The sequence below is a fragment of the Cajanus cajan genome, chromosome 1 (assembly GCF_000230855.2).
Source record: "Cajanus cajan strain Asha chromosome 1, NIPB_CcT2T_4, whole genome shotgun sequence".
In the NCBI taxonomy this organism is placed as follows: Eukaryota; Viridiplantae; Streptophyta; class Magnoliopsida; order Fabales; family Fabaceae; genus Cajanus; species Cajanus cajan.
The window spans coordinates 7,008,499-7,080,587 of record NC_138517.1 but is presented as its reverse complement, the minus strand read 5'-3'; the positions used below and the strand labels follow the sequence as shown (position 1 = coordinate 7,080,587).

Genomic DNA, 72,089 nt, shown 5'->3' with positions numbered 1-72,089 from the left:
TAATAGACTCCTTTATATCAAAAAGTCCTGAGCTCTTTAATGGACGGGTGGTTGGTGAGGGACAGTTGGTGATCTTGGAAAGTCCGAAAGTCTTACCTTATCAAACTTGTACATCCCAACATTTATAAAATGAAATATATTTTTGGTTTAAATATATTTTTATCCTTATAAAATTAACAAGTTTTATTTTAATCTTTATAAATCTTTTCTTTATTTTTTATCTCTATAAAATTAAAATTATTATTTTTAATTATTTTTAATTATTTTTAATTTATTAAAAAATTAAGTAATTATTTTAAGTATTATCTACAATTATTAATAATATTATATTAATATTTAACATTCTTAAAAAAAATTATAAATCTTTAAAATAAATATTATTTATTCACCTTAAAATATCATTCGGGACTTAAAATAATTAGTTTGAATTTTAGGAGGATGAAAACTAAATAAAAATATTTTATAGGGATCAAAATCAAAATTTACTTATTTTATACGGATTAAAAATAATGTTTATAAATTTTAGAAGGATGAAAAACAAAGAAAATTTTTTAAAAAGACCAAAATCAAAATCATCAATTTTATAAGGACTAAAATCATATTTAAACCTATATTTTTCATTCGTAAATTTTCTCTTCTTCTGTAAAGTGAGGTGTAAAAGTTTTAAAATGTTAAACCGAATTATGTTTACTGGATTGATATGTATAAATTGATATATAAAGTAGACTAAATTCTAAAATCCCCGTCTTAATTTTTAATTTAGTTCAATTTAATTTACTAAAAAAAATGAGGAACCAAATTTAGGCTAATAATAAGTTGAATTAACATGCTAGTTTGAATTTATGTTTATATCTTCTTTTTTGTTTTATAAATATTTTAATCTTTACTCATTCAAAATAAATTTACTCTACTAATAGTTGAACCAATGAAAGACATAAGTTCAAGGTTTAATAATCTTAACATAATAATTATATATTCATTATATTTTTCATTATTTTAAGTATAACTTGTTACATTAAATTGGCCATTCTAATAATTTTTTTTTTGTGTTGTATGATTTTTTATTTTAACTTGTTAAAGTTCTATATCTTCTGAAAGTATTTTTTTGTTGATTAATCTATTAGTTAGTCAAAAAAATTGTGTGGTAAGGTGTTAAGTTCTAGCATCGGTCAATCGATATGGTGATCTTGGTAGTAAGTCCTAAAGCTGAGATAGTATATTTGTTGGTTAACTTAGGTGATCCCAATAGAAATTAGAACTAAGCCACAATAATGTATAGGTTAATTAGATGTTATTTGATAATTGTTAATTATGTATACAATTTTTTTTTATTTAAATTAGGAAATTATTAATATATCTTATGCTTATAAATCTTATTTTTGGTCAAAGTGATACAAATTCACTAAGAGCTACCAATAAAGCGCTTTATGCAAGTGAGCTCAAAGTGCACCCCTAGAAGCACGCACATAATCACTCAAAATGAGCTACATAGGTGCTTTGAGCGAGCATATCAGTCCTGAAAGTCCATCAGAATTGTTATAAAAATAGGGTCTCTAAGAGATCTTAGTAGCCCATTCCAATCATACATTACTTTTCTTAACATTATTCTAGAGAAATTAAAGAGAGTTTTTGTGAGGTCACTCTTATAATCACGAATCACTTAAGAGTCTCTCTATTGTTGTATAATCCTTAGTTATGAGTGGCTAAGTTCTCTACTAGTGGAGATTCAGGTAGCTACTAATTAAAATTATGCAAATTTCTTCATTCAATAAAATATTTATTCGATTAATTGTTTTATTCTTTCACTTAATACTCATTTTGACTTGATCAACCTCTACATGATTCTATAATTTTTAATAGAGGTTGGGAATGATCTAGAAAAAACATTAATAGCATTTATTACTAAAAAATTGAGATAAACTTTATCAGTCGACTTTTGATCTTTAACTTAATGTAGGATTGTTAAACAAAAATAATTAAGGAATTGAGATTTCTCTTAAACAACCTAAACTTTCTCACCTAAGAAATTAGAGTTTAAATATAATTGTGGACTATTGAATTAATTATATATATATATAACATTGAATGAAAAATTAAGAGATTTTATATAGGAAAAGTTAGTGAATCAATCTATGAATGCTCTCTTTTTAAATTCAAATTCTTCTCAATTTACTGCTTTATTTTATTTTTGCGTAATTTAATAATTTTGGTCGAACAAATTCAAATTCTTTCTAAATTATCTATTTAATACCAAAATTATATTAAACAATTATAAATCCAATTCCATGTAGATTTGATAACCTAGTTTTTTGTCTAATTTACTACTATAATAATTTGTATACTTGCCAAATGTGTATCATTATCTAATAAAGAAAAAGAACATTTAGAAAAATTAGAATTAGAACAAGAAATGCAAAATCATATTATCCACCATGAACTCATAATTCCAAAAATAAAAGCTCAATTGAACAAATGAAAATTACTTAAGTTATAAATTTCTAATTTTATAAGCTTAGCCTATAACTCTTCTTTGGATAATTCTTTCATTTTCAAATCTGTTAAAGGAAATAACTTAAGAGACATTAGACTATATATATATATATATATATATATATATATATATATATATATATATATATATATATATATTTCTCCTGCAATATTGCAACAATTTGTCAGACAACATATGTTTTCTTATTTGGTAGCCTCTCTGCACAAACACCATATTCCACCCAAACCAAATTGGTTTAATCCTAACACACCTTTTCTAAACATCTTTAGCATTTTATTAAGAAAAACATTTCTCGAAGATATAATAATCAAAATTACAGTGAACTCATTCAAATATATTTGTTAACATTTTAGTTCAACATCAAATAAAATTATCCACTTGCAACTACGATTAGCTAGAATTTAAGTAAATATAATTGATATAACTATAAATAATCATAAAGTAGGCTATAATTAATATCAATTATCCAATTACCCGGGTTTTTATTTATTTATTTATAAATAAAAGGTCTTTCTGGTAAATTGGTCCAAATCACCTAATTTGCCTATAATAAACTGGCTTTACATTGGTTCTTTGCATATATGTTTTTTCAGATTAAAAGAATTGGTTTTTGTCCAATTTTCAATTATACTAGTTTAATCGGTAGATATGATTCAATTTTGACAGTGCAAGTTAAATTGAGGTACTCCCAAGTCCCAACCTTATACGGAAGTATCATGCACTAACGCTATGCATCCTCTCATCCTTCTTTATTTATTTTGGAAGAAACAAATAACACTTTTAAGAAGAAAAAGAAAAATTATACGATAAAACCATAAGTTTTACAAATTACTATCTCCCTTTTTTTATAATAGGCGTTTAAGGTTATTTACACAAACAAAAAAATATAATAATTTTTTTATTTTTATATGATGATTTTGATATTTTTTATTATACAATCTTTCATTTTTATTTCATAGTAAATACATATTAGTTGTCATGTAGTTAGGCGAACTATAAAAGTATAATTGATTTTAATATTTCCTACCATAATTTTTTTTAATTTTTTTTCATAATAAATATATATTAATTATCATGCATGAATTAATTAAAAATTAAGTGAGATTTAAAGATATAATTAATAACAAAAATTAATATTATCTTAAAATTTGAAAATAACGCGTAAATAAAAATAAAATTTTACTTAAAATTATGAAGAATGAAAAAGTAAGTAAAAATAAAATTTTACTAAAAACATGAAGAAATAAATTTTACTTAATTTAAATCAGTGATCGAAAATGTGATGTAACGTTTTTGCAAGGCAGTGCGAATAATATATAAAGTGTAGGTCGAGTCTTGGGATAAAAAATATTATATATCTAAACCAAACAATAATCATTTCAAACCCTTCAAAACAAGCATAGTTATTTTTTCCAAATTATAATAAAATAATGATTACAATTTACAAATGGGAGATTCTCTTGGTGATGAAATCCTTGACTTGTGAGATAAATTCAGATGACTCAGGCAATTCAGGGAATAAATAAAAAGCATGAATCATAGTTGGATACTCAATCAATTCAGCCTTTTTCCCACAATTTTTCAACCACTCATAATACCTCTTTTGCCAATCTTGTAACGGGTCAAACCCACCCACAAACACCACAGTTTCCGGGTAATCCAAACCCGACAAATCCTCCGAATTCGGCCCACACACATTCACCGCTCCGTGATCGCGATCCGACCCGGCCGGTAAAAAGGCCTTCCACAGCCAGTCCGTCCTCGCCACCGACACAATCGGCACCGCATCCAGCCGCTCCTCCGCCGCCGTCCGCTCCTCCCCGCCGAACCACGGCTGGATGGACACCAACCCGACGACCCGAATTCCCCGGAGCCCCGACTTCCCGACCCGAACCGCAACATGATGCGCAATGTTGGCGCCGGCGCTGTCGCCGGCGAGAAAGCACTTTGACACGTCAGCATTTTCCGGCAACACCCCGGGATTCTCGGCGAGGAATTTGAGCACGTCCTCGCCGTCGTCGTATTGGGAAGGCCACCGGTGCTCCGGCGTGTGGCGGTAGTTGACGGAGACCACGACGGCGGGGACTCGCCGGCATAAGCGCCGGCAGAAGGCGTCGTAGACGAAGGAATCCGGCGAGAGGAAGGCGAATCCGCCGCCGTGGAAGAAAATAACGACGGGGAGGCCTGCGGCGGCGGCGGCGGGGGTGAATAGGCGGAACCAGAGGTTTCGTGTGGCATCGACGGTGACGTCTTGGACGGAAACGGCGTTAATGGGGGCTTTGTTGGGGTGGGTTTTACGGTCGAGGAAGTTCATGAGACGGCGGTTAACGGTGCCGTTAGAGCGGCGAACGGCGTCAGTTGCTGCAGTGAGGAAATATATTTGGAGACGGGTCTTCCAAGGAAGAAGCGGTTGTGGTGTTTGGGAGGAAGGCATTGTATGAGTGTTTGAGAGTTTATTGGTTGTTGAAGGCATTGTAGTTTGAGAGTGAGTGAAAGTTCAATAAAATAAGACCCAAGAGGTCGACAAGAACATGTTATGGTCATAAATTATAGTCGTTAAACAAAGGTAGTGGTTGGTAATTGGTATCCCTCACACTAGTCAGTTAGGAAAATAAATGACATTGATGTTTATGGTTTTTTCCTTTTTATTTATAAAAGAGAACAAAGAAAATATTACATTAAAAAATTTATAGTTTTTTTGTTCTCTATTATAAAATAAAAAAATAAAAAAAATTGTATCCTTAAACTAGTAAGTAACCTATGCGCATGTATGGGTGCTTTCCATACTTGATTACTTGTGAAATAACTATTGTTTAAACAACTCTACATTAAATTAAATTGAAATGAAATGAAAATGCATACAAAGGAAAAATACACAAGGTAAATTGTATGTTTAATATAAATGAAATTCATATTTATAAATTATTACAATATCATAAAAACGGGTCATTTTACATTTATTCAAAATTATTTAATTGAAAAATATATAATATCATACAAAATGTAAGTATCAAACTCTATGCAGTTAGATAGATAAGTTGCAGAAGTCTAATTACAAAATAATTGAAACCATACTAACATAGATAATATGGTATTTCTCAATTACCTATTTTAAAAATTAAAATATGGAAATATATAAACAAATATGGAAAATGAAATAGTTATACATAATAATTGAACTTCTAACAAAAAAAAATCATTTCTTTTTAGACATGCATTTTTGTTACAAATAACATGTATCACATGTAAAATTACGTCATAACTAAGTAATTTATTTGAATTCATTAAGGTGTGATTATACATTTATAATAATTAATGGACAACTAAAGATGATATAGAGTAATTCAAGAATTTAAAAATATTTATAAAATTATATAATTTTTAAAACTGATCTTTTTAATAATTTTGTTAATTTAAACTGTGAAATTATAAAATAATTCAATTATTGTACAACTATATTTATTTTATAACTATATTGCAAAAAAAATAAATTTTATTAATTTTATATATTTGGTTATTATTTAAACAAACATTATGATAATATTTAAAAAAATGCTAAATGATTTTTTAAATTTAAATATCAGATGATAAAAAAAAATTATTTTACAACTATATTGTAAATAAAAATAAAAGAAAAGAGTATTCAAGTTCTACAATTTTAGTTCTTTTACATATAAACTTTCTAAGTTTTAGTTTCATCACATTATTGATATTTTGTAAAATACTAATAGTTAAATTGTAGTAGTAGAATTAAAGTTTGAATTAACTTATCATTAATATAGGTTGTCCTTAACACATTTAATATGGTTATAGAATAATTACTATGTACAATATTATAAATTTTATATAAAAGTACTTATTTAGTTAACATCATATCAACCATAATAATAAAGTAAAAAAAATGTATATTATTAAGCATAAATTTTTAAAGACTATTGATATTTGATTTTGTGTTAAATTACAAAAGTTTGAGCTTAACTTTAGACATTTGAGTATGTTTTGTTTGAGAGATTTTTAAGATTAGTTAATTATATTTCTATTAAGAGTCACTAATAACAATAATTTGTTTTTATTTGTATTATCATCTAGTTGGTGCTAAATTATTCTAAAAAAAGTTTAAAACTAAAAATATGTCACTAAAAAACTTTAGTAGTCTCAACTTTTACATGTGACATAATATAGGGAAGTCTAATAACGTAAATTTTTTAGTTTATTCCACACACGCATATTATAAAATTTGTATAAAAGTAATTATTTGGCAAACATCATATCAACCATAATAGCAAAATACAAAAAAAAAAATGTATATTATTATGTATACATTTTTAAAGAGGATTGATATTTGATCTTGTAGTCATAGAACTAAAATTTAACCTCAACTTATCTTGAAGACATTTCTAAAGTTAGATTATAATATGTTTAATTGTTTCTATTCATAATGTCGTCTTGTTGGTGTTAAATTTACTAAAATAAGGTTTAAAAATATAAAAATTTAAAAACAAATTTTACTAAAAATCACTTCAATGATTCCAATTTTTACACGTGACATAATATAGATAAGTCTAATAATGTAAATTTGCTAGTATATTATATATATATATATATATATATATATATATATATATATATATATATATATGTGTGTGTGTGTGTGTGTGTGGTGTGCATAATATTATAAAACTTGTATTAATATAGGTCAATTTTAGACCTTTGAGTATCCATTAGTTGAGACATTTATAAAGTTAGTTTATGATATCGTCTAGTTGATGTTAAATTTTATTAAAAAAATGTTAAAGAACTAAAAAAGGAAAACAAATGTTACTAATAGAATTTGTGGAGAAAAGACACACATTAGAAGAGAGTTATATAGTGTGTATCAAAAACTCACACGTTTGTACAGTGAAAATAAAATAACTTATCAAACGAAGCAGTGGAGAATAGTCAAATGAAGCACTAGAGATTTTTATATTGGTTCGTCTGAACCACCAAGACTACATCCAGTTTTCAATCCAACCATATTGGGTTCCACTAACTTTCACAAAGTTACAAGTATTCTTTTATCAAGCCACTTTTGGCTTAAACCAATGTAATCTTTGACTTGTTTTTTCAAGCAATTATCCAAATATTCTTTGAATAACAAGTCTCTCCAAACTTAACACTAAGTATTCTTTCAACCAAGCCTTTACAGACTCAACACTAAGTATTCTTTTTTACAAGCCTTTCTAAACACTAAGTATTCTTTCACACAAGCCTTTCCAAACTCAACACTAAGTATTCTTTATCACAAGTCTTTACAAGTTCAACACTAAGTATTCTTTTACGCAAGTCTCTCCAAGCTCAAGCTTTACAATAAGGTAATGGATGATTATAGAATTATTTCATCTCTTCTAGATGTGACGTAATCAACAATGGAAGCACAAATCTACAAAGAAATATGTACAAGATTCACAATAAATGTTTCTTTGTAATTTCTCTGCTCTGTATATTTTTGTATGTTTCTCTATACAAAATTTTCTATGTGTATCACTTCTATCTTTTCTTTTCTATATGCATATGTCTTTGTCTTTGTTGTTTGAATACTTGATCCTTTTATAGTAGCTTTAAAGAAGATGACCATTACGGTAACTTTGAGTTGAACTCACAATTTGCTTCAAGAGTTGTTTCATTTGTCTTCTTTACTGATCTTAGATATTACTGTTGATGCATTAAATGCAAGTATTAAATGTATTTCAGCAAAGTGTGTATCTCTTATCTAATCTAACAGGCTACTTATCATCAGAGTAGTTGAAGTCGACATAAAAAAGTCTTTTATAGAGCCTTTTTCGTTATATATGGGATTTTGCTTTTTGCTTTAACAGATTTTGAGGGTTTTAAAACTTTTTTCTTGTTTGATCTGCTAAGGAATAAAACATTTAATGAAATTTAATGTTAGTCTCATTTGGAAGTATACGTTTAATGCATAGGGACAAACTGTATGCTTTGTCTAGTTTTTCTTAAAAAGAAAATCTTTCGTTTGTTATTATTAAAATTTGAGGGATCTAAAATCGTTTTTTGACTTAATAAGATTTTAGTAATCCAAGTTTTACGGGTGACATAAGATAGAGATGTCTAATAATATAAATTTGGTAGTTTATTCCACACACATATATATAGTAGATAAATAGTTTGATAATTCTATAAGCACTATCTCTTATTTGTTTTAGCTTAGTGAGACTTTATTTTTTTAGATGCATTATCTTCTAGTGATATTTTCTCATAAAACTATCATATTTTGAAAATCTCTTTGTAACGATTATATTTTAATTTTTTATTTGAGGAGAGATCCACTTACTTTGAGAGTAAGTTTATATTAACTTATTTCATTCAATACCTAATGTTTAACATCAAACTTTAATGATCTAACCATTAAATTAAAAATTCTTAATGCATAAAGTCTACAAAATTTTAAAAAATTTGAAAACTATTTGATATTTCATTTTATTAATTCAAATTTGAGAACTATTCTCTAAGCTCTAAAGCACATGCGTGAAATTTAAGAACATAAAAACTGATCAGCTCTTTTTAAAAATTAACATTTTCTTAAGCCTCTAGTTAAAACATATTAACTCGGTTGTCTCGAAGATCTCTTTTCTTATTTAATAAATATTACACTATTCTTTAATAAAGTATCATATTTATATTCTAAAATATATTACATAATTAAAATAAATATTAAATAATCCTTATTAATGAAAATAAAATATTAAAATTATTAATAAAATACTTATATTATCTGTTATGAAAAATAGGGTGTTACATGAATTGCATTACTTTTGACATTTATTAGAAGGACAATTTAGTATAATTATTATAGAACTAGTAAAATTTAATATAGATAATTAATTTTTTTAAAAAACAAAATATTTTTTATTTATAATAGAGAACAGAATGAGTATGACTAAGGATGATAACGGGATGAGACAAGAGCAAGTAGTAGTTTTTCATCACCTACCCTATTTAGTGCAGGTATGCATTTAGTGGATATCCATGAAATTTTTATATATCATTGGTTATTTATGAGTATCCATGGATATTTGAGAAAATGTAAAATTTTAAATAAAAGGTAAGAAATAAAATAAAACTTAAATTAAATAATTTTAAAAAATATTATATTAAAAAAGTAATTTTATAAAATATGTTTATACTAAAATAAATAATTATGACACATATATTTGATGTAAAAGTAAAATAAATTTAATTACTTTATATATAATTAAGATTATTTTTAATATTTTTGTCCAATTATTAAGTAAATATCTATTTAATTATTTATGTAAAATTCATAGTAGATTTGATGTGAGTAGGGATGGCAAATATACTCGTACCCGCAGGTAATACCCGAACTCGTCCCGATTTTGATGGGGAATACCCGGTTTGACCAGGTACGGGTACGGGTACGGATATGTACTTACCCGCCCCGTACCCGTACCCGTACCCATCCCCGTTCTCATTTTTAATTTAATACTCACTTTCAATTTAATTATATTAAAAAATTTAAATATTTTTTATGTGTGATTATTTATTATAATATGAGATAAAGAAATAACCTAATTATAATTATAATATAATAAAAAAAATTTAAAAATATTATTTTTTTTACAAAAAATAAAAAATAAAAAAATTGACGGTATGGGTACGGGTACGTGTATACCTGATACCTGACGGGGACGAGAATGAGGATGAAAATCTATACCCGACGAGTATGGGGACGGGGACGGAGATGGGTTTAACTCGCGGGGACGGGAACGACTATCATGAAACCCGTACCCGACCCTCCCCGTTGCCATCCCTAGATGTGAGGGTATGAGTTTTTTTATTTTATATCATCCCTAAATATGATACTTATTTTTTGAATTATTTTTTTTTCATGACACTTATTATGATATATAAAGAATATTTATTATTAATAATTTGGTAAGCATGGATAATAAAAAAATAGTTTTAAATAAATAATTTTAAATCTTTCTAGAACTATACTTCCTCTTAACTTAATCTACACTAATTAATAGAAAGAAAGAAAAACACTTCATATTTCCAATGTATTATCAAATAAAAAGAATATTCTAATTAACAATTCTTTATGAGTAGTTTTATAATGTAAAATAAACAATTGTTCACAAGTAACTAGTGGTTTTAAGAATTTGTAACAAATAAATAAGGGTTTAAATAGAAATAAAAAATAGTTATTAAAATTGTATTTATTGGATCAAACCCTTAACACTAAGTCAAAAGTTATAGTTAGTAGTTAAAACATAACTCTTTCTACTTTATTATAGAAGTCCAAGTGCTAACTTGACCCTCCTAGATCTCCACTACCGGAAAATTGATGTCAATTGACAAAAAAATCTTGCCCTCAACAATTACATGACCTTAGCTCTGATTCTAATTGTTGGGTCGAGTGTTTGTCATTAGGCCAAAAATTATAATTGTTAGTTAAATATAACTTTTTCTATTTAATGGTAACAATCCAAACATCATGTGTCGATTGCGACTTGACTCGACAAACAATCTCCCCCTCAACAATTACTCCCATTGGGAATTGAACACATGACCTTGGCTCTGATTCTAATTGTTGAATTGAGTGTTTACCATTAGACCAAAAGTTATAGTAGTTAGTTAGATATAACTTTTTCTATTTAACAGTAACAATCTAGACATCATTTGTCGATTGCAACTTAACGTACCTAGACTTCTATCACGAACAATTGATGTCACCACTAGTGGAAAAGAGACTTTTTATATCAACTATTTTAAGGTTTTTACATTAGAAAAACTTTCAATGTTAATGCAAGAGACGTAAATTTACGTCGGCGTTTAAGACCGACGTAAAAAAGTTGCAAAACCCAAAAAAAAATTACGCTGGAACGGCCCGTTCTGTAACCAAAACGGTCCGTTCTCCTTGCAGAACGGGCCATTCTCCTTGCAGAAGGGTGTTAGTGACGTTTCTATGTTGGAATCGATACTAAGAGTCGTGTCCCTGACTTGAACTGGTAGTCCATACTCTGCTCCTGTCTGCAGCCAAAGATAAACATTATGATACCATGCAATCTGGTGAATAAAGAAAATAGAAAAGCGAAAGGAGCGAAGAAGATAGGAAAGGAACCTTCGAATGTAGGAAAGGAGCGAAGAACGTAGGGAAGGAAATCGGAGCGCTCCCAACCGTGGGCTTACGAAGAATAAGAGGAGAGCAAAGCACCAATAGCGCGCAAAGTGCATGCGAAACGGGCACAAAGAAAAATAAGTGTGGAGAAATGGCCCAAATTGCAGTGCATTCATAAAAAACTCTTTTACGTTAGACTATATAGGGTCTGACGTAAATTCAACAATCTACGTCGGACGTAGCTGATGTCCGACGTAGATTGTTAAATTTACGTCGGACCTTATGTAGTCTAACGTAAAAAAGTTTGCATCATTTTCAAAAATGCTATCGCGTCGTTTTTACGTCGGATATGTTTTGGTCCAACGAGAAAATACAAACATAAAAAACCTGTTTTGCACTAGTGCACCCAACAAATAGTATCTCATTTATATAATAATATTTTTACAAATAATAAATAGGATTATTTCACACTTTTCACGTACTCTCCACTTTTACCTTCCTTTTTTTACCCTCAATAACCACACATAATCACTATTAATTATACAACACAACTAAGAGAAGGTTGTCATTCTCTTTTTTTAACACATGAAGTACCTTTTTTCAATTAGTAGATAATAAAAGAGACATCTTATTTCTATGTACATAATTTCTAGACCATTTTATCCTTATAACTCTTATATTATATCTCATTTTACTTTTTATAACTATTCAAAAATTGTTCAAACTGTTCATTATTAATCACCAACTATTATTCAATTTTAATTGTTTTTGTTTTGTTTTAAAATATACAGGGACATATAATGCAACTCTTAATAACTTTTGTTAGTGTTACTCTGTTTGATAATTCATAATCTACGTTAAATTTCATCCATCTAACTATTAAATTAAAAAATACAAAATAATTTTTTTATATCTATGTGATACTATTAATTTAATTTTACGTATATTTATGAAAAGAATATTATATATTAATTTAAACTTATATAACTTTATATATATATATATATATATATAATTTTACCTTTTATTATTTTAAGTTGTGCCATTAACAATAAAAACTATATCCAAATTCCAAACCTAATATAATATATTAAAGAATATTTCTCATTTGATGCAAGAAATAAATGGGTGAGCTCGTTATTGGGCGGTTGATTGGTGGGGGACACACGGACAGTTGGTGACCTTAAAAAGTTTGAAAGTCTAAAGGGCTCACCATATCAAACTTGTACATGCTAACATTTATAATGATGAACGTTTTTTTTTTCTTTCTTTCATGAGAAATAAGGAGCATTAAAATTTTTAAAAGTGTCAAACTGAATTAAGTTTAATGGATTTATTTGTATAATTTGATTTATAATGTAGATTAAATTCTAAAATTTCATTTTCAATTTAATTTAGTTCAACCAAATTTACTAAAACAAATTGACCATCAACCAACGTGGATTAGGCACATAACAAGTTGAGTTAACATGTTTGATTTTCTTTTTTAATTTTTTTTAATATTAATTTACCTTTTTTTTTTAATAATTTTTAATCTTTTATTCATTGGACTGAAATTGTTACTACTTGAAACCCAAACCATGTTATATGTATACTCTCCTTTAGGCCCATGCTATTCACACATTTTTTTTGCTCTTCACAGATCTTGCTTTGTTTTTTGGATTTTTATATTCTCAAAATATCCTTCTTTCCTCTCACCGTCACACTCACACCAGTTATATTTTGGTGGAATTTACAAAAATAGTTTTCATAATATATTATAGAAACTAATTTTTGCAGTGTAAAAATTTACATCATGAAAACTAATTTATGTAAAACATCATATTTGTAAAAAGGTTACAAAAATAAAGATGGATGGTGGTGCGAAAAGCAGCAAAAAGTTATAAAAAACATCTCCACCCCTTTGAACTTGAATCCATACATTGTGGCCCAAATTTCTGCACCTACTTTTATTCACTACGTGGGTTGCTGCCTCTTTTCAGCTCAAGAGACGAGTCTCATTTTTTTTTTCTTCTTCTTTTTATTTCATTTTCCTTCTTGCTAGATCAAATCACCAGCTCATAACCAGCCCAAAACATATGTAAGGTGGGTGATAGTCTTCTGTTGGGTTGGGCCGGATTGTTAGCCCAATTAGTACACCAACACCAATTTTAATCCAAAAATCACCAAACGGCAAACTCCGACTATTTTTTTTTTTAAATGGACAAACTTAATTCATTTCATTGACAATAATAGAAGTAATACAAGGTGGAATAAAATCAAAATAATGGGTATTAGCATATGATCTTGCTGCCTTGACTAAAGAATGGATAACATGATTTGCTTATTTCCTAATGAACCTAACCTTAAGGTTTTGGTGAGTGGCAAGTAGTGACTGACCCTTGTTAATGAGAAAACCATATTCAGAAAGGTAATGTGTAGAGCCATGTAGGTTAAGGTCATCAACAACTTGTTTATAATCAAGTTCTATGAAGAACTTCACGTAGTCAGATATTGCTAGCCAAGTAATGGCCTCTAGGAAAGCTATAGCCTCTGCATCATGTGAGGGAGGGGAGCCATAATACCAACTAGAGGTAACAACCTTGAACACGCCATATTCATCTCGTACACAGAAAGCAAAATCATACATGTTTGTGTCACAAAACCTTGCAGCATCAATATTGCATGTAAGGTGACCAAGTGGAGGCTTGACCCAATTTTGTGGAGAATGGTTTGGATGGTGGAGTGGGGGTTGTTTGAATATCACATGCCACTAACCATTCAGAAAGGCGTTGACATGCATAAAAAATTGTTGTTGTAGGAGTGGTGGTCACATTATTCCAAAGCTTGTCATTCCTCCTTCTCCATATGCACCATAACATAACTAACATATCAACTTTTTCAGCAACTAAATAGTCCAGAAGCTTGAATATTGTATCTATTATACCCTCTCCATGTTACACAATTTGTCGGATTTTGTACCAAAGGCTAGAAGCTGTAGAAGCTGTCCAAATCTCTTTTGCAATTGTGTACCTAAAGAATGTGTGTCATTCATTCTCTGAGTCTGAATTGTAGGAACCACAAAGCATGGTGCATGTGACAGCAAACTTTGACTATCAGATCTTTTTAGTAACTATGATATTATATAAAGTACCTATTCTAAAAAATAGTAATTAATTTTTCACAAATCTTAAACATATAAAAGATGAATATTCTCTATTTTAACATGACTTATTTCATATCTAAAATTAGAATTCAAACTTAATTAGAGAACACAATTCACTATTACTTATATCAACTAAGGTTAAACTTTTTTTTTTATCACACTTGATTAACTATCAATCACAGAAAATAGGCTTGCTACTTTTTCTTATTTATAAATTTTTTAAGTCTAATGTTGTAACATTAGTGGGGTAGTTTTTTTGCTACAAGAGGGATATCACTTTATTTTGTGCTCCCAAAGTGGTCACTTTGCTGGAGAAACAAAAGCTGGCTCCAACTGTATCTCAATTTCAAATTTAATTTATAATACTTTACCTTTTTCCAAGTGCCAATAACTTTGATAACACAAATATATGTTCTCTGATGACGTTAATTATCAATTGCCAATCTGCCCCCAGTGAGCAAATTTTAAATTCACGTACATGCATCAGTCCCTAATAGCAATAATGCACCAAAAGTTTTGTACATTCTGTGTAGTACGGCAGGCGCATATCGCTTCATTTTGAATGTTAGTATTAATAAAAGTTTAAGATTACAATCTTCAAAGTTCACTTAGTGGCCAACCTTTATTCACTAAATCTTTTCTGTTAACCACTCTTAATAGTTTATAGTGTACCACTTCATATCACATTCTCATTAATTAATTAATGTATCTCGATTGTATTCAAATATAAGTTTTTATGTCGATGAATTAACATAGTGATCAAACATTCTATAATTATATATTATAGAGATCATCTATTTAATAAATAATCTCGTATTTAGTTCTTATCATGTAAAATAAACCTTTTAAAATGACAATATAATGTACAATCAAAATACCATGATCATAATTAGTTGTTGATCCAATGAGATAAAAAATATGTAACAAGAAAAAAAAAACCCAAGTTTCTAGAATTTCTGACTAATGAAGGAATCATGCAACTTCCTTTATGAATAACCCTTTATTAAGCATAAAGTAATAGTATATGGAGTAAGTATATGAATAACCCTTTGCATTTGATACAATTATTAAGATGAAGACAAGTTATATTTATTTGATTATACATAGCATGCTTCTCACTCCGGTGAAGAGAGTTCTTCACCTTTTGTTGGTCAAGCTTTGTTTTTATCAAGTATTAGTGGAAAAAAGGCATTTATGCCTCTTAATATTTATTTTAAAAAAAAAGATAACATAGTAGATAGTTATTAAAAGAGAATGATAGTTATTAATTTTTTTTAATTTTAATTAAATGATATAATGGTTCAATAAATATAGAGATCTAAATTAATTACTAAATAAAATATTTACTTTATATATTATTATAAACTCGAGTCTACTGATCTTAATTTAGATTAATCAATATTTAAAATGTTTTCTAAATACGAAAGCCCTCACTTTCTTTTTTAAAAGAATTATTTGCCTTAACTATATATAATTATAAAAGCAGTCAGCATATATCAATTTTGCTATTTTTTTTAAAAGCAAAGTAAATTTCATAAAGGAAAATTTGAAATTTTACATAAGGAGTGGAGAAGGCCAACAAAGAATGTTAAACTGTTAGATACATAACCTTCAATGCAGCAAATAAAAAAAAAAATAACCTTTGCATTAATTTCTATAACATTTTTTTTTTATGTTTGTGAAAATAAAACGATCTCTTTTTATTTTATTAGTTGAAACTCATCTCTCTTATTTTATAATTTAGCTTTCACATACCATCTATTTTCATAATATTTGTTTATGTGCATCTGTCAAATATCAAAATAATTAAAAGAGTAATTATACAATATTTACAAAATTATGATTTTGTTTATATAAATTTTATATAAAAAAAACAACTTAAAAATAATTTCTTAAATAGAGACATCAAAAATAAGTAATTGTAACAAAGAGAAAAGTCATACACATTAAAAAAAAAAATATTTTTTACCTAGATAATTTTTTGGTTTTATTTATAATTTAACCAAAGTTAAATATAATTAATATTAATTAAGGGAGATCTTTATTTTTTATTAGAGAGGTGGTTTGTGTCATTTAGATAAATTTTAGGAGAAGTTAGTACAATTTCCCTTTCATTTTACTATTCCTAAATCTTTTTTATTTTTTGGTCTCCATTAATTATTCTTTCATTATTAATACTAATAGAGAAAAAAAGGTACTTTATGTCTCTTGATTGTTTTAAAATTAAAGATAAAACAAAAAAATAATAAAATAAATAGTTGTAAGTGATTATTTAGAGAAAATATAATTTTTTAATATTTAAAAGTATAATGATCTATTAAAAAGTATAAAGAAAAAATAATTATACACTTCAATTTTTTTGTTTATGGTGAGTAATATGGAAATACTCCATTGATAAGCCTTTTTGAGTAACTAAAATGAAAAGGTAAAAATGTCTTAACACTTAGGCTTACATCTGTCGCAAGTTTATTAATTTTTAATTAAAATCAGTAATATTATGACCCTGATCTGTTAGATACTTCACAGCCTTTTTGTTATCTCCCTTTCACTTTATTCTAGATTGCTGTTCTCCAAGTAAATATTTCCCGAACACCATCCTTCATAGTTCATACATAATATATTACTCTACCCTTTTTCTCTTTCGTACTTATAATAGTAAAAGTGAGGGATCCAAAAACGAAAACTTGGTAATTGAGCCAATGAAGAGAGCTAGTTGATCTTGTTGAAGCTTTTCTCCAAAGTCATAAAACCAAAAACATGAAACAAAAGTTTGCTAGTTAGGCCCTTAGATGATTTTCCATTATGTTTAAATCTCTTACAAAGATATGAGATCCTTGTGGGAACCTATACATGAAACATTGAAAATAAAAATAATATACATATAATCTAATGAATTAGGCTTAAGAGTCTAGCTAGCTCAACAACTTTGTACCACTTGTCATACTTACAAGTCAAATTGCTTCAATTGTGTTCCACATGTAATCATATAGAAGTATATTACATAACAACACCCGAAATTAAATGATAAGGTTTAAATTCAATATTACTAAATAACTTTTAATTTTAATCATTCATATATAGATTTCCCTTTTTTCCTTTTACTAATATAAGGGTAAACTAACGTGATACTAACAATGCCTCTTTTCAAAGTACAGATTCTAGTCAGATCCATGATTCTAGTGCTTTGTCTCCAAATCAATCAACCAGCGAAAGTTTGGTCATGGACAATGGTTTTGAAGGCTTTCTGAATGCATATGCAGATAATTTATTTTACTTCTTTTTGTGTGTGTTTTTTTTTTAATTTCTTTATTTCAATTAATTAAAATAAATTTGAAAAACAAAAAAAAATTAAATATAAAACCCAAAAACATAAAACTATAAAATAAAATATTAAATATATATTATAAAATATAATTAAAATATATTTTATTATTTAAAAAATATATTAATTAAAGGCGTTAGGGTCCGTACCGACATTGTGTCGCTATGGCTCATAACGCCATTCTTTTTTCTTTTTTTTTTAAATTTTTCTTGTTTTGGTCAATTTTTTTTTAATTTAATATATAAAAAAATAGAAAAAACTTTAAAAAAAATTATTATATTTTAAAATGGGGATTGAGCCCATAACAACTTTACGAAAATTGCTACATCCTATAGCGACTTCTACCGGCTTAAATTAAGCCGTTTACAATTACAAGAAAAAATTTACACGTGACACGTATATCGCTATGGACCATAGTAACACTATAGTAAACTATTTTAAAAGTGTAAATAATTTTAAAACAATCCTATTTATGTAAATAATTTTAAAAAATACCCCAAATTGATGATTCAGTTGGTGAACATAGCATGCCACAATTTCTTGATGCAGCCATCACCACCCAAAAATTCGCCTTAAATACCCCTGCTCACGTTTCCTATGCAGCCGATGTGGACCGTGGAGCCTTGGAAGAGTACCTAAACCAACACCAATATTCTCGATGCATGCAACTACTTTGTGGAAATAATAGAGAACTCCCATGTATGATTGATTCATATATTTTTTATATTATATTATATTATATTATATTATATTATATTATATATCGTATGTATATTTCTTCCTTTTTCTTATTAATATAAGAGTAAATTAATATTATAATTTTCATCTATCAAGTATTTTCTTATATAAATTTTAGAAAAGTAAAAAAATATTTTAAAATTAATTTTAATATATTTAAAAAAATGGGGGAAGCATATCTGTTCCCCTTCCATTCTTGTTATCAACGAAATTAATAAATATTTCATATAATAACATGATTACTAAATAAAATTATGAGTTAATAGAAAATAAAATATTTAAATATTGATATTTCTTTCTCTTTTTAATCAATAAAATGATTACAATAATAGCTAAGAAGATCAAATTCAAGCAAAGACAAATCTAGAGGGAGCATGGGTTTGCTTCATAGTAACAAGATAACAATTCAACAAGCAACCAGGCCAACAGAACACACTTACCTCTAACATGGTTAAATGACCTATTATTAGTGGGTCTTAGTTATTACTTTTCCTTAAACCTCCATGTGGATGGAGTAGATTATTTTACTATTTTATTTTCATAGGCAAAGTTGCTTAAATCACTATTTGCATTCCCTTCGAACACATGAATGATGAATGAAATTTTCTTCTTATTTACTTAGAACTTTCTCGCATTAGTTAAATTAGTAGCCATAATCTATCAAATTGGTGCTTTCATTAAGCTACTATGCCTCCTAAAAACACCACCAAAGATCAAATTCCCAAGGATTTGGATGGTACACTACACCTGATCAATGAAAATCTTAGTGCCTTCTCTACTTAGTATATATTAGTATATGTAGAATATATTTTAGTATAATCTTAATGATAAACTTTCAACAAATATATAGAGTTATGAAGTTTTAATAAGTTTTTGTTACTCGTAAATTTTAATTATTTCATAACATCATTTGATGTTGATTATTTAAATAATTATAAAAGAAAAAAAATGACCTCCCCTTCGTTTTGTTTATAGATTTCTCTACAAACTTAAGTTCTGTTGAATCTATTTTAACCCTTATTACTATATTAATCCTAATGACATTTCCTTCTCGTTCCAATGAAAAAGATGGATTATATTTATAAAAGTTACAAGTAATAAATGCGATTTTAATAAAAGAGAAATGGAGAGATCGATCAATACATGAAAAACTAATGTACACGTGAATATAATACAAGAGACCAAATGAATTGTTGTTAATTAATACTTTAAAAGGCTTTAAATATCAGAGCCAGCCTAGCTAGATAGCTATATGCATACTAACACATTCAAAATTGTAAAGAAAGAACAAAGAGCAAGAAACCATGCATAGTTTAAGCTTAAAAAATGGTTGCTCTTAAACGTGGCCAACATAGGGACAATGTAAGCAAATGTTGGATTCTTGGTGCATGCCATGTGGAGGGTTACGAGTTACAAGGTGACAGCGTCTTAGGGAGAAGTAGCCATTGTTGTTAGCAGTGAATCTTTTTTGTGAAGATGCATCCAATTCTTTAAGTTTCCAATGCCACACCATTCGGCAACTTTTTAATATCATATTATATAATCATCATATAAATCGCTTTCTCTAAGATTGCCCCCAACCAAATCCTGCAAAATGGAACACTAGGCCAATTTAATATATAACACCTGTGTGATCTTTGTTATGCTCCTACCATTCTAAAACAGATTCTGTTTGCTTCACTCTATAACTATTCCTACTAGACCTTAATTAATGAGTTAACTCACTGAACCATTAGTAATCAAAATCAAATTTCTTAACAACTTTGAAAGAGGCTAGGAAAAGGAAATTACTAAGCTGAAATTAAGAAGTTTCCACTTGAAAATACTTTTTTCATTTTAAATTATTTATCATTTTTATAATCTTAATTTATTCATAATATTTATCATTTTTAAAATTAAGAAAGTAATTTTTTTTCTAGTAGTATATTTATTTTTTATTATCTGATTTAAATACTTAATTAAACAATTAAAAAGGAAAAAACAAAACATCAACTAGATGTTTTGAAATAAATTATCACTGAACATATGAATAAACTGATAGTACATAATTATTTTAACTTAATTAATAATTTCATATTCTCCACCCAAAAAAAACAAAAAAAAAACAGTTTCGTATTCGAGTTAATTATTAAGATATACAAATGTGTTAATTATGTAAAGGAAAATTTTTGTCTGTGTTTCAATTATGTGAAAACGTTGCCCCAATAATTGGAAGCAACCAATAATTAATGGCATGGCTACCTCGTGGCAATATCCTGCTGCTCCACGCACAGTATTACAGCTCACTCTCTATCTAAATCTTCACTCAAATTGAGAAACCCTAATCTTATAATCAAGAAAATTTAAATGATTGGAAGAAACAAAAAAAATTGTGAGTGCAATTTCTCAATGGCATTAGGACACGTGTCTTTCTCATTGTGGTTTCGTAGTTTATATATACTGCCCAAAATTGCACCCTATCTTGGTCATGAAATGTACCCCAAATTTTGATACACCAAAAGCTACAACAAGAAGTTAATTATCATTTAACAACACCATGAGGTCACCATCAGCCATCCTCAGGAGCCTCTCCTTGCGGCGGATTCAGCCAGCGGCGGTGGCGCCGCTGCCGGCCACCACCCAATTCAGCCGCGAACTCACGGCGGAGCTCAACACCCTTCTAGCCACTAGTGGTGAACATGGCATGCCACAATTTCTTGATGCAGCCATCACCACCCAAAAAATCGCCTTAAATACCCTTGCTCACGTTTCCTACGCAGCCGATGTGGACCGTGGTGCCTTGGAAGAGTACCTAGAAACCAACACCGATATTCTCGATGCATGCAACTACTTTGTGGAAATGATAGAGGGCACGAAGAAGCACTACGTGGACTCATTGAGAAACGTTGCACGCTTTGTTGAGAGCAATGCAACATCACGTGCGTTGGAGCAATTGGAGTCATGTGAAAAGAGATTCAAAGCAGTGGGAAAGCTTGGTTTGAGAAGAACAATGTTGAGGCAAAAGCTGGTGCATGACACCGAGTTCAGCGAGATTGTGTGTGGATCCAAGGCCATGACCTTGTTCTGCTGCATGTTTCTTGAACATGCTTTGTCTTTTGATTGTTCCAAAGGTGGGTTTCCCATGATGAAGTGTCAGTGTCACCCCATGAGTTGTTCATGGTTGAGGCTTATGCATGAGTTGGCAGAGAGAAGTGGTGAGAAGAAAAGAGGGTGTTTGGTGATGCAAACAGTGAGTGCAGCAAGGGAATTGAAAGAAGAGATTAAGAATAAGAGGGGAAAAGAGATGGTTGGATCTTGTGTTGAGAGAGTGAGGAGTTGCTGCATGGAATTGGAGTGTGGACTTGATTTTGTTGAGGGGAAAGTGAGATATTTGTATAAAAGTTTGATTGATGTTAGAATGGCTTTGCTGGGGATTCTATCCCAGGCTTAGAATTTTTGGATCTGATTAATGTAGTTATAGCAAGTTTGATTAGAAATTGAGTATAGGTGATTATGTATGATGCCATTTTCTGGCAGTCACGGATGTATAGATTTGATCTGAGACATATATTATTGACAAAAACATTGACCTCTTTTTCATCATTAAGTTTATGGCTATTGTTAGTTTCTAGTTTGTAATTTTGAGTTATTCTCATTTGTTTGGTCGTGTTATTTGTGCTAGTTTTGGACATGATGGTAGCTGATGCTAAGTCTATATTTTTGCCAAGTTTAAAAAGTTGAGCGTGAGCCAAATGATTTTCATTTGAAGATGAAGATCCGCCGCTAACACCTTTTAGACTTTTACGATCCACTATACTTATTTGGTAAATTTGGATTTTTTTATAGAAAAAAAAGCATGTACTAGCATAAATTATGACAGTGTCAATTAATACTCCTGTGAAAGAGAGCTGAACTCGCATCGTGGGAATCAGAAGCATATAGTGGAAAGCACTAATCCTGTAATTATCTATTGTGAGAGGTTATTATATGGATGCTTGATATCAGTTCTTATTTTATTCACTATTGGAGTGCGATGACGTGTAGAATTGGTTTTTATAGTGAGAATTCACAAATATCAAGTTCTTATACCTGAAAAGAAAAAAAGTGAGTCTTTTGTGGAATCTACTAAAGTCAATTAAAAACTCAAGTTAAGTTTTCTTTTTGATGCAAAATATAGAAAAATTCTATTTCTGAGATGCTCAACACATGTTTATTTACAACCAACATATTATCCCAGTTGATCGGAGAGAAAGTGAAAGAAAACTGAAAAGTTGACTTCTAGAGGCAAACTTTATTTTAAAAAAAATCTCTTTCTCTTCATCTTAAATTTCATTTTTTTTCTCCTGCCTCGCTTGCCTTTATCTTAGCCGTACATAGTTAAATGTATCTCTTAATTCATTATATTAAAATTGGTATGCAAAAACCTACATGGAGTCCAATATTTTTACGCACGCGTTTTTTTGTTTTTTTCTGTGTTGTTCTTATCATTTGATTCAAATGACTTAAAATCAGACAAGAATAATCCTAAACCCAACTACAGGATTAATATAAAGAAATGAGAAAGAATGATACTGATTAAAATGGAATATAATGAAAGAAAAACTTATTTGGATATATTACGATGAAATGGAACGAAGTTCTCATTTCTCTCATATCAGGGGGAAAAAATTAAAAGCACATAAAAGAATAAGATTGAGTAGGTCCTACTAATTTCTATTATATTTCGTCGTCACTTAAAAAGAAAGTAAGAAAGTTATAATTATCAATTTATTATTGAATTAAAAGCAGAAGTTGATATGATAATAAGGCTACAAGTAAACCCAATATGCAAGAAGAGGCCCAAACCAACAATAGTGTTGATTAATTTGTATCTGTGAAGCCGAATCTCTGTACTAGGAAACTATTACAATTTACACCTTTCGCTGAAGATGTATGTCTCATCTTCACTGTGTTTTTTTTAACGTAAATTACACTCTTCTTTAACAATATGTGCGTTTTAATGGAACCGACTTTTTGCTATAAATTTTTCCTTCTTTTATGACTCTTACATTAGCAGTAATCAGATTCAAATCCTTATTATCAAGTTGAAATATAAAGCTAGCAAAAATCTGAAATTAATATTAGAACTGTTTAAAATTATATTTCACTTTTAAAAATCCCAATATCAATAGTATTTAACAATTAGTTGCCTTGCCTATGAGTATTACAACAAAAGATGTAGGGTACTGAAATATTGTCACAATAAATATTCCTCATCGTAAAGTGGTTCATTTACGCTAAAAGTATAACATCTTATTTTCTGAAGGAGGATAATGTCATTTTCAAAATTAAATAGAATAATACAATTTAAACATCTTGGAGTGAAAATGAGTACAGTTTATCATTTTTTTTCCTCTAATTCATCATCCTCATTCATGGTTTCCCTTAGACCGAGGCTTTCTGTTCCAGGCTGCATGTGCACATATAATTACGATAATTGAGTTTCATGAAAACAATGAGTGATCTTATTTGAATCCTACGTGTAGTTTGATGTTATGATCTCTCTTTGAATTTGTTACTGCAATTTTTCTAGCCAAACATGAGCCCTGTTAGGAACCAAGTCTCACACGAGAGATTACGTGCATGTTTGTTTTAGCATTTCATAATATATTTTCACGTCAATTCTGTCCGGAATGTGAAAGTTAAAACTACTTGTTTTTGATTTGACATGAAAAATCACGTTATTAACACCGAATCAAACACACTATATGAATCAGCAGAGGCAAAGGGCATTTGAAATTTCCTAGCCCGTGCACTGTCATAATGATAAACTAGAATTCAGAACACAAGAAATTCCTGTAAAAAAACAAGAAACATTTAAGTAGCCTGTAAACTACATTATCCTCACACAACTAATCCAATCTCAGTAGCACACTAGCATAGCTTCTACTTTTGAATAAAACCTTTTCTATCCAAGGAAAGTACAAAATTTGACTCACGGTTCTAATCACTCCCAAGCTGACAATTATATGAATGCTGATTCTTTTGTAGGAGGATGGATCTCTTATTCTCTGAATCTCGGCTCCTGTTTTTCTCTTGACTCCAAGAAAGGGCATCTAGGTATCACTCTAGCAGATGACAGAGGATTCAGTATGCTGAATCTCTGAAACATACCAGGACATACAAAGGAAAATCCTTGAAAAAAATTCATGGCAAGATGTCTTTAAAGCATGGTAAAACTTAACAATGCTGACTGACAAGTAAGAAATACATCTAGGAATTTCCTAATCCATGTAGGATTCAAATTATACAATTACTACCTTAACAGAAGTATATAAATTACCTAAAAAGAATTCTTACAAATATAAAATTATCAAACACCAAAGAGTAAATCCGCTGAAGATGCAAATTACATCCTATTGGAACTCCAAAGAAAGTTGACAATATCACTAAATCGTCATCAAAACTGTCTTTGGATGTATAAAATACAAATATCCATTTCGACTGGGAACCAGATTTGCGTTACCTTACATGATTGAGAGACTATCTACTTTCTGTGGAGAATTAAATAAATACCAGTATATCCTTATGTGGTTGTTTACTCGAAACAAAAATAATATAGCAAAATTAAATCTTGGTAACACTTCCAAAGTTTATCCACAAAAATAAATTTGTAAAGTAATCTGCCACAAATCTAGCTAAGGGCAGAATACTAAGCTTGGAACTAACAATATCTGTAGGTGCCACCATCTAAAGCTAATCAGAGAATACATCAAGACGCAGAATCAATACAAAGTGAATTGTCTTTATCTAACCTTTTTTTTTTTTTTTTTCCTTCTATTTGTTACAAAAGGAGTAGAAGCACACCAAGAAGGATATTAGCAAAAGGAATTTTATGGTGAATAACAAGACTCAGTCAATCCAAAGTGAATAGTCTTATCTATCTTTTTCTTCTTTCTTTCTGTTTTTTTGTTTAAAAAGGGAGTGGAAGCAGGAACAAGAGGGATATTGGAAGAAATTGTAAAAAAGGGTCTTAAAGTGAATAATATTCGTGATAATTTGGTTTTAAATCGAGCCTAAAGATATTCTGTAATTCATGTACCCAACCTCACCTAGTGATAATAAGATAATTAGATAAAGGCTATCATTCTTTGTTGTTAAAAAGATCCTTAGACTAACTCATGTATGAGAATTACTAGCACCCAATCAGGACAACAAAATTTGCCATCACATCTAAGTCTAACATAAATAATTCATTAATTCTAGACTTAAATATATTTTTTGTCCTTATAAATATACCAAATTTTGCTTTTATCTCTTCGAATCTGTAAAACTCAGACCTTACACGGATTATTACAATAAAAAATTGGGCAAAATGAAAATTCAGTAATTCACACCAAGAAAAAAGAGACAAGTTTAACACTCATAAATGTGTGAATTCGGTAATAGCCTACATAAAGAGTAAAGCCAGCACAATGGCAAAAGAACATGAATTTAGCAAAAATGTTATCATGCCCACAACAATGTTACTCAATATTAAGCCTCGAACATGAATTAATTGCCAACTCCTAAACCTCAATTTTTTCCAAGCATATAATATCAATTTCAACCCCACCTCCAAAAAACCGTTAGGGTAGGCCTAGCTGTGGTAAGTTAAAATGGTATACAAGACATCTTAAATTAGAACCTTGTTCCTGTTGTGTAATTTTGCCTACCAATGAAGAAAAAACCCACCTCCCAAAAGAAAAGTTCAAAATACTAACCTTGATGACAAATACAATCCTGAATCGTTATTTTCCCCACGTCCCACTACATTCCACTCCCTCCTTCTAAACCACACCATCAACCCTTGCACCATTTTCATTCCCACCATTCTCTTCATAAAACTTCTTCAACTTATAACCCATTGGCAAACCCCTTTGATTCATCTCCTCCAAAATGGACAGCGCCACCTTACCCATCTTCAAATTCACAAGCTTGCTAGCCAAACACCCAAGAAGCTCAGCATCCAACTTTTCATCCTTCCCAACAAAACTCCTGACATACCTCACCGCAAGCTCGTGGCTTTTCATCTTCAAAAGCGCCCCAATAACACTCATGTGCGTTGAGTACAACATGGGAACCCCATCATCCACCATCCTCCTCACCACCATCATAGCCCCCTCCACCTTCCCCGCCCTACACGCGCCCACCACCAGCGCGTCGAACGTACGCGCGTCCTCCCCCATACCCTCCTCCTCCATCCTCCTCAAAACTCCGACCGCCGCCTCCAAATCGCCGGCGAAGCAGTGCGCCATGAGAAAAAAGTTGTGGGCCGTCAAGTCCAGGCCCACTCCAAGCCCAGCCATGTGATCCACCACGCGCCGCGCGTGGCCCATCGATTTTTCCCTAGTGAGGAGGTTGAGGACGGGGTAGAAGGTGCACACGGTGGGGGCGCAGACTCCGTCACGCGCCAAGGAATCTATCACGCGCAGCGCGTCGTCGACGCGTCGGAGCTTGCAGAGGCGCGTGACGAGGGAATCGAGCGCGTTGCGGCGCGTGATTCCTTCATTGAGGTGGGAGAACGTGGCGGTGATGTTGTCGATGAGGGAGGTGGAGAAGGTGGTGGCGGTGATGAAGCTGAAGGTTCGCTTCGTGTTGAAGAAGCCGTCTTGGATGCGCTTGTTGAGGACGTCGCGGAGCGCGTGGAAGTCGCCGGAGCTGCCGGCGTCGGCGACGAGGTCGTCGTAGTAGGCGACGGTGGGGTCGTCCGGGAAGGGCTTCACGGCGAGGGTTGTCGCGAAACGGCGAAGCGTGGAGAGGGAATTAAGGGTTAGGTTTGGGGTTTTGCGGAGAAACGACATCGTTGTAGTTGTCGTTTTTAATTGAAGGGTGTGGTGAAGTTGTCATTTACACTAGTGAAGATGTGAATATATTTTAGTTGAATATTGTATATTTATTGGGAGTCGTAGATATTAAAATTCTTAATAATATAATTTATAATAAATAAATATTTTTAAGTATATAAATTATATTATAACTAATATTTTAATCTATTTATTATATATAATTAAAATTTATAATAAATTATATTTAAATTTAATATGCATAATATTTTAAAATATATAAATTATATTTTATATTTATAATAAATAATTTGTACTGTAAAGAAAATTATTTTTATTTATTTATATTTTATTTTAAAATATTCATATTAAATTCATAAATAATTAGAATAAATAAAAAATTAAATTAAATAAAAAAATTTAAGAAAATTATTAAAAATATTATCATTAAAGAAATGTCCATAAAAATCCTTTTATAAATATTTGTGTTTAATATATAAAAATTGATTAAATTTTTAATAAGTAGATATTATTTTAACATATAAATTATGTGTTTAGAATTGTGATGAATAATTTATATTAAGATATAAGGTAATTATTAATTGATAAAATTAATTTAAAAAAAGGATAAAATAAAAGATTAAAAGAGAAAAAAAAATACATGTGTTTTTGTTAAAAAGAATTTGTAAAATATTCTTAAGAATAATGTCAAAACATTTTTATTTAATATAAGTATTTTTAGAAATTTTTAAACAAATATGTCTAAAATATAATAATCAAGAGAAAAATGTAATCTATCATATATATAATGTGTGTAATTTTTAGTTATCTATTCAAAAATGATTTTTTTATATCATAACTAATTTCATTAAGATCTTTTACGATATGTTTGACTTTAATTTTTATTTTTCAATAAAATCGACATATTCTTCCTCAAAAGTATTTTGATCAAATACTTTGTTTTAAAGAAACTTTATTTTGTCTTTGTTCTCCAATCTATAAATTTCATGGAGGGAAAATAATCTTATTATACTCATGTGTCCTAAAATATTAGATTTAAGAGTCTACATTTTAATATAAAAAAAGGATGTTAACTTTGTCTTATAGAAAATATTAATGAAACATATTGTTTAAAGTTATGTCTTAAAGTCATTCATGTTGTTAGGATTTTGAAATAAACACAGGCTTCTGAAATTATGGAAGACAATTATTGTTATATATTCTATTATCTTTCTTAAAGCTCAACATAAAAGAATGTTATTATATACACACAATTCTTGTAGCACGGGATGATCAACATTCAACTTGAATTACCTCGTTTATGTTCAACATATATACATTTTTGCATTTTAAGATGTATATATGACATGGTGGGGAGCATACTTGTTCCTACTTTTTTTTGTGAAAAAATATTTATGACCAAGTATATAATAATTTCTATATTCACAAAGAACATTGAAAGAAAAAAAAAATATCTCTATAGAGTGTGAATTAATCGACAATCATGGTTCTTAAAAGTTATTATGTGATATAAATAATAGAAACATAACTATTATATTAAATAATTGAAAGAAAGACTAGATTTATTTGCACTAATATAACTATTATATTAAATAATTGAAAGAAAGACTAGATTTATTTGCACTAATATAAGGATATCCTTTATCAAATAAAAGATATATGAAGCGATGTTAACAATTTTCTATTTATCACATTTTTCAAGAGACAAATATTGATATTTTAGTTGAAATTCACTAGGGTGATAAGAGACTAATAAAATAAAAGCTCTATAATGTTCTTATGTTGTTAGGACATGACTTGGTCAATACATCCTAAATTCCTTTTATTTCCTTTTTAAGTTTTCATTTATATAAAAAAGAAACTTAAACTCTAATTCTCTCTATTAAAATAACACTTATTATGTATTTTATATAAATAAGCTATTTATTAATAAAAATATATATTTTTTAAGAATGTTAAGAAATATTAACCTCATCATTGTATTACTCAAATTATTATTTATTCCTAAAAAATTAAAAATATATATCTCAAAAGAAACCTTTCTAATTTAATTGCGAAATGAGAAAGATATTAAACTTTGCAAAATTTATTTTGTTCTATATTATATTTTATTTCTCTGAATATTGAATACTACCTTATTTATTATTATTATTATTATTATTATTATTTATTCTAATATAAAAAGAAAAGAACGAGAGAATACTAAATATTATCTAGTTCCAACAAATATGTATATATATATATATATATATATGAATTAATCATCCATACACTGTCAGTGTTAAGTTTTTTACATCAGTAACCAATCAAATTTTTTAAATTATTTTATTTTATTTTTATTTTATTAAATAAGCAACTAACATGACATTATTAAAAAATATGATTGGTTGTCAATGTAAAAAAACTTTACACTAACAGTATATAAGTAATTAACTATATATATATATATATATATATATATATATAAAGAAAAAATACTATGTATAAAAGTATAATTCGGCAAGATTTCGGTTTTGAATCATGTACCACACTATTACAAGAGTGTTAAGCAGTAAGGAGTAACTAAATTCAAAATAAATAAATAAACAAATAAAATTAGTAATCGTGACTACTAACAAGTAAAACGAAGCGTTTTGAGTTGAGAATAACATGAAATTCTGCCACCATCTTCTTCTTGTATTCATGCTGTTTAGGGTTTCAGAATTTCAGTTTTCTGTTCATCTCTTCACTCATGCATATACACTAATTTCTCCGAGCTTTCTTTTCCGTGACTCGGGAAATTGAAAGTCTCCGACAGCATTGTGCCACCCGGTACGAAGTTTTTGTTCCTTTTTTTATTTCTCATAATCCAAATGTAAAAGAAACAAAAATCGTTTTTTTGTCTGTTTTGCATCTTGGTGGCTGGGGCATACTATTATTTTTTAATTTAGGATTCTTCCTTCCACTAGGGTTTTTGAATTTTTTGTGTATCGTTAAAAAAAAATGAGTTTTTTTTTATGATTCTGCGACTAATTATTTGCGTTTTGGGAATTCCCCTTTCACCGGGGTATTGAATTTTCCTGTGCTTTGTTTGCTAATTGCTATGCTGTGCTGCGTTAATTGTTAGGTTATACTGTGGTTTGCAATTTGCATTGAGAATTTGAGAGGTGAGTAGCATACACATTGATTGATGTTGCAAACTTGCAGTGGCAATGGCTTATGTTGATGAGGATGCTTCTTCTGGCTCTGGAGACGATGTGAACTTGTTGGATGGACACAAGCGTCAGGCCGGTGTCCCGTCGGGTTCTTGCGGTGGCCGGAAGAGAGGCCGGAAAGCGACCGGGGCTGCTATTGTGGATGCTATGCTGGAGATAGCGGCTGCTTCGAAGATGAGGGCAAGTGCAATTGCGAAGAATGAGGAAAGTTTCTCTATAAGCAAGTGCATCAAAGTATTGGACGAGATGCAAGGTGTTGATGAGCGGATTTACTTTCTTGCTTTGGATTTGTTTGAGGACCACCCTAATGCCCGGGAGGTTTTCATCTCTCTTAAGGACGAAAAACGATTGCTGTGGTTGCAGGGCAAATGTGGTGTTTCCTCCAGTTGAATTGTTTGAGAAAATTTTCCTTTTTTCTTTGTTAAAAATGATCCTATACTTTTGTACAGTTAAGTAAATAGCAAGGGATGATTTTAGTTAGTACCTTCACTAATTAGATTTTGTGCTTAATGCCTATTTATTATGAATTTTGAAAGCAAAAACAGCACTTTGTTTTGAACTATTGTTTGACTTGTTTTATGCATGAGCATGATTGTAATGCTTTCTGAACCTATGAACTAGATATATCAGAGAGATATATTATCCATCACTATTCGTACTCTTGAAGTTTATCTCTACAGATACACCAATCAACATGGATGACATTGACCTAGAATTGGATGAGATGGAACTAGTTGCTGCAGCTGCCGGATACTATTACTATAGCTGTCTGACCAAACAGCCTTCCCGTGGTTTATCACCTAGGAGATGTGAATTTATGATGGAAATGCTCAACGGGCATGATGAATTTTCTCGGGAAATGTTGCGGATGGACAAGCATGTATTTCACAAGTTGTGTGGCATTCTCCGTCAAAGAGCTATGTTACGTGACACTGCTGGCGTAATGATAGAGGAGCAGTTAGCAATATTTTTAAACATCATCGGTCACAACGAACGTAACAGGGTGATTCAAGAGCGGTTTCAACACTCTGGTGAAACCATTAGCCGTCACTTTAATAATGTATTGAAGGCTATTAAATCATTGTCACGTGAAGTTTTGCAACCTCCTCAGCTCACAACACCTCCCGAAATTCTCAACAATGCAAGATTTTATCCATATTTCAAGGTTACAATGATCTTTGAGCTCCTTCTTGCTTGCTATTCTACTTAATTCAACTCTTGTCATATGTTTACTACTTGTGCTAGTTTACTGACCTTCTCCGCCAAAAATTTCAGGATTGTATAGGAGTAATTGATGGTATGAACATTCCTGCACATGTGCCAGCTAAAGATCAATCTCGATTCCGCAATAAGAAAGGTATCCTATCTCAAAATGTGCTGGCAGCTTGCACATTTGACCTGCAGTTTATATTCATTTATCCTGGTTGGGAAGGCTCTGTCACCGACTCGAGAGTGTTAAGGGCAGTTCTTGATGACCCAGATCAGAATTTCCCTCAAATACCTCAAGGTTTGGTTCTTATTATATCTGTAGTTTTGGGTTCATTAACTTTCCATATTACACATTACATTAGTGATAACTTGATGTGTTATTTTCTTCTTTGGATGTATTTCATAGGAAAGTATTACCTTGTTGACAAGGGATACTTAAATACAGGAGGGTTTATCGCTCCTTTCCAAGGGGTCCGGTACCAGCATTATGAGTTTCGAGGTGCAAATCAGTTACCAAGAAACGCAAAGGAGCTTTTCAATCACAGGCATTGTTTCCTGAGGAATGCTATCCTGAGGTCATTCAATGTGTTGAAAACTAGATTCCCAATCCTTAAACTTGCTCCTCAGTATTCCTTTCAGATTCAGCGGGATATAGTCATAGCTGGATGTGTTTTGCATAACTTCATTCGCAATGAAGAAAGAAATGACTGGATATTCAGTAGCATTGGGGGGTCGCCGGTGGAGGAAATGTCAGATCTCGATGAACTTCCTGACGTGCCGATGCTTTCTTCAATACAAGAACAACTTGCTTTCTCAATGCGCGATTCAATTGCTGCAGCTATGTGGGATGACTTCTTGAATAAATGGGACGAATGGTGAAATGTTGGCTGGAGGTCATATGTGGGTTTGTTGCAAAGAGCCATGTGACTTGATCTTAACATGGAGCTGATGACCACCTTAACATGTGATCTAATGTTTAGGTCAAAGCTCAATATTTGTGAGTAACATGAAATTTTGTATAGGTTGTGTATATCTTTGTCAAATAATAGTTTTATTAAAATTGAATTGTGAAGGTTGCTTGGTTTAGATGCAAATATTTCTGTGAGGCATATGTACCTAGTTTGCTATAACAGATGCAGCAACTGTATAAATCCCAATCTGAAATTAGCACAAACCAAAATAACTTTCACTACACATTTCAGTATATTTGGTTTGGTGATGCATTTATTGTAATCGATTCAGTTTTCTACATTACCAACCAAGCAGATAACGCATTTTAACAACGTCAGAAAACTCCAAAATGACATGCGTCTAAGTTTGGTGATGCAATGTCAGACATGCAGATAATCATGTGCTTCCTCGTGTTTTTAATTTTTTTCATAATAAAGATTTTTGTTTTACTTTTGAATTTTTTCTTCTGGCCAAAACATCAACACTGAAAAATACTCTGCAAATCTAATAAATACACGAAGTTCCAAAATTTTGCTGATGGCCAAACGAATTATTAGAGCAGGGCTAACAAGTAACAACTTTTATTTTATTTTATTATTTTTATGGAAATTGAACTCGGCAACAAGAGAGTGTATGACATTTATGTATTGTATTCAACAGAATTAGACTTATGTTTTTTTTCTTCTTTGGTTACACAGGATTTTTCTATTTAATTTATATTTATGTTTTTTTAATTACATTATTGATATAAAGTATTTATCGATATTATTGATAAGTAATATTTACCGAAAAGTTTGATCGATAATTTTTAATGATGTATTTTTTAACCATACTTTTTATTAATATTATTCAATTTAATACTTTCTTTAATAGATTCAAAGTCAATTATATCAAATTAACTTTTTTTTAAGTACATGTGAGAATTATTTCATTGGAGGAGAATAATACAAACTTTTCCTTTGGCAAGACTTTGCTTATTAGAAGATCTTTAATATAGAATCTATTTTGAGTTCTTAATCAATTTTTTTGTGGATCTCTCACTATCACTTAAGGTTTAAGAATTATTTCTTTTTTTATTTTAATGAAAAAACTTAATTTATTTTATGGATCTCACATATATATTTTTATTTTTATTTGAGTGAGAATAATAAAAATATATTTTTTTCTATGACGAGAGTTCTAAAATTTTGAGAATACCAAAACGGAAACAACTAAAACTTTATAAGTTAAACTTACGAAGTTTAAGTCTTTGTTTAACCGAAGATGTAAAACATTAATTTTTAGTCATTAACTTTTTTTTTTAAAAAAAATAAACCTTAAACACAACTTAATAAAATTCGTATAAAGAACTAATTGTGCAATCACCTTCATGTTATGAATAAAATATAACAAAAGAGAAGTTACAAAAACAAATCATTAAATAAGAAAGATAAATTTGAGTAATTGTGTTATTGTCTCGAGTTCAATTTTTCATATTATTTTACTAGTTACTATTATATTTGTTATAGATTTTTATTTTACTTCATATTAGTTCATTTATTTATCCAAATGTTTAAGTTTTACACCAACATTGATTGATACAAGTGGTAACAATTTGTATTTTTTAATTAAATTGTTTAGGATTCGAATCTTTATCTTAAGTATAAAATACCTATCTTGTGATCTTGTGTTGTGTGCACTTATCTCGATGGAGATTAATTATGTCTTCTAACTTGGTAAATACTTCGTACTAATATTATAATTATCTAATTTTTTTTTAATTTTATAAATTTGGATCATATAGATGTTTAATTCTTATAAAATAAGATTGTTTTATTTTAATTATGCTAATTTTAATTAACTTCATGTTGAACTTCTCAAATTTAGTTCTTATACCTTTTCTCTTCCTATTTTTTAAAATAAATTATCAATAAATAAAAATAATTTTACTATAATATAAATTATTTATTATAAATTTAAAATATAATTTATATAGTATATATATATAAAATAAACATTTAACCTATGTATTACACAAACTAAATATTTATTTATCATATATTAAATGTTTATTATATATTAAATACAAATGATTATATTTTACAAAATTATTTTTAGAGACTTTTCTTCGATAAGAGAAATTTTAAATATTTTCTTGATTTATCTAAATCAATTTTTATTTATGAATTAAATTTTATTATTTTTAAATTACCTCCTACATATTAAATACAAACAGCTTGCACCACAACATTTTTAAGACTTTTCTACTACGAGAATGTTTTTAGGGATTCTTGTAACTTTACATCTAATTCAGTTTTTATTCATCATAATTATTTATAAATTAAATTTTATTATTTTTAAAAATTATTGATAAATAAAAATAATTTATGCTACAATATAAGTTATTTATCATAAATATAAAATATAACTAGTATTTTACTCACTATATTTCACTTGTTAAATGTTAAAAAAACTAATTTTTTTTATCTATTGATAATTTATATTTAATATATTAAAATTTAAGTTATAAATAAATATGAAATTGAATTAAATAAGGAGTTGATTGAATTCTTAGAAACCCTACTATTAAAAAATAATCTCTAAAAGAGCTTTTATGTAAAATAATCATTCACGTTTAATATATAAAAAATAATTTTATAAAAAATAATCTTTTTGACATTGTAAAATAATTTTATTCAATAAAGAACATTGGATATGATGTACTCTAATCATATTTTACTTTCATTATAAATAATTAAAGGAGACGAGACACTTTGTATTTCTAATAATTATATAGACAGAATATTAAAAATTTGCGTGTAATTATTTGAAAAGGATATAAGAATTTATTTTTTACATTCGAGGAGTATAATGATCCATTAAAAAATGGAGACAAAAAACGATTACATACCTCAGAATCCCTTTTATAATAAGTATAAATATTTTTAAATTAATTTTTTTATTTATAATTTTTAAAAACATTTTTTCCTATATTTATTCTGAATACAATGAAAATGGAGAAAATGACTATTTTCTTATTAGATTAATTAATGAAGTTGAGATACTTTGTACTTATATATTTTATTTAAAAATTTAAAATAAAATAAAAGAATTAAGATTAAAAAATAAAATAAATGATTAAAAATTTAAGAATTTAAGTAATTATGAACAGTTAAATTATTTGAGTAATAAGAATAAAATTAATTTTTAATATTATATTTTATTATTTAAAAATTTTAAAATAAGATTATAAAAAATATAAAATAAAAAACGGTTACAAACTTATGTATATATCGAAATAAATTTTAAAATAAATAATAAAAATTGTTTTAATGGATTTAAGAGATCTAAAAGGTCGTGTGGTTATTCCAACACATCGGATGGGTTGGTTGTTGTTGATTATACAAAATTTAACAATGCCACATTTTGCTACTAAAATAAAAATAATGACACATTTTAAATATTTATTTTATGGAATCTATATATAGAGGGAGCATATCAAGTTATTATGAGAAGGTGAGAAGGTGGAAATATAACCCTTAGATTAATTTTCTCTCACTTGATTAAATCCCAAATTTTCGTTCCCAGAGTATCCACCGCCGGCAACAGTGACTCGTTCCCAGAGTATCCACCGCCGGCAACAGTGACTCGTTCCCAGAGTATCCACCGCCGTCAACAGTGACTAATCTCCTATTGGAGGCACCTCAAAGGGTGGGATAGCTGACTCCAAGATTTAACGTGGCTGCATACACAAGGCAGGATTCGAACTCCTGACCTTGCTTAAGCGTGGATCAACCCAACCCCTACCGCTGAACCACACGCTTGGGGTTAATAATGACTAAGGTTCAATAATCTATAGGCAATAAACTAAAATAATTTTATATTGTAATATATATTATTTATCATAAATTTAAAATATAATTTATATGTTTAAAATATTTATTCATATAAATATTAAATATATTTTATATATTTAAATATAGTATTTATTTATATATAATTTATTATAAATTTTAATTATATAATATACAAGTGTATACTAGTTTATAATACAACTGTAATTCTAATTAAACTATTATTATTATTATTATTATTTATTTCTCCGCATTTTGTGTTGTACTAAACGGTGTGTTCGCATCGCATTCGCATCCTCCCGACAGAGGTAATCAATCCATATAGGCATACATAGCCTACATAGGTCTCTCACAGAGACAAATATATATACCCAACACAAACCTTCAAAAGCCATAACACAACACAACACAACATAACACACTTCCGATACAAGACCCTCCGCGGAACAATTAAGGTTAACTCTCCCCTCACCTTCTAGGGTTTTCTCTTCCTTACTCTCTCCCTGCTCCCATTTTTCAAATGCATTTCACTTTCGTGTCCTGTCGATTTCCCCTTTTTGCTAGTTCTCTAACATTCTAACCTCGCCTAAATTGTTGTTTCGTTAATTCGCTTTTTTTTTTTCCCTGAATTATTTTCCTTTTGTAATTTCTTTCTCGCAGACTTTGAGTTGGATAGTAAGGGTTTGGATTCTTTCTTTGTTTGAGTAACTTGATAATGCCGTTTTTCTAGCTTCATGAACTGCAATTGTTTAATCTTTTCTCCTGCAATTGTGACATTGAATTGAGATTCATCTTTTCCCCTCTCAGCAGGGGAAATGTTGTTTGCTTTCTTCTAGTTATATAGGAGGTCGTGTGTTGAAATTGACTATGTTTCTCATTATATGCTTGGCTGTGGCTGAAACTAGGTCATCTGGTTTCATCTGGTTTGGAGTTATATGATGATGATGATGTCTTTTGACTCTGGCTAATTGGCATTCAATACTTAATTATAGGGTTGTAATTATATTTGTACTGCCTGTAAGTGTTGTGTGTGATGAAGAACAAAAAAAATTCTGATAAGGTTTTATGTTTGTCATGGTATGTGTTAATTTCATATTGAGATTATGGTGAGGATGTTGCTTTGTTGGTTACTGTCTCGTTTACTTAACTGTCATTGTTTCTCTTTGTCGTGTTTCTCGTACGTTGAACATGAAAGTGTTAATTTGATATTGAGATTATGTTGAGGATGTTGCTTTGTCGGTTACTGTCTGGTTGACTGGCATTGTTTCTCTTTGTCGTGTTTCTCGTTGACTAACTTGAATGCAAATGAAAATTGCTTTTGGCCTGATAAATTGTTGTGGCGTTATATAGTTTTCGTTGTTGGCTTGCAGTTATGACATCCGCGTAATGCGTGGAGAGAAGATATAGGAATTGTTTTCGCTGTCAGATTACTTCCTTTTGAGGTTTATGACTGTATTGGGTTTTCACTATGAGTGGTGTACCTAAGAGATCACATGAAGATGCTGTTCATCAGTCTTCAAAGCATTCACATCAAGATTCGGGTACATATTCCAAGTTGATGCCATCAGTTTCAAATGATCACCATATTCCATATGATATAGGTCAGGATTCTCGGGTGGCAAAGGCAATCCGTACTGAACCCCGTGATGCAGATAGAAGATCTCCTCTTCATTCAGTGTATCGGATGCCATCATCTTCAAATGATTCTCATGCAGATCACCCCATTGGAAATGAGAACAGAACAGAATCTAGGGATTTTAAGGAGAGCAGAGATCTCCGGTTTGAGAATCGTGATATAAAGACAGAGAAGAAGGAATTACATGGTGAAGCCAGAAGGGATTCTCAGATTTCTAAGAGTGAGAAGGATGTTCGAGTTGATGGCAGAGGAGAGGACAACAAGGATATCAGACAAGAGCGGGATAGCCATAATGATTCAAAAGGTGACATTAAGACTGATAAGGATGCCTTTGGTATGGTAAGCAGCAACTTGAATTGGAAAGAATCAAAAGAGTATAGGGGTAAGAGATTTTCTGATGCCCCTGGTGGGAGCTTGGATTCCTGGCACACATCACGTGGCAATACACCAGCAGAAGTTGGAAAGGACAGTTCAATGGCAGAAGAAAGGGACTATTTGGAAACTCATGAGGCTGTTGGGGAAAACAAAATTGATTCTAAAAGTGAAGATAGATTTAAAGAAAGAAAAAGAAAGGATGTCAAGCATCGGGATTGGGGAGATAGGGAAAAGGAGAGAAATGATCGCAGAAGCAGTACGCCGGTTAACAATAATGGTGGTGATAACAAAGAATCTGCCAAGGAAGATAGAGATGTAGAAAAATGGGAGAGGGAGAGGAAAGATCTTCCAAAAGAGAAAGAAAGTTTGAAAGAGAAAGAAAAAGATCATAACAAGAGGGAATCATGGAATGGAATGGAGAAAGAAGCTTTGAATGATGAGAAGGAACTTGGTGACGGATCAGCAAAAAATCCTGAGCTAGAAAATGTGTTGCCAGAGCAGAAGAAACAGAAAGATGCTGACAGCTGGAAAAATGTCGATGGAGAAGCTAGAGAGAGGAGGAAAGAAAGGGATGCTGACTTAGAAGGAGATCGACCCGAGAAGCGCATTAAAATTGACAAGCAATCAGAAGATGGAAGTGCTCACGGGGAAGGGACTGGAGAGAAGGAGAGGGAAGTCCATAACTATAATGTTCAACATCGTAAAAGGATCCACAGATCAAGGGGAAGCCCTCAGGTGGCCAATCGCGAGGCTCGTTTTAGATCCCATGCTCATGCTCCAGACAATGAAGAGTATCTTCTTTTCCTCTATTTTTCTTGGTTACTTGTGGGATAAGTGATGACTTACCCAATAAGTATCTTTTATTTTCAAGTATATTTTTAGTTTATACCATGTGATTTGTAGTTATAAAAGATGAAGCTTCAGAATCCTATTAGAAATTCAGAATGATTTGATAATTTTTTCCAATGCATTGTATCTTAATTGCATTTGGGAGGACACTAATGATCTCACGGCTACCTGTTAACATTTTCGAGAATGTAGTCAACTATTGCTCATGTTTATTTTATTGCCTGAAATTTGTAGCAACAAGTGAATTTGTGGGTTAACAAATTAACACCAGGTGTATTTGTCAGCAAACATATCAGTGGCGTAAGTAAACACCTTCAAAAGAATATGCTGAGATGTAATGCTCCTTAATATAACAAATATATATTGACTTTTTTTGTTCTCTGATGCATCAAATATAGATGGACCTCCTATCCATGTCTACAAGAGATAGAAGGGAATAAGGGCAGATATGTAAATAAGAATTAGGTTGTAGAAGAAGCGGAGAGATCTAACAAAATGCATGGTTGTTGTGAGGGAATTGGTGGTTGACAGGCTGGGATCATGCCAGAAATGTGATTATGTGGGGTCCAGACTGGGGTGACGTAGGGTGTGGAATAGTAGTATAGGGGAGTGGACTGACGCCAATAGGGACGAGAGCACAATGTTTTCTCTGTATTCTTTTTTCTTTCCTTATTAGTTTCTTTATCTCCCACTGTTATTCGGTGTTCTTATATTTGGGCTTTTGAATGAATAAGCTTGTGCATTTGAATGTGTATCGGTAAGCCATCAAATATACTTATATATTTATATGCTTAATTGAAATTCAGGTTTTTATCTAGTAGTTGTTTTAAATCTGAAGAATTTTGTTTGGTGAAGAATCAAATATGATTACTATTGCACATTGACCGCAGACTTAATTTTGATTTCTTCTCTTGTCAAATTGTCATTTTTATTCCTCTGTTTTATCTGTACTTCATTAATACCATTTTTGATTTTTGGATTTACAGCCCTTCTTACTAGTTTCAAGTTTTTTTCTTTAACAACTACTTTCTGTTTCATTTATCTTGCAGGTCTCAAGGTATTCTGTCATATTTTGTTTTATCTGGCTCAAAGCTATTTGGCTTGTCATAGATTTGTGCCTTCATGAATTAGTTCGGGTTTTGACAAAAATTGCTCTACTTGGCCCATTGGTTTATGTGATGCGTTCTCTCCTTTCAGACTGGCTCATCCCTTTACACTTCTTTTTTAATGTTGTGTTGTGTGATGGTACCATTATAATGTACATGTCAATTGTTAGTACTTGCCGAAGGAATGCAAAGGATAAGAGGTGGACATCTTTCTAGTCTTCATGCCCATTATATTTAAGTTCTGATATTTCAGGTAAAGCAGAAGTATCTTCTGTTGTTTATAAAGTTGGTGAAAGCATGCAAGAACTGATAAAGTTGTGGAAGGAGTATGAATTATCTCAATCTCAAGTGGAAAAAAATGGTGAAAGCTCTAATATTGGCCCCACTCTTGAAATTCGGATACCTGCTGAGAATGTTACTGCTACAAACCGTCAAGTAAGATCAAACTCTGTTTTTATTAAATTTATGGTCGAGTGTATTGGGGGTTTGGGGAGGGGGGTTTGAGGTTAGTGTCAGATCCACAAGAAGCGCACAAGCTTTTTAACTTGTCTTAATAATATATGTATAATTTTAAATTGTCCCCGTAATTTAAAATGTAGTATAAATAATCAATCTACAATATAAGTATTGCCCCTACAAGTTTATGAGTATTTTCTCACAACTTAAGGTTTTTGAATCTGTCATTGCTTGAGGAGGTGCTTTTGTGCATGCGTTTTACATTGATGATTTTCTACTGCTGGTGAAGCCTCTGTTCTTGTTTTGCTTTCTTTTTTTTGTTTATTCATGACTTTTATAGTATTATTGTATAAATTAAGTTATGGTACATTTGTTTTTTTGTTAAAGAAAAGTTTCAGGACTTTGGTTCATCATGGCCGATAAGTGTTTTCACGAAATGTTTTCTGCCCTAATTCTCATAAAAAAACTTTGTATGTCTTTTTCCCCTCAATTTTTTTTTCTAGTTTCTCTTTTGTTCTATCTTATGTTGTTCATGCGATGGAAGCACGTTTTATAGCCATTCAATGATATTTTAAGGGGGGTGAGGGTGGGTATGGACAGATTTTTTTTTTATTTTTCTTTTCCATCGGCAGGAATTTGTTGGAGTACTTAAGTTAATAAAATGATTTGATGTTGAGAAAGTCTTTTATTTGTTTACTTTTTTTACTCACTTCTATTTGTTTAAATTTAAAATTCAAAATATGAAATTTAATTATGCTTTAGTTGTTGATGCAATACCCAGCTTTGAGAGTATAAATTAATATGTTCAGGTTAGAGGAGGTCAGCTATGGGGGACTGATGTTTACACATATGACTCAGATCTCGTTGCAGGTATGTGTTATTGCTAAGATTTTGCAGGTAGCTTTTGATTGCAAAGGATTGGACTTGATGTGTTTGAAATCAGTACTGATTTTGCATTTTTGCTGTGTAGTTCTCATGCATACAGGTTATTGTCGACCGACAGCTTCTCCTCCTCCCATGGCTGTACAAGAGTTGCGCACAACTATTCGAGTGCTGCCTCCTCAAGATTGTATGTCCTTAAAGATCAGAAAGATGCTCTCTTTCTTCATTGTCTAATAATAGCATCTTGATGCTGCTCTGTTAAATAATATTGAATTGCATCCAAGTAATCTTGAAGTAATATCTGGGAGTAAATATATGGTAAAATGTCCTAGTTTGTGTATATGATAAAAAATTAAAGTCTCCTGGTTGAACTTGGGTTTTCCATTAAGTAATTTTGAAAGATATAGTAGTTATTCTTTTCAAATAAATTCAGTGGCTTATCTGCTTACTGAATTTGGCATTAATTTTGCTTGGTTCATTATTGTACTAATTGTTTTACCTCTGAAAAATTTAAAAATAAACATACAACCAATTACTTGTTTGATTATGACACTGAAATGAATGCTTGAGTACAACTCAAGTGCAAAAATCATTTTTAAATTGAAGGAAATCTTGGACAGAAGGTTGAGGGTTAAAAAAAAGAGTTTGTTGAAGTATAATTTGCAGGACCTAGTAGAAGATCTCGAATGCCAAAAAAATATTATATATAAATAGAGATTCTAATTATAGCAATAAGAAGACTGGGGAATTTTTAAATCTGGTTGGTTATCAATGAGGTTCAGAGCCTTGGTGTTTGAATTTTATTGTAAAGGATATACTCTTTTGAACTGAAAGCTAGTAAGCTACACCGTATATCAAAAGTAGAGGTTCTTTTTGATATCATAAACAGTCATTTCTACTGCACCAAGCACTACTTCAGACTTGGTTAATCGTCTGAGCATAATTTATACATACACCTCTTTACTTAGCAGAAATGAGGTAGTTTGGTTGGTTTCTCAACTTTGCAGTTACTAATTTTGCTTTTACCATTGAAGCTCTGTTTCGAATAATCTAAAGATATTTTGTGTATAATATCAGGCTATATTTCTACCTTGAGAAACAATGTACGTTCCCGTGCTTGGGGTGCTGCAATTGGTTGTAGCTCAATTGGTTGTAGCTATAAAGTTGAGCGGTGCTGCATAGTGAAGGTAGTAATAAAAAGCATGCAAACTGTAATATCCTTCAGCCTTTGAACTTTTTCCCCTGAAGTCATGTTTTCTTCTTTGAAAAATCATCTACTTTAAATTCTTGTCATATAAATAATTTAGTTCAATATTTTCCATGTCAAATATAATGTCCTTTTCTTTCTTATATCATGCATTTTCAGAGAAATTGCTGATTATTTGTTGCTTAAATGCTTTACTTACTAGTCACATAACATGTCCTTCTAAGGAGGACATTATATTTGGGTTGTAAAGGGTTGCTTGTGCTTGCAATGGGGTCTGCACTTTGCACACATTCACATTGTTACCTGTCTGTCTACGAGCTTTGTTTCATTCTCAATTGGACTAGGTAACTGCATAAATATTTAAAACTTAATGGTGATTCTGACCCTTTTTATTTCTTTGGTCTTCAGAAAGGAGGTGGAACTATAGATCTTGAACCTTGCCTTACACATACCTCAACTGTTGAGCCTACCCTTGCACCAGTGACTATTGAGAGGACAATGACTACTAGGGCTGCTGCTTCGGTTTGTCCAATATTTTCATCTTATAATTGCAAACCTTTTCATATTTGCCATCAAATTAGTAGTTATTATCACATTCTGTGCTCATGTTATTTGGCATGGTCTTTGTTCTTCAGAATGCATTGCGGCAGCAAAGATTTGTACGTGAAGTTACAATACAGTACAACCTCTGTAATGAACCTTGGTATGCTAGTATTAGTTGGCAAAGTACAATTTAAAACAATAGCATTGTGTTTTATGATGGAGCAAAAAATATTGAATCCAAGTTTGTGGTATTTTTTGTAATATGTGAAAATGTCTCAACTACTTACATTGTATTGCAGCTTGGTTTTTAAGAGTTTGGTTTGATAAAAGTTTTCCTGTTTTCATTTTTTTTCTCACATTTACTAAATGCTACTGTATTTTGATTCTGTTGTTTCGGTTAAAAACTTTGAAAATAGAAAACAGTGATAACAAGGTAGCTTTTTGTAATTATTTGTGAAAATGGGAAATAAGAATAGAAAATGCTTTTTCAAATCAACCAGGTCCTTATATCTCTTATTCTTCCTCATTTAGATATGAATGCAAATGCATTAGTTCTATTTTGCAGCTTGTCTTGTTTATTGTATTTATTAATTATAAATTTATATTACTTATCAGGATCAAATATAGTATAAGCATTGTTGCTGACAAGGGTCTAAAAAAGCCACTCTATACATCTGCTCGTTTAAAGAAGGGAGAAGTTCTGTATCTAGAGACACACTCATGCAGGTATTTTTTACATGGAAGTTCTTTACTAAAATGAGTGAGCTGTATGTTATATTAATATATTGGCTTCACATTCGATGTTCCTTTTAGAAAATTTTAAGTGCCGCATGTTACTGGTTTACTGCAATGTTTTTATAAATATGAGACCATTTTTGACTTTGTCACCCTCTTCTTCCATTAGTTGCTTCTTATTATCCAGAGCAATGTTTCAGTGTTTTTAGTGTTATTTTATCAAACTCTAAGGATCCACTATGGTTATGAAACATAAGTATGTTCCCATGGTTGTCTTGAAGTTGAGAAACTATAATTATGAGGCTAATTTTTGTAGATATGAGCTGTGCTTTACTGGAGAGAAGATGGTGAAGGCTATACCAGCAACTCAGATGCATGACCCAGATATAGAGAAGTCTCAAAATCACCACCACCATTCCACAAATGGTGACAAAGCTGATTCTGATAATGTCATGGTTGATGTATTTCGATGGTCTCGATGTAAGAATCCTCTACCCCAGAAAGTGATGCGCACAATCGGCATCCCTCTGCCTCTTGAACATGTGGAGGTATATTTGAATCAATCTTTCATCTCTTGTCCATGGTCATGTGAATAGTGTGTTCAGAATTATACTCCTCAATTATGAGTAACTATTGTATTGCTAGAGTATCGAATATTTTCATTTGCCTGTTAGTCTACCTTATCGTTTGTTTAGGCATACACAACCTATGAAAGGGAAGAGGGTGGTAGGGTCTATTTATAAGGTAGAGAGAAAAATCGATGGTAGGTCTTGGAGAAAATGGAACAAAATCCAATACCTTTTTCCATTGTATATTTGTAATCACTACTTCACTCACTAGTCTGAACTTTAGTTTTTTTTTTTTTTTTTTTCCCCAGTCAGTATTCCGCAGGTCTTGTTTTTGCTCATATTTCAGTTTCTGCAACCATCCCTTGGCCTTATACGTAAACTATAATTGGCTTGCTTCAACATATGCAATTGTATTATGTTTGAATTGTACGAAAAATTCCAATTGTGCATTTTGTGATGCAGGTGCTAGAGGAAAACCTGGACTGGGAAGATGTACAGTGGTCGCAAACTGGCGTTTGGATTGCAGGAAAGGAATATACCCTTGCTCGGGTGCATTTCTTGTCAATGAATTAATACCTGGTTCTGGGATGATGTAATGCATGTATACTTTTAAGATTCATATTAAACAGCAAAAATGATAGTGCCTTTTTATGTAACTAGGATACTTTTTTGGTTTTTAATAAAAATTGTTTAATATTTAATAATTTCTTAATTAGGATATATTCTAGGAGCCTTTGCCTCCCATTGTTGTGAATGCTGTCTTGAAATTCAAAGACCTTGACATGTCTTAAATTTAGTTGAAAGGAAGGCTGGTATCAAATTGTATCCATAATCTATAATTTTGTTATGAGTCTATTCAATTAGCCCCCCAGTATAATATAACTCGTGCCTTTTTTTAAACGCGAGTCACTTGTGTTAAATTTATTAGGTTCCTATGATTATATAAGACTAATCAAGAAAAACACAAGATTTTGAACAAACGGTCTAGTGAAATCAAAACCTTCAAAGCTTTTTTCATGTTAATTTACATGTTTATTCTACAAATTTATTCAATTTATAAATTCTAAAAATATTCTTTTATTGTTTTTCTTCTTTAAATTCCTGCAATCAAATTTTAAATACTCTTTTAATAATAGATCGAGTTAAATTTGAGCAATATTATGTTAAGTCTTTTGGATACTATACTTGGATGGAATCCATTTTACTAGTATAATTTTGGTACGTATGCATTTTACTACTTTTATAATTTTGGTACGCATGTTAAGATATGAATCCCTTGTTAAACATTGTGAAATTTTTACTTTATAAATCTTAATATCAAATATTGGTTTGTTAGTGGACCAAAAATTTTAGCCTTAATAATTTTACTCTTAGATTAACCCTAACAATAACCTAACAAAAATAGTATAATTTCACGTGGAACGATGGAGGCTCCGTATAAATCACATAAATGATGGTTTATCACATGTCGCGGTCGAGTCGTTAGTTCTACTTTTGGTTGGATAGAAGCAAATATTTTTGTAAATTATTATTATTATTATTACTATTAAGAATTAGGAATAATTAGAACGCATATTGCGCGTCAAGCAACAACATATTAAGAACAAGAAACGTTAATCGGTACGCCATATTCTATTGAACTACACTGAGGACATTGGCCACCCATGCACCTACCAGCTTTATCATGACACACATATGACATGATTTAATTAATGAAAGAATACAATAATGAGTCCATATTTAATTAATTAAACCTAATCACGATTCTTTAAAGTTATATACAATGTAAGGTACAAAAATATAATAATGACACGTTTCCATCCCACTATAACGTCAACTCATTTGTGTCTCCTCCTCCCATTTCTCTCTCTCCCTCTGTCTATCTATCAATATATACATAGGAAAGTTGAGCTGCGTAGGTGATTGTTGTTGTGTGTACGTGTGACAAAAGTTGATTAAGCATAGAGAGAGAATATCAAGAAGGAAAATAAGAATTGTTAGTAAATATGGCGTTGAAGGACACGTTCTACGTATCTCATGGATCACCAACTTTGTCCATAGATGAGAGCATTGAGGCTAGGAAGTTCTTTGAGTCATGGAAGAAGGAGGTGTTTCCTCAGAGACCCTCTTCTATTCTCGTCATCTCTGGTCATTGGGACACTGCTGTTCCATCCGTCAACGTTGTTGACTCCGTCAACGACACCATCTACGACTTCTATAACTTTCCCAAACAAATGTACCAGGTTTCCACATATTACCCCTATTCACCCACTTATGCATTCTTATTACACGTTTAGTTCATGAGAAATGTTGATAATTCTTAAATTAATTCAACATATTTTTCACAGAGCATATACTTTAAAGATAAATAAATGTATGGCCCATAACTATCTCTTCGCTTTCTATAGCCCATAATTAAAATTTAAAAATAAATATTTTGTTACCATCCCCCTCCAAAACATATATGGTTAGAATATCTTTTCCCTTGGTCAGTAGTAGCATGCAGTGCCATATCATATTATGTTTTGCCCTTTTAAGGATAACTAAATGTATAGTCCATAACTCCACACGTAGGAATGCAATCGCACCCATGTACACAATTATGTCTTGAAGTTCAATTTTTGGTATTCCAAAATAATGCTATGCTTTTTTCCTTTTGGTATCCATTGGAGATGAGAAAGATCCTATAAGTTCCATGGATTAGTTCAGATTTTAAAATTAGATTAGGTATATTTTTTAAGACGGATTCGGTTTATACTCCGAGTCCCGAGTCCCGACATGGTTTAATATCCACAATTTTTTTAAAAGAATATCTTTTTAATTGTATATTAATAATTAATAATAAAATTAATTATAATAAAACTAAATTATATTTTTATCCTTTCTCTTATTCTTTTATATTCATTTTAGTTCTTTATTTGATAAAATATTCATTTTGATCCTTTATCTTTTATATTTTGGATTAATTTAATTCTTTTAAATAATAATAACTTTTAATTTTGTGACACAATTTTGAATCAATTTTTGATTGATTTAAGATATGAAACTTGTAACATTAAATTTAACTATATAAAACTATAAAATTTAATTAATGTTAGAATCCAAAGGAACTATATAAATATAGTAAAAATCGTATGAGACAAATTTCAAGTCTTCAATCAGTTAAAAAATGATATAAAATCATGTTTTAAAATTAAAAATAATTATTATTTTAAAAGGACAAAATTAGTTCAAATTTAAGTGATAAAAGACAAAAATAAACATTTTAAAAAATAAAAGACTAAATTAAATATAACAAATAAGATAAATGATAAAAAATAAAATTTAACCTTATAATAATATTATATTAAATATTTAAAATACATATTGTAAAATATATTTAATTTAACTTTTATATGTTTTTTATTCTAAATTTAACTACACCTAATGTTAGTGTCCATATATTATGTTAACATGTTGGATTGATCCGGTCTCTTCTCATATATTTGAGATCTTAATCAAGTCAAATTAGATTCACATAAATGATCTAGACAAAATTTTGGACTAAATTATGACACCCGTAAATTTGACAAATTTAACTCAACTCGACATTTACTTATCTCTATTGTATATGATAATGAAACTATTAGAATCGGCTTAATAATTAGGACTTGGGATAAATACATAAATACTTTGAGTTCAAAGGTAGTTGGTATTGTTGTAATCTTATTCTTGATAAAAAAAACCTCTGCATGATGATGTTGTTAGGTTGATTTATATAGAAATTTCTTAGATTACATTATGCTTCCTCTACCAGCTTAAATATCCTGCACCTGGAGCTCCAAAATTGGCAAGGAGGGTGAAGGAACTACTCAAGGAATCAGGTTTCAGCCGAGTTGATGAAGATACAAAGCGAGGACTTGATCATGGTGCTTGGGTTCCTCTCTTTTTGATGTACCCAGAAGCTGATATCCCAGTTTGTCAATTATCTGTTCAATCTCACCAAGATGCAACTTATCATTATAACATGGGAAAGGCATTGGCCCCTCTTAAAGATGAAGGTGTTTTGATTATGGGTTCTGGAAGTGCTGTTCACAACTTGAGAGAAATTGATCGTCACTCTAGTACTGTTGCACCCTGGGCTTTAGAATTTGACAATTGGTTGAAAGATTCTCTTCTTCAAGGAAGGTACCCTTTTCCTGTTTTCATCTTCATATTTGATTAATGCAGATGTTAACTACATGGATCTAATTGTTGATGTGCAAGTGTGAATGAAATTCTCATTTTAGATATAATTAAGCATACTGAGTAGTATATAAGTAAAAAAAAAACCTATAAAAACCTGATGTATTAAGATTCTGGATTGAGATGTAGCGTCAAATTCACTCTGGTTTTATCCCCTCTCATGTTACCAACACTAATTGCCATGATTTTGTTTGACATTGGAAAACTAATCATGGAATGTCGTAGAGTTTGTTTGGCTCTTCATGAATTGGTTGTTGAAGTTTTGAATTGCTTTTGTAGATATGAAGATGTAAATCATTATGAAGAGAAAGCACCACATGCAAAAAAAGCTCATCCCTGGCCAGATCACTTTTTCCCATTGCATGTTGCTATTGGTGCTGCTGGTCAAAACTCAAAGGCTAAGCTCATCCATAGCAGTATTGATTTGGGCAGTCTCTCTTATGCCTCTTACCAGTTTACATCTGCTGACAGCTGAACTTTTTAATGCAGAATGGCTGAAGTTCAGTTGCATACCCTCTAAACAATTATTCATTATCAGTGAAGATGTGTTGCTTGCAAGTTTAAATTTATGTTTTTGTGATATGTTGCTAAAAAAAGGATTTATAGTAACTTACTTGTTAATAACAAAAATATCTTCTTATTGAGATGATGGTTGGTGATTAGTCTTTTTTAATTTTGTTTTTGGTGGTGTCGTTTGATTTTAGTAATTGCTCAGGCAATTTCAATATATGTATGTACCGTAATGAATTCTGATATATGCTATATACTTGGATCCTATTGCATTTATAATTCAATGATTTGGGATGATGTGTTGCTTGCAAGTTTAGACTGATGTTTCTATGATATATTGCAAAAAGTTGATTTATAATAACTTAATTATTGTCAATAAAAGAAATTTATTTTCAAGATATGTACCTCCTTTTGTTGTTTGGTTTTAGTAATTGCTTATGTAATTTCAAGATATGCACCCTTTTAATGAAAACTGGTAAAGTGGAAAACTTGAATGAAATCTGATACAGATGATATATGATATGCAGTTAAGGAATAAGCATATCAAATCCTAACATGTGGAAAGCTGTTGTGAATTATAAAAAAGTTAATTTAAATTATAAATTATTGAGTTAAATAATTATTTTATGATATAATTGTTGAGAAATGTCTTCTAGTCACAATTTTAGGGATTTCAATAATTCTTTCATGTCATCACAAGTTAGTTATTGTTACGCGTTGTTTAACATATAGTGAGTTGGATAGTTAGAAATAACTTGTGGAGTTTTATGGAGTAAATTTTTTTAAAAAATAACTGTTTTCATTAATAGATCCTATGAGAGAAACAATCCTTTTTTCATATATCACACACTACCAAGAATTATGTTAAGGGTATGAAATTTTACTTTTAGAGTGTGTGTTAAGAATTTATATTGAATAACCTTTGTTTGAATGGAGGATGATCTATATTTGATCACCAAATATCAAAAGTATGGTGCCTCTACTTAGTCCACTTAAGTAACATTGGACTAAGTTTTGGTGTTAGCCACATAGAAGCAGGGCCGACCTAACATATTTTGAGGCCTAAAGCAAGTTTTCCTTTTTAAAGATGAGAGAGTAGCAAAAAAATCAACAGTCACCCATAAAAAAAGAAACTTTCAACAAAAAATTACAATATTAGAATCGAACCCAATCCTTATAATGCTAGGCTTAGACAATAACTAACAAACCAAAGTTAGTACTGATACAATTAATTCATTAAGTTCTATAAGTAAAAAAATATTTTGGGGGCTTAAAGTTAGGACTTGGGCAGCCTTATGCTTGGATCGGCCCTTCATAGAGGATAAGATAGTTTTGTGAGACTACACAATCTAAATTTTCACGTTATTGGTAAAATTAGATTAACGCGTTCATTTTATAGACTACTGTTTAACCTAATTTGTATTTTTATTGGGTTTATACAATAGAAGTCCAATTTAACTAAATCTTTTGTCAATTAATTAAATTTCATTTAATTAATTAACCATTAAATTAAATCTCATTTAATTTAATGACTTGCTCTAAGTTTTTACTCAATGTGTGTGAACCTTTAGGTTCTCGCTTAGTTGAAAGTCATATTTAAATATCATGCTGAATACAATATTAATCATTATAGACAAATATTAACATCTTGTGATCGATGCATTATTTCCACCCAATTAATGAGAAAAATCGATGGCCCAATTTCAACCTTCTGCAATCATAATTACTTAAGAGTAATTTGTCCCTTTGTCCATATGCCTTTGATTAGAACACGAGACATAAAAGTATCATTCTTGTTAAGTTCAATTATACATTTCTTGATATTCAAGTAGACATTCAAACATGAATAGGTTCAATATCTCATACTGGTCCATTCTCGCATGGTCGCACATATTTCACGTCTCACTTTATTAAAAGTCTCGAGGCATAACTCCCATTATGCCGAAGGGACGAATCCTTTTTATATCACTCACATCCTTCCAAATGATTTATTGTAGACCCAATTAATTAATTACCTTTGTAATTACATTGTCACAGATAACATTTGGTAGCATCAAAGTCTACAACTCCTATGCATAGAAATCATAGTACTCCAAGTTGAAGGACTACTCTACTGTGATAGTCATGAGAGGCTCTTATGACACTTGCATAATTATTATGAAACCTTCTTATAGTGAGTCCATTCGGTATAAGTATTACTCTTAATATTTATATCTGGGTGCCTGATTCAATATCTCATATCCATGACATGTGAGATGTGGTCATCAATTAACTTACACAATAGTCTTAATGTATTATTGTCATCCTAATTAACATAATATTTCATTATGGATAATTTAAGAGTGATGTTCTTTGTTAAAAGAATCTCACAATCAAGTCACACTTTATACATCTTTGAACGAATAGTTTATTCTAAAAATGTTACTATTATACAATGACACAATAATTGAAATGACTAAAATATTTTTACATCAAAGTCATGCTACAAACAAAGGATTGATACTAGAGTTAACTCCAAAAAAGAACATCATGCAATTATGGATGTTTTTTTTTTCTCTTTAAATATTCTATTTTTAATCCAATACCAAACATGAGAAAACATTTTTTTATTGTTGAAAAAGTAATTCAAATTTTAAATTCAAATTTCCAAGGTGTTAGTTAAATTTAAAAAGATATTGTTTAAAATTTAAAATGTTATCTTTATTTTAGGGATTTATTTCATCTTATAATATTAGGATGCATGATGAATAATAAATAATTTTGACATGAAAATAAAGTCATATGAAGGAAATTTTTTTGAAGTTTTGTCAAAAGATTTCTAAAGGTTATGTTTGGATTAATGGCAGATAATAGAAGAATGAATCAAAATATCATGGAATGGAATAGAATGGATGAAAAACATCATTTCATTATTTGAGTAATTTATAATAAATTGGAGTAAATATTCCATTCTATCATTTGAAAAAATAAAGGAGTAAAATAAATTAAAATTTTTCAATTCAATATTACCTTTATTTCACGAAATTGCCTTCTTCAACTAATTGATCTATGCATTAGTTTTTTATGGTATTTTAATTGGGTTAGAGATGTCAAAGTGAGCCAATCCAACTAATTCAAGTTGGTTCACTACGAGTTGATGTTTTAAATAGGTCGACCCAATTTGACTCACTTTCTGGTGAGCCAAGAAAATTTCAACCTGTCTCAATTCATTATAGCTTGTTGGGTTAGATAGGTTGATTCACAAGATTCTTTAAAGTAAAAAAATAAAATGTTTATATTTTTAATAAATAAAATAAATAATTACAACTTTTTCTATTAAGTAATCAAGTCAATCATTGATTCAAATGTAAATACAAAAAAAATATCAATCAAAATTTTAAATGAAAATAACTACATAAAATATAAATACATAATTTTTTTTTAAATTTCTTCATTTTGTAGGAGGTTAAACAGATCAACTCGATTCACTTAAGCTCAAATCTATTTGACTCACAGGTTAAGTGAGTTGGGTTGAAATTTACTAAAAATTGATATAGATTTTTATTTTCTAACCTAGCTTGGCCCGACACGTACTCGTGGTGAAATGAGTTGGCCTATCAGATTAGAGTTCACTTTGACACTAGTATGTCTCAAGTGACACCATTTAATTTGTTGCATTGAAAGATGCTTCAATATGGTAACTCTTATCTCTGTTCTAAAAATATTGTCTCCATAATGTATGTTTTGTTATTAACCAAAACAAAACAAAAAAGAAACTTGATAATAATATCTAACTCAATACAACAATTTTATTTTTTTACTAGTCTCCTCATGCTTGATAATCAATTATGTTTAGTTAGTGTGCTTTTGTATTAGTACATTATCATATATATTATAAAGTTAACCGTTCAAAATACTTTATCATAGTAATTCATGGTTAAAGATCTTAAGAATTATAAGTAAATTTGCAAAATTGAGTAAAAGTCTTTTATCATGTTTTGTTTTTCACATGCATGGGATGTGATTCTATAAGATAGAAAAATAGAAAAGAATAAAAGAGAGGTCAATGCCAATTGTATGTTTGAGCCAAATTTTATAAGGGTAAATAGTAGTTTAGAATTTGAAAAGTTTCATTCCATTATGTACACACCAAATTGGAGGGGAAGAAAAAAAAAATGAAGAAAACATTAGAATGGAATACATTTGATTCCATCCTGCTCCATTCTCACCATTTTCTTCCATCTTCATTTGTATAAAACCAAACAATGGAATTTTTATTCCATCTCACTTCATTAAGTGCTTGGTTTAGAAAGAACTTTTTATTGAGGGATATATACATAACGCTTGTTTTACCAATCACTGTCTGTATTGATGTCATTAGATAGCGCTTTATTAGAAGTTTTATCTATTAATAGACATCGTTCCGTTAGAACACACTTAAAAAAAACTTTCTATTAATAAGATAAACGTTGTCTATAAACGATTTTGGCATAGTGATTCCACTCTTTACCACCAATTAAAACATATCCAAAGTGTTTTTCTAAGTTTTGATAGAAAACTTGTAAGGAAAGTTTCTCAAGTTTCATCATGAAACTTATAATTAAGAAGAGTTTCTCATGTTTTGTTAGAAAACTTGTTGGGAGGGTTTCTCAAGTTTTGCTAAGAATGCATTTTGAGATAATGAACATATCATAAATGTGCGCATGAGGGATTAAACAACATTAAATATATTTGTATATATGGTCTTTCGTTTATGACATTTTCTTTTTGTGTGTTCTCTCATTGTTATGCATATTTCATAAAGAAATTTTTTTAATTCTCAACAGGTATTAGAGCTCACGGTTCACATGGCCTGGTGATATATCACACAAGTATATTGAAGCTTGATGAAACTATTAACGATTTCATGTGTCAAAAGTCTTATTAGTAATGTGAAAATCACGTGACATATTCTATTAATGGTAGCTAATGGCGACACAAGTACATCCAATAATTTATCACTTATGTTGCTTTTTTCGTTTATGCATTCGAAAATGCAAAACTTCCAATGAATATTACTAGTAGGGTGAAAAAGACACTTGTCTTTTATTTTTTTAAAAAAATAATTTAAGAGTAATTGTAGATAATTATTCATGAAATAAGAGTGATTTTTTTTCTAAGAGTATAATAGTCTACTAAAAATAGAGATAAAAAATAATTATACTTACATATATCCCTTTTGTAATATGTAAGATGTATAGATGAAATGTATGATAGTCCACTAAAGGTGAAAATCAAAAACAATTATTTATCACATATTTATTTTATAATAAATATAAATTTTAAGTATTTCAAAAACCACTTTAAGTTGGTAGTAATCTTAACTAAGAGAGACACTGTCTAAAATTTGAACAATATTTTTTTTCTTTACTTCTAAAAATAAATAAGTTGATTTTATGCATTTTGATTTTTTTTAAAAATTTATAATTATTTTTTTTAACAAATTTTCTTTTTCTCTTAAAACTGATTTACAGTATAAAAGTAAATTATTTTGTTATATCTAAACAAAATTAAAAATTTTAAAAATATCTTTTCAACAATTTTACACAAACAAAAATTTATTTTAACTATATAATTAATTATTAAAACAATCTAATTTCCACCATCATGGGTGCAATTTTTTACTCAAATAATATATTTTTAAAAAAATTTTACCCAAATAGCAATTTTGCAAATTTATTTCCCCAACTAGCATCATTTACTGTTCACTTTTTTTTTTTTAATTTTTTTCGCACGTTTGGAACAGCCTGTTTTGCAATCAAAACGGGTCGTTCTGCTTGAACATGCGTTAATTTTGCATCTGAAATGACTCGTTCCAAAATCAGAACGAACCATTCTGACACTTAGAACGGACCGTTCTAAAACTAGAACGGGTCGTTCTAAACTAGATTTTTAGGCCTTTTTAGAAGTTTAGAACGGGCCGTTTTGGTTTTGAAACGGCCCGTTCTGGGAAAGAGGGGAATGTTATATTCAAAAGGTTATTTTGGACCTTTAAACCATGCATTGATGGTTTTGCCTTCTGCAAACCAATTGTTCAAGTTGATGGAACCTTTTTATACAACAAATACAAAGGTACGTTATTGGTCGCAGTTGCGCAAAATGATCGTAACAACATAATTCCTATTGCATTTGCTGTTGTTGAAGGTGAAACTAGCGATGCATGATTTTTTTTTCTTAAGAACTTAAGGCGGTATGTAACACCGCAAGACGAGGTGTGCCTAATTTCTGATCGTCTTGAGGCTATTCGAAGTGCATACTCAAGAAATGGAAGTGGTTGGACAGAAAATAATTTTGTTCATGTCTATTGTATTCGACACACTGCACAAAACTTCATGCGACGATTCAAAAATGCAGCACTGAAGAAGGATGTCGTCAACATGGGTAATTTTATCATTACTTTTTTTTAAACATTTAATAATTAGTTTTCATTATTTAATTATTTTTTTTTCAGCCTATGAGATGACTGAACCTAGATTCTTTTACTATTACAACATAGTAAGAGATACTAATGCTGAAGCAGCCCAATGGTTAGACAACATTCCTAGGAAAAAAAGGACACTAGCATGGGACAATGGACGACGTTGGGGACACATGACAACAAACCTAACTGAGTCTATTAATTCTGTATTGAAGAAAACACAAAATGTGTCAATTTATTCCATGGTAATGGCCACATACACTCGTTGCAACAAGTTTTTCGTTCAAAGAGGCAGGCTAGATGAAATGTGGCTAGATGAAATGTGGTGTGATTGTGGCAAGTTCCAGAAAGTTCATATCCCTTGCTCGCTTCATGCTTACATGCACATCACAACTATCAAACCTACATGTCTCCCATATATACCTTACAACAAGTTGCAAAGGTATACGAAGGATTAGAACAGAGATAGATATTAGAGAACAACATAATCGTGTAAAAAATTGTTCCTATTGTCACACATCTGGTCACACTAGGAAGACATGTCCAAATATTGGTCATGGATTTAGTTCTCGTCACCATTGATTTTATCGTTGTAATGAGTTTTAATAACTTTATTTAGTTATATTTATAATGTTAATATTCAATAAATTTAATTACTTGATGTTACTCTTTGAGACTACGTTGTCTTTGTGTTAAAAGGGTAAATTGTGTTCGCTGCAATGCTAAGTTTGAAGCTAGATTTAAAGGAAACACCTTTGAAGTATGAAACTATAGTGTCTTAAACTTAAAAACACGAGATGATAATAATGAGACCTTGTCTTAATAGATTCGAAACTTGTACGAGTCAAACTGTGACTAATAATGAAAAATATGGATAACCTGCACATCACACTACGAAAACATGTCCAAATAATATATAATTATAATAGTTTATAAGCTAAACATTAAAATTCATATTATATTGGAAAAAAAAAACATTGTGCATAAATTGGCCCGAACGGGCCGTTCCAAAAGCTAAACGGCCCGTTCCAAACTACAAAAAAGGGGCTAAAATTCCTAGTTTAGAACGGGCCATTCCAACATTTAGGTTAAAAACGGCCCGTTCTAGTTTAAGAACGGACCGTTCCATATGCAAAAATAACACTATGAGGCTGCATGCAGAACAGGCTGTTCTGGTTGCAGAACGGACCGTTCCAGATGCAAAATTTCCAGATAACCTGGACTTACAACGAAATTTTTTTTTAAAAATACATAAACAATAAATAGTGCTAGTTGGAGAAATAAATATGCACAGTTACTATTTGGGTAAATATTTTTTGAAAATATATTATTTGAGTAAAGGTGGGAGAATTATTGAAGAGGAAGAAACGTTGTTACACCAAATCGTTTCACCTACCCAAAGGCATTCCTCACCCACCTAACACCTTCATCCTTGACACACATCAGCGTCACTGCGTAGTGCTTTCTAATTACTAATTGGGTAACGACTAACGAATTGTACAATAATAATTCCTTTTTTAATTAATTACACCTAACCATTTCATTTAAAAATTATATATCATGAAAACTATAAAAATACGTTCATGACATTTTCATCTTACTATAAATTTTATTAATAAAAAAATTTAACTACTCTTCAACCAGTATAACTTTTACTCATATAATTATAAATGTTTTATTTTAATTTTATATATGTCATGTTTTTTTCTATTTTAATTTTTGTAGTTAATTGTTACATAAATTAAAAAATAAATAAAATTTATAAAAAAAATACAAAAAATATAAAATAAAATATTTTTAATTATATAGATTATACAGTAAAGTTTATAAATTATATGGGTAAAAATATTACTTTTTAATTTCTCTAAAATTTTCTAAATTCGTTTTCGGGGTTTTTTTTATTATTATTTTTATATTAAATTAGTACTTTTAAAAATAAAATATGTTAAAGTCGATACTTATTTACTAAAGTATACACGCAGAACCGATTTTTTTTTTTTTAAAGCTTAATATTTACTTTTAGCTCCCTCAAATATGAGGTATATTTGTTTATGATCTATTAATTTTAAAGTTAAATTTTTTAATCCTTGAAATAAAAAATATCTTATTTTAATTTTTATATTCAAATATTATTAATGAATCACTCAAATATTATTATACAAAATTCATCAATTAATGTCATTATTAGAAAAAAAAATCAAATTAAACATAATTAATATCACATAAATATTTCAATTTATCATTATAATTTTGCTATGAGTTATCTAAAAGTTAAAACAAGATTTTTTAGAGATTAAATAAATTAATTTTAAATTTAAAAGATCAAACATAATTTTATTTTAAATTTGAAAGATTAATAATATATATAAACCAAGTATAAATAAGGAAGAGTCTATTTTTAGAAAAAGTAATTTATAAAAAAATTATAATAAAAATGCAAAAAACAAATTAAATTTTTTTAGAGGACCCTAGTAACTTTTAGTCGTATTTTAAAGAGGAGAAGAATAATTAAACCATAAAAAAAACAACGTCCACTTATTTGCGTCTCCTCCTTCGTTCTATCTCACATTTGTGTATCTATCTGTATATATATAAAGCAAAGTTGAGTTGAGGAGGAGATTGTTGTTGTGTGTGAGAGAGAAGTTGATTCAGCAAAATAAGAGTGGTTAGTAAATATGGCGTTGAAGGAGACATTCTACATATCTCATGGATCACCCACTTTGTCCATTGATGAGACCCTTGAGGCTAGGAAGTTCCTTCAGTCATGGAAGAAGGACGTCTTTCCTCAGAAACCCACTTCAATTCTCGTCATCTCTGGTCATTGGGAAGCCAAGGTTCCAACGGTCAATGTTGTTGACTCCGTCAACGACACCATCTACGACTTCTATAACTTTCCCAAACAAATGTACCAGGTTTCCACCTAGTACCTCTTAAATTTTGATCACCCCTATTCACCATGTTGTCCATTCTTTGTTTATTTTCAAGTGTTTTTAGTTTAGCAAGAAACGATCATATTCATATGTTTGTCATGACTCATGACTCATGAGTATCTGTTAATTATGTTGTTAGATTTTTCTGTTTGAAAGCAGGTGTTTTTAATCTTTGTGGGAAAATCCTATGTAAAATTCTTGTCCATGAGTAATGTTTGTTCCACCACTTTATAAATGATGAAAAATAAAATTTTGATTCTATTTAGTTCATTGAATGTTAAATTAGGGGCACAAATTTTTTCCCCCAAATATATATGAGGCTATCTTTTTCGCTTTGCCAGCAGCTGGTAGAACCATATTATGTTTGCCCTTTCAGGATATTAGAATCATTTTCCTCTACGTTGGTTTTGGTAGTCCAAAATGTTTAACTTTAAGAAATGAATGTTACTTTAGTCCACGGTGCTGTTTTTCGATTTGACATGGTACTAGACTATTAGGTTGATTTATATAGAAATTTCTTAGATTACATTATGCTTCCTCTACCAGCTTAAATATCCTGCACCTGGAGCTCCAAAATTGGCAAGGAGGGTGAAGGAACTACTCAAGGAATCAGGTTTCAGCCGAGTTGATGAAGATACAAAGCGAGGACTTGATCATGGTGCTTGGGTTCCTCTCTTTTTGATGTACCCAGAAGCTGATATCCCAGTTTGTCAATTATCTGTTCAATCTCACCAAGATGCAACTTATCATTATAACATGGGAAAGGCATTGGCCCCTCTTAAAGATGAAGGTGTTTTGATTATGGGTTCTGGAAGTGCTGTTCACAACTTGAGAGAAATTGATCGTCACTCTAGTACTGTTGCACCCTGGGCTTTAGAATTTGACAATTGGTTGAAAGATTCTCTTCTTCAAGGAAGGTACCCTTTTCCTGTTTTCATCTTCATATTTGATTAATGCAGATGTTAACTACATGGATCTAATTGTTGATGTGCAAGTGTGAATGAAATTCTCATTTTAGATATAATTAAGCATACTGAGTAGTATATAAGTAAAAAAAAAACCTATAAAAACCTGATGTATTAAGATTCTGGATTGAGATGTAGCGTCAAATTCACTCTGGTTTTATCCCCTCTCATGTTACCAACACTAATTGCCATGATTTTGTTTGACATTGGAAAACTAATCATGGAATGTCGTAGAGTTTGTTTGGCTCTTCATGAATTGGTTGTTGAAGTTTTGAATTGCTTTTGTAGATATGAAGATGTAAATCATTATGAAGAGAAAGCACCACATGCAAAAAAAGCTCATCCCTGGCCAGATCACTTTTTCCCATTGCATGTTGCTATTGGTGCTGCTGGTCAAAACTCAAAGGCTAAGCTCATCCATAGCAGTATTGATTTGGGCAGTCTCTCTTATGCCTCTTACCAGTTTACATCTGCTGACAGCTGAACTTTTTAATGCAGAATGGCTGAAGTTCAGTTGCATACCCTCTAAACAATTATTCATTATCAGTGAAGATGTGTTGCTTGCAAGTTTAAACATGTTTTTGTGATATGTTGCTATAAATGATACCGTTATGAATGTACCGTTATGAATTCTGATACAAAGGATCTATGACATGCTATATTTCCATTATGTATTATTTTTTTATATATAATTGTTTAATTATAATATGTATTTATAAATAAATTAGTGTTTTCTAAGATAATATACTTGCTAGGTTCTTTTCTCTATCTAATATTATTATTATTATTATTATTATTATTTTAATACGTTATGAACGTGATAGTCTTTTTTCTATTGGTATTGTAATTGCAAGACAAACTTATGAAGAATTTTTTTTAAGAAAGTCATATTTTTCAAGACAAATAATTTGAAATTAGCTATTCATCTTCCATAACAAGTATTTTTATCAAATATTTGTATTATTTATATTGTTATGAATTAAAGTAGTCATCAAGACACTATAGTAGTCTTGAAACGCTATTAAATAAAAAATAATTTCATGCATCCTTGAAATGTGTCTAAAAGACACTATCAAAAGAGAATATTCAATCTCGTTTACTTTATTATTATTTTTTCACCAGAAAGACGAAATATTAATGTTTCATTAACGTAATATATTATGTCATTATTATGTAATCATATTTTTCATATTATGTATTTGATAAAATATTTGTATTTTTTTATAATTATGAAATTTATTTAAATACAATTGGTCTTGAAGACAAAATCATGAAAATATAATTATAAGAACATTTTTTTTTGGCAATGGTCAAATGAAAATTTAAGAATATTTTTCCTCACCAAAAGTGGGAAAAGTTGTGCAAGAATGAAAATTAAAGAATTTTTTTTCTTATTGAAAGTGAGAAAATAATTTAAAAAGTGAAAAGAAAAATAATTTTTACCTGAAGTGAAATTTTTTTCTTCAAAATGTGAAAAAAAGGATAGATAAAGAAACAAATATGATATAAATATTATGTTTAGTCTTTTGATATGAATAAGAGTACCATCGGAAGTAGAATGATTTTGTCAAGGTCATAGTTGAAATATTAAATGATATTTCAAACAATTATAGTGGATAGTGAAGTGGTCCCTAAACCTTTTTAGGTTCATGTGTGATTTATTGAAAGGATTATGAGTCCCTTATTTTTATAATTCAATATTGTTTCTAATCGAATTGGTTGAAATAATTGACATGGTATGTGATTGAATCTTTGTATTGTGCTATTAAATCTTAAAAAGTTTAGTTTTTAAATCTTATTGATAGAATTGATATTATATATTTTCATAATGTTATACGCCTATTATTTTAATCAATGAAGATCATCACTCAAAATCATTCAATTATAACTTGATTGTGATTTGTACAAGAATACTAGGATTCAATGAAAATATGATTCATTTTTATTTCCTTAATTTTTTGATACATTTATAGGGAGAATAATTTTCTTAATTTTTAGCATTATTTTTTTCCCTTAAAGTCAACCTAGCAATGACATAAATACATTTTTATTAAATAATTTTTTTATAAATATAATGAGAAAGAAACTTATTAAGTTTCAAGGATATTCATTTAAATGAGTTTCATATTGAAACAAACAATAAAAGAAATGTAGAATATCTTTATATCATAAAACTTCACTTGAATAAAAAGGAAGTATTGAAAAAATTACCTGTTTTCTCCTATAGATTGTACTGTACGTATGTTAATTAATACAATTGAAATACATACTATTATAAACTAGAACTTTACAAATCAAAATAAATTTGAGGTTTGCCATGACCGGTTGGGTCACCTTAGGACTATCATGATGCAAAAAATAATTGAAAATTCATGCAGACACTTATTGAAGAGCCGGAAGATTCTTTAAACAAATATTTTCTCATGAATTACTTGTTTCTAAGGGAAGTTAATAATTAGACCATTACCAACAAAAATTGAGAATGAATCTATCTTATTTTTGAAATAGATACAAGGTGATATTTGTGGACCAATACACTCCCCATATGGACCATTTAAATATTTTATGATTTTAATTGATGCATCAACAAGATGGTCACATGTTTGTTTATTATCTACTCGCAACTAGGTGTTTGCGAGATTATTAGCTCAACTAATTAGATTAAGAGTTCATTTTTCTGACTACCCAATTAAAAAAATTTGTTTGGATAATGTTGGTTAATTCACATCTCATGCTTTTAATGAGTATTGTATGTTCATTGAAATTGATATTGAACATCTAGTAACACATTTTCATACACAAAATGGACTTGCAGAATCAATTATCAAACATTTAAAACTAATTACAAGATCATTACTCTTGAGATCAAAACTTCCAACGTCAACTTGGGGCATGCAATCTTACATGTTGTGCTATTAATTTGCGTCATGCCAACAAGTTATCACAAATTCTCTCATTTACAATTGATTTTTGGTGAGCAACCCAATATTTTTCATTTAAGAATCTTTGGATGTGATGTATATGTTCCAATTGCCCCACCTAAAAGAACTAAAATGGATCCTTAAAGAAAATTAGGAATATATGTTGGGTATGAATCTTCATCTATAATAAAATATGTTGAACCATTAACTGAAAATTTATTTAGGACTTAGTTTGTCGATTGCCATTTTAATGAGTTGATTTTTTCAACATTAAGGGGAGAACACAAACAACTAGAAAAAGATATTAATTGAAATGAATTATCATTGTATCACTTCAATCCTCGTACAAAACAATGTCAACTAGAAGTTCAAAAAGATAATTCATTTGCAAAATTTAGCCAACCAATTACCAAATGTATTCACGGATCCAAAAGGAGTGACTAAGTCATATGTACCAACTACTAATGCTTCAATAAGAGTCGAAGTCCCTGTTGGACAATCCAATATTGCAAATGAGTCACAAATACGTCTGAAACATGATGGACCAATTGACTCCAAAGATGAGAATCCTCGAATTAAAAAAAAGGGCTAAAGAGAAAAATGACCAAATTGAGGATGTAAACACCCAAAAAAATTCCTATGACATAACTAATATTCCAAATCTAGAAGAAACTCAGATACTTGAAATTATGAAAATGAAGAAATCTTAGTAAATTATGTCATGAATGAAATACGATGGAACCAAAATAACGTTAATATTGATGATGTATTTGCACATAATATAGCCCTAAATATAATAAATGATATTGAGGATCAAGAACCAAAGTCCATCAAAGATTTTCGACAAAGAAATGATTGGCTAAAGTGGAAAGATGTAATTTAGGCAGCATTAGGCTCATTAGCTAAGCAAATATTTTTTGGACCAGTACTACGTACACCAAAAACTGTAAAACCAATTAGATACAAATGATTTTTTTTTGCAAAAATGAAATGAAAATGGTGAAATTGTGAGATACAAAACAAGACTAGTTGTTCAAGAATTTTCACAAAGACTCGGTATTAATTTTGAAGAGACATATTCACCTATAGTGGATGCAAGTACTTTTCGATACTTAATTAGATTGGTTGTACATGAAAAACTTAATTTGCATCTAATGAATGTAGTTACAACATATTGTATGACTCTTTTGATGTTGACATTTATGTGAAACTCCCATTAGGATTTAATTTGCCCAATGATCCAATTTCTAGAGAAGATTATTCGATCAAGTTGAATAAATCTCTATATGGACTAAAACAATCAGGTTGTATGTGGTATAATCAACTAAGTGAATATTTGTTATAAGAAGGATATAAAAATAATCTAATTTTTCCGTGTATATTTATAAAAGGATCTAAAAATGAATTTATCATAGTTGTAGTTTATGTAGATGACATAAACATTATTGAAACTCTTGAAGAGCTTTAAAAAGCAATAGATTGCTTGAAGAAAGAATTTGAAATGAAGGATCAAGGAAGAACAAAGTTTTGCTTAGGACTGCAAATTGAATATTTAGAAAATGGAATTCTTGTGCATCAAGAAACTTACATAACAAAGGTGCTTGAAAGTTTTTATATGGACAAATCACATCCATTATGCACTCCTATAGTTGTAAGATCTTTAGATATTAACAAAGATCCATTTAGATCCCAAGAAAAGGATGAAGAAATATTTGGTCCCAAAGTATCATATCTTAGTGCTATATGAGCACTAATGTATCTTGCTAATTATACACGACTTGATATAACATTTGTTGTTAATTTGTTAGCAAGATATAGTTCTTCACTTACACAAAGACATTGGAATGGAGTTAAACAAATCCTTCATTATCTTAGAGGATATTTGTTTACAAGTGGTGGTACAACCATTTCAGGACAATCTGTAAAACAAACCATATTAGTCGTTTCATTTAATCATGCAAAATTTTTAGCATTACATGAGGCAAGTCGTGAATGTGTTTGACTAAGATTTGTGATTCAACATGTACGAAAAACTTGTGGAAAAATGACATCGTCAATTATATATGAAGATAATGTTGCATGTATTGCACAATTATATATGAAGATAATTGATACGTAAAGGGAGATAGAACAAAACATATTTTGCTGATTTTTTTTTTACTCATGATCTTTAAAAGAATGGTGATATAAATGTTCAACAAGTTCGCTCAAGTGATGACAACCTAACTGATCTCTTTACAAAGCCACTTTCAAGAAAACTTTTTTGAGTAGTTGATTCACAAGATTGGTCTTCGTCGTCTTAAAGATTATATGCATGAGGGGTAAAATAAATATTTATGAATGATGTACTATTTTTCCTTCACTAGGTTTTTATTGTACATGATTTTTTCCAGTAAGATTTTAACAAGGCACATTCTAAATATTGGATATTCAAGGAGAAGTGTTATGAATAATAATTAGTGTCTCAATTAGTGAATGTCAATATTCACTATCAATTATTACCATTTATATTTTCATTATTATGTATTATTCTCTTTTTGTATAATTGTTCAACTATCACATGTACTTATAAACAGATTAATTTTCTCTCAAAGATAATATATCAGTTATATTCTTTTCTCTATCTTATATTATTTTGTTTATTCTCTCCGCTTTATCTTTCTTTTATAACTTTGTGATATGATGCTAAAAAAAGGATTTATAATAACTTACTTATCGTTAATAACAAAAATATCTTCTAATTGAGATGACGGTTGGTGATTAGTCTTTTTTAATTTTATTGTTGTTGGTGTCGTTTGGTTTTAGTAATTGCTCACGCAATTTCAATATATGTATGTACCGTAACCGTAATGAATTCTTATATCCTATATACTTGGATCCTATTGCATTATATATAGTGCACAACTTGGTGCTATATAGGGTGAAAGTTACTGTTTAACTGAATTACTAATTAAACCAACCAACTAACTTAACCAAAGGGTTACAACAAATTATAACATAATGATGGGTGAAAGTTTAGTAAACTAACTGAGATGGTTTCTAGCTCTGTCTTGTGATCCCTGTGAGGCAGACGTTAGGGCTGTTAGCTTATTTCTTTTGTATTCAAATAGTTGCATTTAATTTAACCATTTTGTGTATATTATTTTAATCCCGATAGTTTTATTAAGCACTGTTTGAGAGTGGATGTGATTCAATAATTTTTTTTTTCTCTTCATTTTTTTAATAATTTTTCTTCAGGGTTTGTTTGCTTCTTTTCATACTTGGAGTATAAGATTATAAAGAAAAAAAATGAATTGAGTCACTACCATGAGTTGGTATGTCAAATTATACCTACTACCATTTGAGTCATCCATTCCATGATCACGACAATGACACGATACACATTGGTGTCATTGCAAGCCAATTAGGTAATGGAAGAGTACACTAATGAGTTATGATTTTTTTTTAAAGATAAATTTAGATTAATGCAAAGCATGACCTCATATAAAAATTAGTAATACAGATTTTTTTAATTTTATTTATTAATATATTTAAATTATTTATTAAAATTCTGCTAAAAATTATATCATTGTAAGTAAAATAATTAAATAAGAAGTAAAAATTTTCAAGAAATTTCCACCCATGATAAAATATATTCAAAATGGTATATTACATTGTACCATTTCTTTTAATTAACTAATTCAAGCACAATTTATTTCAAAATTATTGGGAAAAGCATAAAACCTATTAATAACATTTGCATACGCTTCAACATTATCTTTTAATACAAATTTATTTAAATTAGAGTTTAACTTCTATGCAAAATTTTACACAAACAACATTGATTATTGATACACTTTCAAAGTAATATCTATTATCTATTATTACATAAACGTTTTGTTACATAGGTAAATATCACGTAGCATTGTCATATTCGTTATTCTCTATTTAAATTTATTAATTTATTTTTTATTTATTAAAATAAATTATTTTATTTAATTATATTTATTAAAATTTCTGTAACAAATATATTTTTAATTTAATAAATTAATTAAATTTAAAATAAATTTTAATTTAATTATTATATATTTATTAATGAAAATAGTTAAAATTATCTTAAATAAAAGTAATTATATCATTCAAAAATAATTATAAACAATATACATTATTATAACACCTGATTGAAGTAATCTCTGTTGTTGCCCAAAAATTTCGTTGAAATGTCTAATGTTCTGTTTCTTTATTTTATTTTATTTTTTAATTTGTGTGCGCGCCTTTCGTTGTGTCTCTATGATTATGGATGTTTTTAATGCAATTTGTTTTGATTTGTTTGGTGTTTGACTTATAAGTATTTCAAATCAAATAAAAATCCTATACGGTTTAATTTGGTTTGGTTTAAAAATATAATAAAATCCGAATAACTAAACTAAATTGTTTATTTTAGTTCGATTTTTACGACTTTAAAAATCTGTTAAAAATGTAATATTGTTATAAATAGATCATAATTTTCCATATTCTCATACTATCAAGTTTGAAGGTGGGTGGGAGACACACAACGGATGTAACGACCCACCGTGGCCGTCACTACGGAACAACACTACATATTGCTCGAAAATAAATTAAAATAGTATAATAAATATTTACAACACAAGTTGCTAATCAAGCAATAAACAACTAGTTATATACAAGAAAATCTACTACTATAAGGTAGCCTACAAAAAAATAATATCCATCTTCAGGCACCTCCTGTGGCCTCTAGCAGCTACCTCCCAGCCTATCCCTGCCTTGCTCTCATACCACGTATGATCATCGCAATCCAAACCACATGGAGACATGCAAGGGTAAGCTAGAGACAATCAAGGACGGAGCCAAGGGGGGACCTACGGGTGCCACGGCCCCCCCAACAATTTTAATTTTTTTTATATACATATATATTACTATATGGCACATTGGCACCCCCTATTTTTAATATAAACTCAGATAATATGCTTTTGATACTTTAATTTTCATTTATTATAAATTATATATTATTTATTCTCGGCCCCCCAGTATTGAAATCCTGGCTCCGTCCCTAGAGACAATAAACAACTCATAATAATTTAATATTCAACATCTTCGCATTCGACACTTGAGACAAACAACATATATATATATACTATACATCTTAACATTCATTTCAACTTACAACATAACAACACTATCGTCATCTCAACAAGGTCAACATACAACACAATCACAGCTTAACAACATAACAACAAATATACAACTCATATCAACAACAAATCAACTCATCAACAACTTATGCATCGTCATGCATTTCGACTCGGAGATCTCCTACAACATGGTAAGTAGTCTTAGTGGCTAAGTCCTACCGAACCGACAACACAACAAATTTGGATATCAATCCACAACACGATAATGGTTTCTTAGACTTTGCCACTTAAACAAGGAAGTATAGTACTCAGTTAGGAACTAAGTTCCCGACTTCGTACTTTACTCAAATTGGCTACTTGTAATCGATATAGGTTGGTTGACCTGACCCCTATACCGTGGTCACTTTGTAATCGGTATAGCTCAACCTTGCCCCTACACCGTGGTTGCTTTATAATCGGTATAGCTCGACCTTGCCCCTATACCGTGGTCGCTTTATAATCGGTATAGTTCGACCTTGCCCCTATACCGTGGTCGCTTTATAATCGGTATAGCTCGACCTTGCCCCTATACCGTGGTCGCTTTATACACGTGTGCCTCGACCTTGCCCATACACGGGATCAACTAAGTCCTAGAGGAGAACAACACAACGACCACTCCAAGAGACAACTTCCCAAGGAGGGTTTTTCAACAAATTGGGCTCTTAGAGCACCAAAACTATCTCAATCCACACAATAGGATGAACAACTTCGAAAACATCTCCCCTAGTCCTAGTGATCAACAACTTATCATCACAGCTTAATCAGCTTACAACTCAACAACACAGCTTTACAGCAATAGACATCTTAACAACTTTACAGCAATAGACAACTTAACAACTTTACAACAATAAACAACTTAACAACTTTACAGCAATAGGCACCTTAACAACTTTATAGCAATAAGCAACTTAACAACTTTACAACAATAAACAACTTAACAACTTTACAACAATAAACAACTATAGTCATAATCTCAACTTTAACAACTTTAAACAACATAGCAACTTTTTAGCAACATACAACTCTCCTCTAACAACTTGACAACACAGTCTAATAATAACATCTCATCATACTTCACAACGTAAACATGTCCACACATATAGCAACCTTATCAACTTAATTTCAACTAATTTCAACAATATCATAGATCAACACACAACTTGTAAACAACTTCACAACTTAACTACAACATGCATCTCCAAAAACATCATTAATAAATATTTAATCATATATTAGCAACACACAATATTTTCATCACCTAACATAACTCATACTAATCAACCTAAGTACCCAAAGGAGTTCCCAACTCACATACAACCAACAACTTTACAATCTAGCTTCCCTTACCTGAAGATTGGCTCAGGATAGCCAAGAAGCGGAATTCCCTTTTCCGAAGCTCAACCTGGAACTTCAATCCACCCAAAGCAAGCTTCTTAGTCCAGAGTCCTTCTCTCTAAAATTTCTCTCTAAAAACCTCCCTTTCTCCTCAACTACCAACCCCTATTTATAGAAGTTCTGGAGTGACTAGAATGGCCTATTCCGAATTCGGAACGACCTGTTCCGAATCCGGAACGGCCCATTCTGCACTCTTTCACCAAGTACAAAATTTACATGCAGAACGGCTCATTCTGAAATCAGAACGGCCCGTTCTGGGACTCATATCTAGAACGGCCCGTTCTCCATCCAGAATGGCCCGTACTCCCTCCGGAACGGCCCATTCTCAACTATGTTTTATAGGTCAATTCAGTAGTTTGGAACGGCCTGTTCCAGTTTGGGAACGACCCGTTCTGGACTACTAAATCACCCATATTGAGCCTTCTAAAATAATATACTATCACTACAAAAATTTATGTAATTAGTGGCGGTTTTTTTCTGGCGGTTTCAAAAAACCGCCACAAAATATTATATTTCTGGCAGTTATTTTAACCGCCACAAAAGAATGATATTTTTAGCGGTTTAAAACCGCCACAATCTTTAAATACCAGTTCTACCTTTTCATGTCACACGTGGCAACCACTTAGGAGCTCTTTAGTGTGAGTGGACGCGATTTTAATAAAAAAAAGTGAAAAAAATTCCCACCCCAATTTTTTAACTTCGTTCGTTCACTCTCACTCCCAGACCCTCACTCACTCTCCCACTCACTTAGTCCGAGTCCCTCACTCACTCTCTTTCTTGCTTTCCTTCAATCACATTCTCGGTAAGGCTTTACTTAAGTTTCCGCGCTTTCCTTCAACTTTGAATTTCGCCCTAGGTTTTTATTCCTAATTTGATTCCGCAAACTGAAACCTCTATGTTACTAATGCTAGTGTCATATTTTGCACCTTGTTTGCTCTACTTTGCGATGTGAAACAATCGAGGAATATGCAATTGAATCAGTTTAATAGTTTTTGCTGTTGTGAGAAGGGCACGTTTCTATTCGATTTTGAGTGTCTCGTAAGAACCATAATAATTTTGATATGTGCATTTCTATGTCTTCGATTCTTCAGTTATATTTACAGTTAGGGTGTGTTTGTAAAAGAGTTACATTCAACGTTTTGTGAATTGGATCAAGTGAAAGTTTGTTGAATACCATCCTGATGATAAACCAAACGCACACTTCTGTTTTATTTTTGAACCTCGCTGAGCTTGTTATTCCTGCTTGCATTAGTTCTGTTTTTCGATAATTGGTGTTATAATGTGGATGATATTTTGTCACTTGTTTGAACTTCACTGTTGGTGATGCCATTTCTCGTGTAATGTCACGTCTTTTTGTGTTTTGCGAATTTGGTTTGTTAACTTGTTTATTTGTGGAAGGGTGGTATAGCTCACTCAGTCTTGTATGCATTTTTCTTTCCCTGTTTGAATTTTTGGCTCTATTCTTTTTATGTTTCCGCGGTACCCTCAAATTCGAAGGGGTGGCATTTTTGGTTCAGTTCAGGCTTGTAAAATACAATAGGAACTTTTCTGATCATATAAGGCACTGATATTTATTGAAAAGGATAACCTCTCTGAACAACATATACTCTTTTGTACAAATTAATTTTGGTATCATATAAATGATCAAGACTTGCACTAATGCTAATGTGATTTGAGGTTTTCGATGGTTGCTTGGTACTCCTAGTAGTTGTGGAATGAGTGAGAATAATTTAAAAGTATGTTCAATGATGTATTTAAATTGAATGTGCTTAATAGAGTTTTTAACAATTTTGTATTCTAATAGTATAATCGTTAAAAAATTAAATGAGCTTTGCATATTATTTCTATTGTTTTTAATCATACGAAGCGGTTTCTTACATTCGAGCATCTCTAATATAGAGAGTATCTTAACCAAGTTCTTGTAAGATTGGGTTTTTATGTAAGAAAATTAAATGAGAAATGTATTCTATGTTTCTAAAACACTGCTATTAGTTACTTTTCCCGGCTTTGATTGAGATCTAGACATATGATATCTAATCAAACTTTTGTAGATTACATGGTTGACATTGCTTGTGAGGTGGCCCCTTTTAGAATTTAGAATCATAATGCAGATGACAGCTGCAAAACACATAAAAAAGTTATCAAATAATTTCTCATTATCATTTAGCGTGATTTTTGTACTTTACCAGGTTACCACTTCCACCGTGGATATGGTTCAGGATCAAACAGTTGGCTCATACAATTGGAGGTATGTGAGATTCCTGAACTTTGAACTAAGTTCACCAATGACAGGGCACAATAGTAGTTAAACAACTAGGTGATTCAAAATTCT

The 72,089-nt window shown here is 30.2% G+C and overlaps 7 protein-coding genes across 10 annotated transcripts; 5 read left to right on the top strand and 2 right to left on the bottom strand.

The window, feature by feature from the left end:
* Positions 1–3,886: 3,886 nt before the first annotated feature.
* Positions 3,887–5,013, bottom strand: LOC109818497 (putative carboxylesterase 18). Its single transcript, XM_083073880.1, has one exon. It carries the CDS (start codon positions 4,983–4,985, stop codon positions 3,954–3,956), a length of 1,032 nt encoding a protein of 343 aa, XP_082930006.1. The 5' UTR covers positions 4,986–5,013; the 3' UTR covers positions 3,887–3,953.
* Positions 5,014–20,715: 15,702 nt separating this feature from the next.
* Positions 20,716–22,435, top strand: LOC145957558 (uncharacterized). The gene has a single exon (XM_083073874.1). It carries the CDS (start codon positions 21,393–21,395, stop codon positions 22,284–22,286), a length of 894 nt encoding a protein of 297 aa, XP_082930000.1. The 5' UTR covers positions 20,716–21,392; the 3' UTR covers positions 22,287–22,435.
* A 2,148-nt stretch (positions 22,436–24,583) lies between these two features.
* On the bottom strand, positions 24,584–27,714 carry LOC109818510 (pentatricopeptide repeat-containing protein At2g40240, mitochondrial). Of its 3 annotated transcripts, none has more exons than XM_083073872.1 (2): positions 24,814–27,714; positions 24,584–24,670 (listed from the first exon to the last, which is right to left on the bottom strand). In XM_083073872.1, the coding sequence occupies exon 1, from the start codon at positions 27,655–27,657 to the stop codon at positions 26,644–26,646; it is 1,014 nt and encodes a 337-aa protein (XP_082929998.1). In that variant the 5' UTR covers positions 27,658–27,714; the 3' UTR covers positions 24,584–24,670; positions 24,814–26,643. The 3 variants fall into 3 exon arrangements, with proteins under 3 accessions (XP_082929998.1, XP_020239584.1, XP_020239586.1); XM_020383995.3 differs by having other exon boundaries at positions 24,584–24,977; positions 26,578–27,714; XM_020383997.3 differs by having other exon boundaries at positions 24,584–24,942; positions 26,578–27,714.
* Positions 27,715–30,284: 2,570 nt separating this feature from the next.
* On the top strand, positions 30,285–33,257 carry LOC109791948 (protein ALP1-like). Of its 2 annotated transcripts, none has more exons than XM_083073870.1 (5): positions 30,285–30,471; positions 30,767–31,107; positions 31,535–32,019; positions 32,130–32,361; positions 32,470–33,257. In XM_083073870.1, the coding sequence occupies exons 2-5, from the start codon at positions 30,852–30,854 to the stop codon at positions 32,940–32,942; spliced, it is 1,446 nt and encodes a 481-aa protein (XP_082929996.1). In that variant the 5' UTR covers positions 30,285–30,471; positions 30,767–30,851; the 3' UTR covers positions 32,943–33,257. The 2 variants fall into 2 exon arrangements, with proteins under 2 accessions (XP_082929996.1, XP_082929995.1); XM_083073869.1 differs by having other exon boundaries at positions 30,286–30,471; positions 30,847–31,107.
* Positions 33,258–37,138: 3,881 nt separating this feature from the next.
* On the top strand, positions 37,139–46,025 carry LOC109791943 (uncharacterized). The gene is made up of 12 exons (XM_020351311.3): positions 37,139–37,302; positions 38,218–39,649; positions 40,757–40,764; positions 41,067–41,248; positions 42,079–42,139; positions 42,240–42,338; positions 43,229–43,338; positions 43,767–43,880; positions 43,994–44,061; positions 44,517–44,627; positions 44,953–45,184; positions 45,668–46,025. The coding sequence occupies exons 2-12, from the start codon at positions 38,316–38,318 to the stop codon at positions 45,776–45,778; spliced, it is 2,430 nt and encodes an 809-aa protein (XP_020206900.1). The 5' UTR covers positions 37,139–37,302; positions 38,218–38,315; the 3' UTR covers positions 45,779–46,025.
* A 1,048-nt stretch (positions 46,026–47,073) lies between these two features.
* On the top strand, positions 47,074–50,236 carry LOC109791945 (extradiol ring-cleavage dioxygenase). Its single transcript, XM_020351313.3, has 3 exons — positions 47,074–47,448; positions 49,002–49,372; positions 49,709–50,236. The coding sequence occupies exons 1-3, from the start codon at positions 47,212–47,214 to the stop codon at positions 49,902–49,904; spliced, it is 804 nt and encodes a 267-aa protein (XP_020206902.1). The 5' UTR covers positions 47,074–47,211; the 3' UTR covers positions 49,905–50,236.
* An 8,685-nt stretch (positions 50,237–58,921) lies between these two features.
* On the top strand, positions 58,922–60,940 carry LOC109791944 (extradiol ring-cleavage dioxygenase). Its single transcript, XM_020351312.3, has 3 exons — positions 58,922–59,287; positions 59,852–60,222; positions 60,559–60,940. The coding sequence occupies exons 1-3, from the start codon at positions 59,051–59,053 to the stop codon at positions 60,752–60,754; spliced, it is 804 nt and encodes a 267-aa protein (XP_020206901.1). The 5' UTR covers positions 58,922–59,050; the 3' UTR covers positions 60,755–60,940.
* Positions 60,941–72,089: the final 11,149 nt, after the last annotated feature.

Coding starts and splice junctions, on each gene's coding strand:
- LOC109818497 (XM_083073880.1), bottom strand. CDS start 4,985: ATGCCTTCAACAACCAATAAACTCTCAAACACTCATACAATGCCTTCC.
- LOC145957558 (XM_083073874.1), top strand. CDS start 21,393: ATGAGGTCACCATCAGCCATCCTCAGGAGCCTCTCCTTGCGGCGGATT.
- LOC109791944 (XM_020351312.3), top strand. CDS start 59,051: ATGGCGTTGAAGGAGACATTCTACATATCTCATGGATCACCCACTTTG. Junction 59,288..59,851: donor TTCCCAAACAAATGTACCAG/GTTTCCACCTAG, acceptor TTCCTCTACCAG/CTTAAATATCCTGCACCTGG. Junction 60,223..60,558: donor GATTCTCTTCTTCAAGGAAG/GTACCCTTTTCC, acceptor TTGCTTTTGTAG/ATATGAAGATGTAAATCATT.
- LOC109791945 (XM_020351313.3), top strand. CDS start 47,212: ATGGCGTTGAAGGACACGTTCTACGTATCTCATGGATCACCAACTTTG. Junction 47,449..49,001: donor TTCCCAAACAAATGTACCAG/GTTTCCACATAT, acceptor TTCCTCTACCAG/CTTAAATATCCTGCACCTGG. Junction 49,373..49,708: donor GATTCTCTTCTTCAAGGAAG/GTACCCTTTTCC, acceptor TTGCTTTTGTAG/ATATGAAGATGTAAATCATT.
- LOC109791948 (XM_083073870.1), top strand. CDS start 30,852: ATGGCTTATGTTGATGAGGATGCTTCTTCTGGCTCTGGAGACGATGTG. Junction 31,108..31,534: donor AGTATTGGACGAGATGCAAG/GTGTTGATGAGC, acceptor TTATCTCTACAG/ATACACCAATCAACATGGAT. Junction 32,362..32,469: donor TTTCCCTCAAATACCTCAAG/GTTTGGTTCTTA, acceptor TGTATTTCATAG/GAAAGTATTACCTTGTTGAC.
- LOC109791943 (XM_020351311.3), top strand. CDS start 38,316: ATGAGTGGTGTACCTAAGAGATCACATGAAGATGCTGTTCATCAGTCT. Junction 42,339..43,228: donor AGTGCTGCCTCCTCAAGATT/GTATGTCCTTAA, acceptor GTATAATATCAG/GCTATATTTCTACCTTGAGA. Junction 43,339..43,766: donor AGCGGTGCTGCATAGTGAAG/GTAGTAATAAAA, acceptor TTTGGTCTTCAG/AAAGGAGGTGGAACTATAGA.
- LOC109818510 (XM_083073872.1), bottom strand. CDS start 27,657: ATGTCGTTTCTCCGCAAAACCCCAAACCTAACCCTTAATTCCCTCTCC.